Source organism: Mirounga leonina, unplaced genomic scaffold, assembly GCF_011800145.1.
Source record: "Mirounga leonina isolate KUSES-001 unplaced genomic scaffold, KU_Mleo_1.0 Mir_114, whole genome shotgun sequence".
Taxonomy (NCBI): Eukaryota; Metazoa; Chordata; class Mammalia; order Carnivora; family Phocidae; genus Mirounga; species Mirounga leonina.
In genome coordinates this window covers 13,405,855-13,477,943 of record NW_023270265.1, presented here as the reverse complement: position 1 = coordinate 13,477,943, position 72,089 = coordinate 13,405,855, and the positions used below count along the sequence as shown (strand labels likewise).

The following is a 72,089-nucleotide window of genomic DNA, read 5'->3' as shown; positions in this document are numbered from 1 at the left end:
ATGGGTGACTGGTTTGGCAGGTGGGACAGACTTTACCACATTCATAGTCCAGCTTCACTGGAACACTTAAGAAGATACCCCTTTAACTCCCGACAAACTTGCTCTCTTAGATCAAGGAGTTCCTATGAGTCTATGACTGTGCGTGGGTTCAAGGCCCTGGATCTATCTTGCATATGTTACAAACTCTTTAAAATAGTTCCAGGTTTATTTCTGTCCTTAAGAATCAATATAATTCAGGAGCATCTCTCTACTTGCTATATGGGATGTTGCCCAATTCATGAATTGCTTAATAAAGCCAATTCCATCTTCAAAAAAAAAAAATCAATATAATTCAAGAAAATGAGAAGACAAGCCACAGACTGGGGAACAATATTTACAAAAGACATAACCTGATAAAGGACTTATTTAAAATATACAAAGGACTCTTAAAACCCAACAATAAGAAAATGAACAGCCTGATTAAAAATGGGTAAAAAACTGTACATACTATAGAATCTCAACTATATGACTTTCTGGAAAAGGCAAAACTATGAAGATGGTAGAAAGATCAGTGGTTGCTAGGCATTTTCTGGGAGAGAGGAATGAATAAGAGGAACACAGAGGCTTCTTAGGGCAGTAAAACTACTCTATGATGCTAAAATGGGGGAGCCATGTCATTATACATATGTCCAAACCCATCGAATGGACAACACCAGAGTGAACTCTAATGTAAACTCCGGATAATAATGTGTCAGTGTAGTTCATCAGTGATAACAAATGTACCTCTCTGGTGGGAGATGTTGATAAATGGGGGAGGCCTTAGAGGGGGGACAAAGCGTATGGGAATGCTCTGTAGTCAGCTCAATTTTGCTGTGAACCAAAACGTCTCCAAAAAATATCTATTAAAAAATCAATACATTCAGTATTTTTGTAATTTATTTTAATAGCCACTTCCAAGTAATCCATTCAGTGGATATTTACTAACCCTACTATGCACTACATCTGAGCAAGGCCCTGGGACCCAGTTGAGAAACAGGCAGGAGTGGCTGGTACGTTCGAGGTGCCATCATCCTGCTGGGAAGGTAGTCTCCCAGAAGGACAGATAACAAAAGTATAATCGCAGTAAGTTCTTTTCCAGTTGTCCCATATGTTAGAGGAGCAACAGGTAGGGGAACTCAAGCTAGTCTGAGGGGGTCTTCACTAGTAAGCAACATCTGAGCCTGGATGGGCTTTCAATGAAGGAGTAAAATGAGAGGATTTGTGTCTCCAAAATATTATCCTGACTGGTGCACAGAATGGACTAGACGGAGTCACGAGTGGAAATGGGCGAGCGGTTAAGAGGCCATCACAGTCCCAGCAGGAAGGCCTAGTGGCCTGTGCGAAGGAAGGAAGCCAAGCATCTTCTCAGGCTGAGAGGCCAGGAACAGTGTCAGGGAGATGCGGTGTGAGGGAGACTGTGATAGAGGACACTGGAGGAGAAGCAGACCTGGGAAGGAGGATACCGCGGTCACTGGGGACCCGAGAGCGCTAGCAACCACGGAGCTGCTGAGGGAGATGAGCCTGGGCGGCATGCGTCTGGAGCCACGTACACAGTCTGGGCTGGGGACATAAATCTGAGCAGATAGATGGTAATTGGAGCCATGTGGCGGATGAAATCATCTGAGGGGAACGTGTGGGCTGAGAAGAGCAGGGAACAGGGCCATGATCGCCGCCACATCTGTGGCCATGAGGAGACAGAGCCAGGAGAATTCACGGGGATTATCAGCCACATGACAGACAACGAAATCTAGAGGCCAAGATGCGCTTGATGCTCTCCAGGGGACAAGGGCTTCCCAGCCGACCATGTCACGATGACTCTCACCCACCCTGAGAGGTGAGCATGCTTCTACCAACTGAGGCGTGCAGCACAGAGAAAGGAGAGCCCCACTGGAGTCCCAGAGACCCAGGCTCAGATTCACAGGGTCATAATTTCACCGTGAGGGCTGTGGGGATCAAAGGACATGGTGCATTTACAAAGCACCAGGCACCGCGCCTGACACATGGCTGTGGGAGTTTCGAGAGACTCATAAATAACACCCCATTATTCGCCTCCCCTGCTCACATCCAACTGAGAAACGAGACGCAGGAGACAGGTTTCAGCAGGACGAGCAAGAGAGGTATTGGCGGCCCCAGTGATGGACAGTATGCCACAGCTGTGAGGTCCCCTGGGGCTTTGGCCTTCCCACACCCTGCTGCCATCCTCCCCGCCCCACTGTGGGGCAGCCCTCCGGAGAGAACAGGCGGGCCGGCAGAGCGGTCAGATTTACCCAGAGCACAGAGAGCAGACCAGGAGGGAATGAATGAGTCTTGAGGGGGCCGCCTTTTGATGGCTCCCCCCGATCCAAACTACAACTGGGGACGGTGCTGTCCCCCACCACCACCAGAGGTAGGGGGTGTCACTCAGGTGGGCTGTGTCCACGTGGCATCATAGAGCCTGGGGGAAGGGTTTCATCCTCGGAATAATTGTAATAAGCAGTTACAGTAAGCAACTGTGAAAACTGATCGCCTCTCCCTCATTTAACAAGTCAAGTTATGGAGGTCTTTACTCATTGGCGAGATGTGGATTAAAAAGTCTGAAATGTGCTGACTTGGCCCACTTACTCTTTCCTTGTTGTTTCTTTGATAGCTTTTTTTAAAAAAATTTGTTTATCAAAGTCATACATGTACATAGTTTTAAAAGTCAAATGGTTCTGCAAGACTCATAATGAAAACCAGCATCTCTCTTCCCCGCTCCTGATTCTCACTCCCCAGAGGCCATCACTTCGAATTCTTCTCACAGATTCTTCTGGTGCTTTCCTCCTTACTTTAAAATAACATGCTTGGACTGCCATTTCTTGATTTTCCAGTTTAAATGTGATTTAATGAATTCCTACTACAGCAGAGGAGGACGTAACTCTTGTAAACCGCCCTCCCTCTCCCCCTGCATATGTGCACTCCTTTCTCCTCAAGCCCAACATGGTAGTTAAGAGTGTCATTTTTGGCCAAATCAATATTCAGTATTTACATAATTGTGACGATGTTCCTATTATTCCCAGCCTAACCATGTAGTGCACATTTCCCATTTTGTACAACCTTTTGTTCTGCTTGGAATGAGGGGCTGCCAAGCTTTTCCTTTGTTTAGTGTTCAGTGACCATCCATTCCTAGACTTCAGGCTGGAGGGGGCTCTCTTTCTAGCAGATACTTGTGCTGCGGCCCAGCCTCCTTCCTCAGGAGACACCCCCCTCTTACCCCCACCCCCGCAGCCTGTGCGTCCACCCCCGCTGTGGTCTTGGGGGCCTGGGGACCCTCTGACTTCCCTGTGCTGGGTCTCTATGTGCTGAATCCAATGTCCTGTCTTGGTTTTCTCCCTTGTTGGGGCAAAGCACCTTCTCCAGTAGCTTTCTGAGAAACGTTCAGTGTTAGGAAAGTATTTTGAGAGCTTGTCCATGCAAAAATTCACTCTCCCACCCTCACATTTGATTGGCAGCTTCTTTGGAAATTTTTGCCCCTGGGACTGGGAGGTCGTCACCCACTGCCTCGGGCTCACAGAGCGGCTGTGAGAAGTCAGATTTGGTCTCACCTCTTTCCTTCACATGAGGCCACTTTTGTCTCTGAAATTATTCAGAATTTTCTTTTCATCCTTGGGGTGCACTGGTGTGGGTCTCTCTTCACATGGGGGTACTCAGCGAGTCCTTTCAAACTGGAGGCTCATGACTGATGCTCATAATCTAGTACATTTTCTTGTATTATTTTCTACCCTCCTTCCCCTCCCCCATGTATATTTTCTGTTCTTTTTTTAGACCTTCCTGTTTTTCAGTTATGGACTTCCTGGGCCAATTCTCTAATTTTTCTAGTGTTTCTCTCTTATTTTCCATCTTTTTCTTTCTATTCTGTCTTTTGGAAGGTGCCTCTTAAACTTAAAATTGAAATTTCTTTTTTTTTTAATTTTTAAAATTTTATTATGTTATGTTAGTCACCATACAATACACCATTAGTTTTTGAGGTGGTTTCACTTATTTGTGGAACATAAGGAATAGCATGGAGGACATTAGGAGAAGGAAGGGAAAAATGAAGGGGGGGAAATCGGTGGGAGAGATGAACCATGAGAGACTATGGACACTGAGAAACTTCTTATATGCAGTTGTTTTGGGTATCTGCCAATTTAATTTCCCAGAATACTTTTAAAATTCCAAATGATCCTTTTAAAACTTACTTTGTAGTTATTTTTTAAGCAACAAGTTTTCATTTCATGGATGCATGTTAATATCTTATTACCTGGAGATGGCGCTTATAACTTAACATATTACGTTATATTATATTATAACTATTTTCCCTGCTCCATGAGTTGTCTGTTTCCTCTAAGCTCTTTTTTTTTAGGCTTTGATAGTTTTCATCTCTGACTTTATGTAAAGAGTAAGACTCCAACACATACACTTTAAGCTCTGTGTGTCTGGGTGGGGCTTTGTTGGAGGAGGACTGACCTTGACCACTTTACCGGGGCCTCCAAACAACCAGTATCTGCATAAATTCTATTGGGCTGGCCAGTATCCCCAGAGAAGAATCATCCAAAGTTTTGCACAAAGATTATAAGCTTGGTTCCTAGTTCTCAGGGCGAGAGAAGGGTAGGGTGTGGGTTTCAGCATTCGGTGTGTCAACTTTCACTTCATCCTTGTTGTCAGCCAGATGCCCTCACCTGCATCTGTGCCCATGGTTCCTGAGTCCAGAGGCCCCTGGTTCCCTCTCACTGGAGAACAGAGCCCTGTCTTCTGCCAGGATGCTGGGGAGGTAATGTTTTACCTGCACAGATTGGAACAAGAGACCATGGGTCAAAATATTCTCATACTCATGTTTTTAAGTTTTGTTTTTTGGTTTTAGAGATAGTGTGTATGTGTGCACGCATGAGCAGGGGGGAAAGGCAGAGGGAGACGGAGAGAGAGAATCTTAAGCAGGCTCCACACCCAGTGCTAAGCCCCACACGGGGCTCAATCTCATGACCTTGAGACCATTACCTGAGCCAAAATCAAGAGTCAGATGTTTAATTGACAGAACCAGCCAGGCGCCCCTCTCATACTAATTTTTAATCAATCCTCCATTTTCAGTTGCACCCACACTGCCGCTTTGAGAAATCCCTGTGCCCCTTGAGTGGCTCTGGCATACTTTGCTTTGCTTCTTGACTCCCTTGCTCCTGGTCAGACCTCAGGCTGCTCTGAGCCACTATGTGGTGACCATGCATGCAGCCGCCTTCCCGGTTCCAAGAGTTTGTCACTGTTGCTTCCTCTCTACTTTCTTTGTCCATTGAAGTGTTTGCCTTATTTTCCCTCCTTTACTGTCATTCTAGCGGACTTTCAGGAGGGGCTAGAGATAAACATACCAAGACAGCACAAGGTGCTGGGAGCCCACAGTCTTCCTTTGCTTGGTCCCCGTCTGGAGACTTCTCCCATCCCGTCCTGCTCTGTTCTTGCCCAGCCCAGGACCAGCTGTTCTGTCCCTCCCTCTCCCATGGGTGGGAGGTACATGATTAGATAATCCTTTCAGTGGGTCCTGAATTAGGGATCCAGCATTTAGACCCTGGGGGCTTGTTGGCACCTACTGTGTGGTCTTTGACCTTTGGAGTTTCTGCCCAAACTGAGACTGAGGGAGCCCTGCTTGAACATCCAACACACATTGCTGCATTGCCCTCATCTTTTTTTTTTTTTTTAAGATTTTATTTATTTATTTGTCATAGAGAGAGAATACAAGCAGGTGGAATGGCAGGCAGAGGGAGAAGCAGGCTCCCCATGGAGCAGGGAGCCCGACATAAGGCTCCATCCCAGGACCCTGGGATCATGACCTGAGCCGAAGGCAGACGCTTAACAACTGAGCCACCCAGGCGCCCCGCATTGCCCTCATCTTAATGGGCCTTCAAATTTCTTACCCATTCTTCTGTTGGATTGGTGTGTATGTGTGTGTGTGTGTGTGTGTATGTGCGATATTTGTGAGAGCTGTTTTTGGCTACTAATTCTTTGCTTGTTAGAAAACGCCTCACGCTGTTTGTTTGTTTGTTTTAAACTTTCCTTATTGTGTGTTTTGATCTACAGAAGTTTTTAATTTTTATGAGATTAATCTGTCAGTTGTTTCCTTTATGGCTTCTGGGTATGGAATCTTCCTTCCTGTGGAAGGGAACCCCCACCCTCAAGTTGTAAAAATAATCTCTTTTTTCCCTCTAAAACTTTTATGGTTTTGTTTTGTTCATGTAGCCCTTCTGCTTCTGTCCAAAGCCTGGAAATGGTCTCCGCAGAATGGCCCTTTCTCCGGAGGCTCGCCCGCTTCCCACGAGCCAGCAACACTCTCCGGCGACGTTAATCCCAGTTCCTGGGACAATGCTCAAGTACCTGCTGATTTGTGGTTACTCGTTCGGTGTGTCTTCCCCGCAGAGCTGTGGACATCAGAACAGCCCTGTGCCGCTTCAGGAATAAGACTGATGCACTGGTTTCTTGTAGCCGCTGTAACAAACCAGCACAAACTGGGCGGCTCAAAACAACAGAACCTTATTCTCTCTCTGCGCGGGAGGCCAGAAGACTGAAATCAAGGTATCAGCAGGGCTGTGCTCCCTCTGAGGGGAGGATCCTTCCTCACCTGTCTCCCAGCTTCCGATGCTGTTGGCAATCCTTGGTTTCCTTGGCTTGTATTTTTTTTTTTTAAGATTTATTTATTTATTTGAGAGAGCGAGAATGAGAGAGAGAGAGAGAGAGAGAGAGTATATGAGAGGGGGGAGGGTTAGAGGGAGAAGCAGGCTCCTCGCCGAGCAGGGAGCCCAATGCGGGACTCGATCCCGGGACTCCAGGATCATGACCTGAGCCGAAGGCAGTCGCTTAACCAACTGAGCCACCCAGGCGCCCCGGTTTCCTTGGCTTGTAGCGGCATCATCCTCATCTCTGTCTCTGTTGTCACCTGACATTCTTCCCGTGTGTCTGTGTCTCTTCCTTTTCTTCTAAGGGCACCAGTTCCATCAGATTAAGGACCCCCTCTGCATCAGTATGAGCTCATCTGAACTAATTATACCTGTGATGGCCATATTTCTGAATAAGACCATGTTCTAAAACTCCAGGAAGGACACGAATTTGGGGGCACACTCTCCAGCCCAGCGAAACTGATGGGTCTTCCCTTTTACCTTCAGCTGTTGCTGGGATGAGGCCCTTGCCCGGCCTCTGTTGTTGCTGCACTGGTAGATCTCTTCAGACTCTCGGTGGCTCCCTTAGAACTGCCAGTGGTCCCTAATTAGTGCCTTTTGATCTATCACAGAAAGTTGTGGGTGAGCAAGAAAAGGCTGAGAACTCTGGAGAGAGGAGATCCAGTCTTGCATTGGCAATCCAGAGGGGATGGTTCAGATCTAGGGTCCCTGGAAGTCAGCAAACACTTGTTTTTTGCACACACTGCAGGATGGGAGGGTGTGACTCCTGAGTGTTGGGATTAACCCTGAGGTCTCCCCGGGGGAATGAGGGAAAGGTCGTTTTCATGGGACCGTGGCACTATTCCTTTGGGCCCTTCCCAAATAGTGAAGTTTGAATTGCAACTTGTCTGCAGAGGAGGATGTACATCCATCCCTGCTTTGCCAGCAGAAAGGGTATGGGTATGTGACATTGGGCATGGACATTTCTGAAGTTCAGAGCGCATGGGCTGGAGCAGTGGGAAGTGGGTCTCGGACGGGCTTCTCTCACATCTTGGGGTCAGTCGTGTCCTGGAGTAATTGACAAGGCCCAGCTTCTAAATGGACCCCGTCACACTCTGTCATTGCCAATGGGGGTGGGCTTGGCTTGATTTCCAGGAAACAGAATAAATACAAAAGCAATTGTACTGCAGGGGTGGGGTGGTGAGGCATGGAGCAGGTCAGAGTGCTTTGTCCAGTTGGTTCTCAAGCATGTGAAATCCGTAACAGGGCTTCTGGAGGGACAAAAATACTAACCTTGTTAAATAAAACCTAGGTATCTTTAAAAAAAAATCAATTTTATTGAGGTATAAGTCACATACCATAGGCAAAAGGTACAAAGTATACAGTCTGATGGTTTCGATACAGTCACAGAGTTGTGCAACCTCAAGTCAATTTTAGAACGTTTTCATCACCCCAAAAGGAAACCTGCACCCCTTAGCTTAATGCCCTGCTCCCCTAGCAGTAGAAAACTAAGCTACTTTCAATCACTATAGATTTGCTTATTCTGCTCATTTCATGTAAATTATACCATACAATATGTGGTCTTTTGTGACTGGTTTCTGGCACTTAGCATCATGTTTTTAAGGTTCATCCACGTTGTAGCATTTGCCACTACTTTGTTCCTTTTGATGGCCAAGTAATATTCCATCATATGGATACATCAAATTTTGTTTATCCATTTATGTTTTGATGGACATTGGGTTGTTTACATCTTTTGGCTATGGTGGATAATGCTGTTATTGATCCATACCAGTTTTTGTGTGGATATATATTTTCATTTCTCTTGAGTACACACCCAGGAGTGGAATTGCTGGGTCTTATGGTAATGATGTTTCACCTTTTGAGGAACCGCCAGACTGTTTTCCACAGCAGCTGCACCATTTTGCATTCTTACCAGCAATGTATGAAGGTTCTAATTTGGCCAACACTTGTTATTATCTGACTTTTATATGATAGCCATGCTAGTGGGCATGAAGTGTATTCTCATTACTATTTTGATTTGCATTTCCCTGATGGCTCATGATGTTGAGCATCTCTTCATGGGCTTATTGAACTTCATGTGCTTATTGTGTATATCTTCTTTGGAGAAATGTCAGTTCAGATCCTTTGCCCATTTTTCAAATTGGGTTGTCTCTTTATCATTCCGTTGCAACTGTTCTTTATATATTCTAGATATAAATCCCTTATAAAACATATGATTTTCAAAAATTTTCTCCCACTCTGTGTGTTGACTTTTTTTACTTTGAAAAGCAAAAGTTTATTGGTGAATTCCACTTTATCTATTTTTTCTTTTGTTGCCCGTGCTTTTGATGTCCTAGCTGAGAATCCTCTGCCAAATCCAAGGTCGTGAAGATCTACCCCTGTGTTTTCTTCTAAGAGTTTTATATTTTAGCTCCTACATTGTGGTCTTTGATGTATTTTTTTTTTGAAGATCTAATTGGCTTTATTCAACAATTCATGAACTGGGCAGCATCCCATCTAGCAGGTAGAAAGGAACTCCTTGATGTATTTTGGTTTAAAAACCACAGACATGCTTTACAACAGTGAGATATTTGGCAGGAGTGTGTAGGACGACTTACCCAATGACATATTTTTGATTTTTTAACAAATTTATTGACTTCAAAATTTCATTTCCTGTGTGCTCATTTATTTATACGCACACATAAATATGCACAGCAGTATAATAATAGTAGCTCTTGCGGCCACATGGGAAGTGGTGTACTAATGTGGGCAGACAATAACTGGAAACATCAAGGACACTTAACAATGGATTTTGCACTTTTTGAGACCAATCTCTTCTTACACATCAAAGAGTGCGGCCAGATTTTTGATTGACAGCAGCAAAAAATAGGACAGAGATTACATGAATCAAGCGATAATTTTCTCGGGCACCTGGGTGGCTCAGTCGTTAGGCGTCTGCCTTTGGCTCATATCATGATCCCGGGGTCCTGGGATCGAGCCCCGCATCAGGCTCCCTGCTCGGCAGGAAGCCTGCTTCTCCCTCCCCCACTCCCCCTGCTTGTGTTCCCTCTCTCGCTGTGTCTCTCTCTGTCAAAAAAATGAATAAAATATTTTAAAAAAAGAGAGAGATACATTTTCTCTCTAACTTAGGGAAACCTGGGACAAAGAGGGCCTGGACCAGATTCCATGGGCAGAGTTTTGAAAGCAACCGACTTGCAGAAGCGTGGGACATTTCCAGACCATGGAGGGCTGCTAGAGATGTCCATGCCTGGCACCTGCGCCACCCCCATCTCCTCCCTCCCAAATTTTTCATGGCACCTGAGAGAAGTGGAGGGGATCAAAGAGGAGGGGATTCAAGCCCCATTATTTGGGGACTCAGGGCCAAATAAAAATTCATAAAAAAACCTCTTGTTCAAAAAGCAGAAGGGCCATTAAAGATACAAAAAAAAAAAAAAAAGATTTTTTTTTTCCCATTTATTTCTGCAGTTTCACTCTCTTGACCTGTTTTCAATATTTACCGTCCTGCTCCTTCAGATGCAAAGATATAAAGGCCTGTGTAGACCCCACAAGTCAGGTTCCCTCTCCTGCCAGCCATCAGCTGGACTGATGTACTGTGTCCCATCCAGGGACAGGGGCACAGAGCCAGGCATTTTCCTTCCCCATGGGCATGCTGCTTCAACCCCCAATTTAGAGGAGACCCTGGGGTGTCAGGACGCAGCTAGCACCTGGATCAGAGTAAGAAAGTCTTGCCCTCCCCAATCACCCATGGAGCATGCCATGGTGTGGCCCACCTGGAGTGTGGACAGCCATCACCGCGCCCTATCCCAAGATGTGTGGGGCACACATACCTGACCTTGACCCTCCCCATGCCCATGCTCAGGCCTGCACCAGGTGCAGAGGGTGGCAGCTGCACTGGGTTGAAAGGTGGAGGCTGGGTGGGTTCAAGATGCTTGGGACCCTGGAGGTGGGAAAGCAATGGGAGGTAGGACCCTTGTGAGTTGAGCTGCCAAGCCCCAGGACATGCTCCATTGCACCACAGGACTTTGTGTATAAAGCACAGATTCAAAGATAAGATTATGAAGAATTCCCAGAAGGTGATCAGCAGGGGCAGAGCACTAAATCCCCAGTATAGGGCCCTTCTGAGTCCGGGATCCTGTGGGATTGTGTAGGTTGCCAACCCATAAAACCACTTCTGGTGTCCCTGAGAGTAGATGAGAGACAGGGCTGAGGGACTAGCCCAGAGGTTTCTAGAAAAGGTGTGGGGAGACCCTGCACCCCTGACAGTGGGGAGAAGGGTCACTCTTGGATGCTCCTAGGGTCGCTCATGTCAGGGAGCTGCAGGGACAATGGCCAACCCCACAGACCATTGTGTCCAGGAAGCATCCCAGGACCCAGCAGGAGATAAGATCAAGAGTGACTCAAGATAAAAAGCTTCTGCCCAGCAAAGGAAACTGTCAACAAAACAAAGAGGCTACCCACAGAATGGGAGAAGATATTTGCAAATGACACTACAGATAAAGGGCTGGTATCCAAGATCTATAAAGAACTTCTCAAACTCAACACCCAAAAAACAAATAATCAAGTCAAAAAATGGGCAGAAGATATGAAAAGACACTTCTCTGAAGAAGACATACAAATGGCTAACAGATACATGAAAAAATGTTCATCATCATTAGCCGTCAGGGAAATCCAAATCAAAACCACACTGAGATACCACCTTACACCAGTTAGAATGGCAAAAATGGACAGGGAAAGAAACAACAGATGTTGGAGAGGTTGTGGAGAAAGGGGAACCCTCTTACACTGTTGGTGGGAATGCAAGTTGGTACAGCCACTTTGGAAAACAGTGTGGAGATTCCTCAAAAAATTAAAAATAGAGCTACCCTATGACCCAGCAATTGCACTGCTGGGTATTTACCCCAAAGACACAGATGTAGTGAAAAGAAGGGCCATATGCACCACAATGTTCATGACAGCAATGTCCACAACAGCAAAACTGTGGAAAGAGCCGAGATGCCCTTCAACAGATGAACAGATAAAGAAGATGTGGTCCATATATACAATGGAATATTACTCAGCCATCAGAAAGGATGAATACCCAACTTTTACATCAACAGGGATGGGACTGGAGATTATGCTAAGTGAAATAAGTCAAGCAGAGAAAGTCAATTATCATATGGTTTCACTTATTTGTGGAACATAAGGAATAGCATGGAGGACATTAGGAGAAGCAAGGGAAAAATGAAGGGAGGGAAATCGGAGGGAGAGATAAACCATGAGAGACTATGGACTCTGAGAAACAAACAGGGTTTTAGAGGGGAAGGGTGTGGGGGGATGGGTTAGCCCCGTGATGGGTATTAAGGAGGGCACGTACTGCATGGAGCACTGGGTGTTATTCGAAAACAATGGATCGTGGATCACCACATCAAAAACCAATGATGTATTGTATGGTGACTAACATAACATAATAAAATTAAAACAACAACAACAACAAAAAAGAGTGACTCACCCTGCTAGAGCAGGGCAGAGGGACAGGAAAGCACACTTCAATGCCCCTGCCCTCCACTGGGAGTCAAGAGAAGGAAAGAGAAGGAAATCTCAAGTTCTCCCCAAAGAAGAGCAGAATTTCACGATGGAGGTGACTCGGTACTATTACTTTTATTGATCTCAGGTGCAGCTGAAGAGCTTCGTGCCAAACCAAGTTCACCGTAGAGACTCAAATGACCCCATTTATTTTTATAACGGAACTCCGTGTCCTGTTGCCACTACCGAGTGGTGCTCCCAACACTGACATTTACCAGGGCTTACTCCAGGCCAGGCAAGGTACTGAGCTCTATACACAGTCACCTTTAAGTGTCACAACAACCCCTTGTTGTAACACTTTTTGGAAAAGGAAACTCAGACTCAGCGAAGTAGACCCCCTTGGCTGAGGTCCTGAGGTCTACAATTAAAATGTGGCAGAGCTAGAATCAAACCTTGGTCACTGTGACCCCACCGCCACCCCCTCCCCCACCCCCAACCTGGGTCCTGATCCTCTTTTCTGTCCTAACACCGTTCTGTGTGTGGCATCTACTTCCTTAGGCAAACATTTTGAGGGGGCCCTAAGAGCAGAGGGAGTCGTCAGGTGGAAATTCAGAGATGTGTGGTGAGGAGGAGGTGGGGGGATAGGGCCCCCGATGAATGTGGCCCGGGGCTCGGGCCAGCCCACGTGAAGAACAGAGATAAGGAAGGCGGCGACGTCCAAGACAGAATTTGTGCGCCTCTTGCGTAAGAAGTGAATCGTGAAGAGCCTCATGACCTGTGTCCCAAGACTTTCGTCAGGAGCTGGGGGGTGAACTTTCCGTCAGCATCTGGCACAGTTCTTTTCTCTAGGCCACTATGGGTCTTCATCCTTTTTGGGTCAGAGGCCTTTGAAAATCTGAAAAAAGCAGCTAACACTCTCTGTGTCTAAAAAAAGAGTATTATTATAATTTTGCACATAATTTCAAGGAGTCCACATACACCGTATCCTAAATCAATCTCAGGTTTTCCTGCACATCTAGAGGAAGTGGGGAGCACAGGTGCATCTGCACCCACTTAACATGGGAGCAGGGCAATCCCCCGACAGGAAGTCTCTGTCTGGGACAGTGGACTTTGGGGAAATATCTTCTTGCCGCAATGACAGAGGGGTGGAGGGGGAACGTTGTGGGTGACTTTGCAGGCCCAAGAGTCTGCTTAGGGGCCCAGGGCTTAGGATGTCCCCACAGGATTGGGCAGCACCTGCAGGGGAAGAATCACAAGTAGTGACCAAGGGAACACTAAGGAGTTTTCTCTTCTCTTCTAAATATGTTTGCTTTTAGGTGATAAGAGACCTGACCCCCTCCCTGTGAGACAAAGCATTGCACATGACTTTGATCTAGGTCCTTCCCGCTTGTCCCCACCACAGATAGAGTTCCCTTGGAAGAGGCTCGGAGTCTGATCTTCATGCAGGAAGTTTGTGGGGGGTGTTAACCAGAACAACACATGGGAAAGGTCAGGGAAGCAGGCTTAGACAGAGGGAGACGTTGAGCCACGAGACAGTTCCAACAGGTGCCTCAACCACTCGCAGAGGGAGGGCAGGTGCCAACACGGCCCCGGGGAGCGGTCCTGAGGTGAGTGAGGGGGCTGGACCTTCGTATCTCTGCACTGACCAGTCTCGGAGTATGAGCTGGTCCTAGGAACTGACGTAGCCATCACCTCAGCTTCGAGCTGCTGGTGGCCAACACCGCTGACAGCTGGGGGACTAGGGACTTGGTCCGAAAGGGGTGGGCGGCCCTGGGTGCACCACAGCCTCCACCACAAAACCTCCAAAAGGGGCATTCTGACCTGGAAAAATAACCATTTAATTCAACCTGGGAGGACCAATATGCAAACGCCGTGCTCATGTTTCCCTCCTCTTTATGACCAAGGAGTTGCCACTATTGAGAGATGTTGTTCTAGAACTTACTAGAACCTCTGTTGTGATTCCAGCTGCCCCCCAGACAGGGGCAATCCAGGATAAAGGGAAAACCATGCCAGAGTCATGCCAGCCAGCATTGTTCTCTCGCCCTGGCTTCACTACAGAAATAAAAGTCCCCCATGCTGGTCCTCTCAGGCCATCTGGAGTTGGGAAAAGCAGACGGAAGCAAGGCCAGGCCCCCTGTAGTCGGTCTGTAAGCAACGGCCGTTTGAAGCTGAGCCAGGGAGTGGGGGCCAGACAGCGGGCTGGCTAGTGTCTGCGCTCGGTCTGTCTGGAGGAGGGGCTAAGGGAAGGCCAGGCCAGGCTGGACTCTTATTGGCAGCAACACAGGTACAGAAATTTGACTTCTCAGGGTACCTGGAACAGACCCAGCGCAGGGCATTGACTCAAAACAAACCAGGCTCTTAAGATACTGATAATAATAATAATAATAATAATCTTGATGACAACGATGGTAATGACAATAGCTAACATTTATTTTGGAATTCCTCTGCGCCAGGGGCTGGGCTCCGTAGCTTGCTTAAATTAGCTCCATGAATCCTCTTGCCAGACCTATCAAATAGATACTATTTTTATCCCTGCTGTACAGACCAAGGGAACTTGGCATGAGAAGGCAGTCAAGGTGCTCAAGTTACATAGCTGGTAAGTGGTGAACTGTTATTTAAACGTAGATAGTCTTACAGGAGACCCGGGGCTCCTCCCCAACCTCTGCTTCTCATTAAATGGGGCCGTCCTTCTCCCGGCTGCTCGGGCCTCGTTCCCTAGGATTCATCCTCTAGCTCTCATTCTCAAACTAACTATAACTAATTTATCAGCAAGCCCCACAAGCTTTACTTACTGTGGCCCCTTAGCTTTACCTCCCAAGCCCAAGTGTATCAGTCAGAGGAGCTAGGTGATGCCTCCTGACAAAAAAATGCCCAACTCTCAGCAGTTTAATTTAATGGAAGTTTCTTTCTTGTTACACATGAATTGCAGCTGCTTGAGGGGTTCTGTTCCATGTCATCCTCACTTAAGGACCCAGGCAGACAGGCAGAGTTTCTGGAATTGGTAACGTCATCATGGAATGGCAAAGAAAGAATTATGCACTAGCTCTTCGAGGTTTTTACTTCTCACTTTTTACTGGTTGAAGCCGATAAAAAACTGCATGTCCACACCATATTTTACAGGGGTGGGAAGTGCAATCCTATCACGGAGCCAGGAGGAGACCTAGGGACGCAGGTGAGTGGCATGCATACCGGCCCGGTCACTGCAGGGCCACTCTTCTTTCTCTCCTGCCCAAGGAACGTTAACAGCTTCAAACTCGTCTCCCCGCTTCCACTTGCGCTCTTGCCCTGTAATCCCTTCTCCATGCAGCAGCCAGAATGATCTAGAACATAAGTCAGATTACTTTATTCTTAGGCTCAAAGTCCTCAAATGGCTTCTATCACATTAACAAGAAACGTAAAAGTTCTCATCCTGGCCTACAGGGCTCCAGAACAAGGGTCAGCAAGCTGTGGCCCTCTGGCCAAATCTGGCCCACTGCCTATCTTTATCAATAAAGTTTTATTGGGGGGTGCCTGGGTGGCTCAGTCGTTAAGCGTCTGCCTTCAGCTCAGGTCAGGATCAGGGTCCTGGGATTGAGCCCCGCATTGGGCTCCTTGCTCTGCGGGAAGCCTGCTTCTCCCTCTCCCACTCCCCTTGCTTGTGTTCCCTCTCTCACCGTGTTTCTCTCTGTCAAAAAATAAATAAAATCTTAAAAAAAAATAAAGTTTTATTGGAACACAGCCACACTCATTCGTTTACATACTGTCTATGACTACTTTCGTAGATGGTGTGGCCACAAAGTGTAAATATCTACTAAGTGACCCTTTACTGAGCCAGTTTGCTGACTCCTGCCTTAAAGGACATGGACTCTACCTTCCCCGCCGACCTCATCTCCTCTCACTCCCACTTGCACACTCTCTCCAGCCACACCACCCAGTCTGCGGTTCCTGAACGTGCCCAGCTCACTCCCACCCTAGGACCATTGCACATTCCATCCTCCTGCCATCCTCCTCACTCACTTTTTTTTTTTTTTAAAGATTTTATTTATTTATTTGACAGAGAGAGAGAGAGCACAAGTAGGCAGAGTGGCAGGCAGAGGGAGAGGGAGAAGCAGGCTCTCCACTGAGCAGGGAGCCCGACGCGGGGCTCGATCCCAGGACGCTGGGATCATGACTTGAGCCGAAGGCAGCCGCTTAACCGACTGAGCCACCCAGGTGCCCCACTCCTCACTCACTTTTTAACACAGCCCATTCCTTCCTGTCCCTCTGGCTTCTTCTCTGATAACATCTCCTCAGGGGGTCCTGCCTGACCCCCTACAATAGCAACCCTGCAGCCTTGTCACTCTTTAACCCATTCTCCCCTGCATTCCTCTCCATTTGAAATTATAGCACAGATTTTATCCATGTTTGCATTTCCAGTCTTGTCCCATATTAAGGGCTGTGAGGTCTTAAAGTTTTGTGTTTAGAGACCTGGAGTGGTCTCAGTACCTTGATAATTTTCTCTTAATCTGTGCCTTCTGTGTCTTCCTGGGGAGGAAATTTTGAATTTTGGCCTCAGCTCTAAAGAGAATATACTTCCATGAGATTTTCAAGATCGCTTTACGTCTGCACATTTTTAATTTTTGCATTTGAGGGTCAAGGACAATGATGGTGTTATCACCCCTTTTTTAAAAAACACTTCAGGCAAATTCCGGTCATCTCTGGGAGGCAAACTTTGAACATCTCGGCAGTCCCCAGGGAGAACAATCTTCTGTAACTTTGAAGCCAAATAGGATTTCTGAAAAGGAAGCTACAGTCAATTGAAAACTCGATGGAGCGTGAAGAGCAGAGGGGTCCCCGTGGCGGGGCTGCAGCTGGGCCTGCCCAGGCTAGACGTGCCCTTCCCGGCTGGAGAGGGACCGCACAGACGGCACAGTCGGTGGCTGGAGGCTGCCGGGCCTCGGACCCGACCTGATGCTCCGACACCAGCTCAAAAGATGCAAGTATTTCTCCCTTGTCTTTGCTATAGGCTTGGCCACTTTCACATCAGTTTAGGTGATTAAAGCAGAGAAGGCAGGCAAAATGAGAACCCAGTGACACTCCGCTCACCTTCTCCCTAGCAGAGATGCTCTGGGATATAGCAGAAACAAAGAGGCGAGGCTGCTGATGGTTGGGGTGGCGGTCTGGGGGAGGGCGGCCTGCAGCACCCCTGGCCCAGTCTTCCTGGAGGGAGCTCCCTGACTCTACCCTTCCCTGCTTGGCTGTGTGGCAGGAGAGGTCGGGGTGCCGAGAAGTCCTGTCCTGCTGCCACTCAGCTGGCCTGTCTCCCTGGCCTCCCTGCCACGCTCACGTGACCTTGGCTGCCTGCTCAGGTGCTGGGGCTCTAGGCCCCTCCCTGCAGTCCCCTCTGCTCTGCCCCGCCTCACCCCAAATGATCCCATTTGCCCCCTGTCGATTAATCAAGTCCAAGCTTAGCTTAGCATTCTGGGCCGTTTGCAGTCTGTGTCCAAGGTCACCTGCTCTTTCCCTCCTACCCAGACCTACGCTGTGTTCTATCAATCGCCTATCCAGCTATTTCTCAGAGGGTCTGGCACTGTCCTATTCCTTGCTTTGCTTTATGTCTTTCCCAATTCTGGGGTGTCTCCTGCTTCTGCCGATAGGAGCATATCCATCCTCCCAGGCCTGATTCCACATCACCTCCCCCATGACAGTCAGGCTGGTCCCTTGGAGTCCCGCTGTGGGGATCTGCCCAGCTGCAGCTGTACTCCCCTTCTCTCTCCCTAGAGGCTCCGTGGGAACAGGCTGCGCCTTGTTCATCTTGATTCCCTTCCCTCTGCTGGCCCTGTACTGTGTCTGGGGCGGACGTTGGGTCAGAGGGTGTTTATCAAATATAGGACTAGTGAGTTAATGTACAACAAGATATAAATGACTGAGAAGGCTTTATGTGTGGGCTTTGCAGAAAGCTTGGCCTCTCCAAGGTGGGGAGTGAAGGTGGCAAACAAGGTGGGTCAGAGGCACACTGGCCCTGGGTTCCTGTGCAAACCTGGCTGATTGACTGGGGTGAGTGATTAGGGGAAGTGGTTGGGGTAACTGATTGGGATTATCCCCTGAGCACCGTGCCAGGGAACTGGGGGGCTTTGGCAGCTCTGTTCCAGGGCTGATGAAGATTCACGTTTCTGCCAAAGGTCTCAGAGAGAAGGGAAGAGGACAGGTCCTGGCTTCAGGGATCAGATGAGCAAGGCCTTTGGAGGGGGCAGGAGCACCTGCCCAGGCCCTGGAAGTTCTCCTTTGGTGGCCCTCTGATGCCCTTAGTGTCCCTCCCCATGGGCTGAGTGACTCAGGACTCACCTTGGCCACCTGTGCCACACGTGGGGCCCATCCTGTGCCCTTGTACTGTGACCCTCTGCCCTTGTGGGACTGTGAAAGCACAGCCCACCCCCCCCCAATCCAGAATCCTTTCTGTGACCTATTGACTTGCCCTTAAGCCACGCCCACTGTGGTCCCAACCACACAACATACTCAGATCCAGACATGCTCAGGGTCCTCCCCTCACTGCAGCCCCTTCGGCAGGCTCCATGCTAGAGTCTTGTCTCCCGGAAAGCTCACTGGGACACGGTTCTGGCAAGGGCCGGGCTGATGGCAGACTGCCTGGTTCCTGTCCCCGGCACAAACTACAGCTTTGTGAAGCACCTCGTCCACCTGCGTTTGTGGAGAAAGGCCTAGCAGGTTCCTGGACGTGCTCGAGGCAGGACAGTTCCATCCCCCAAGTCCTACTGAATCCAGGGACTGCTGTGCAGAGGGAAGAAAAGAAGTGTAATTAAATCGTGGCGGCGGGGGGGGCTGTCAGACAGCAGGGAGGGTCCGGGACCGGTGGGGGAGGGCCGTGCAAGCGTATGGAGTGGGCGCCCTGCAGGCAGGCTGGGCCCAGGGCCCCCGCCGGGGTTGGGATGGGGAGGGAAGCTGAAAATCATTGACTTCCCAGCAGAGGAAGGCACAGGGGCTGGTGCCCCTGCCTCCATGGTGTGGGAAGAAGACAAGAAGAAAGAACCCCGAAAGAGCCAGGTGTGAGTGAGAGGGGGCGGGAAAGCTTTGGGTGACACAGGACAACATTAAAGGTCAGCCATCCCCCTTTCTATTAGCAACATCACATGTGTTCCTGTGCATATGGGGCAGGGGCAGGATGGGGGGCCTGCTGCCACCCTGGCAGAGGAGCCCTCATGGCTCCCAGAGAAACGGCAGGGATCCCAGCCCTTGGTCTCCAAGGCCACCTCACAGCCACATCCCCGAGCAACAGCTTGAGGTCCTCCTAGGTCCACGCCAACCCACGTGGATGCTGACCTCACGTTTCGGTGAGAGCTTCCCGAATACCTGGGGCTGCCTCTCTCCCCCAGCTTCTGCCCCTCTGCCCACACTGCCCACCGCAGGTCCTGCTCTCAGCTCTGGTCATCTCTGACAACAGCTTCCTCTGTTGCCTTCTCCACCAATGCGCCCTTCACCTGGCTGCCAGAAAAATCTCTCAAGGAGGAAATCTGCTCACACATCTTGCCCACCATCTGCCGGGGGCTCCTGCCTGCCTGGGGGGGAAGACCCCTGTCCTTGTCTGGCTGAACCAGGCCCTCCACACACTGTCCTGGCCAGGACACAGCCTGGCACATCTCCCTCCCTCCCTCCAGTCCTACAGCCTAAGTTCCCTCACGCCAACCTTCTCTCCATTCAGGGAGCACAGCATCCTTCCCCACCTTCTCCCTTTGCACACGCGGTGCCCTCTTTCTGGAATGCCCTTCCCTTCTGCCTCAGGGAGGAGGTTTGGGCTGGATCCTTTTGGCTGGTGATTCTCAAACTTGCTCACATGACAAAGTTCTGTAAGACCTGGGTCCTCTGTGGAACACCCCAGACGCTTGACAGTTTCAATTCCACTCTGACAATGGGAACACATTTATTAGGTTTAAGGACAGTCCTCTTCGATGCAGGACTGTCATGTCCATTACAGGCACCCAGCTCTTTTTTTTTTTTATTCTTATGTTAATCCCCATACATTACATCATTAGTTTTAGATGAAGTGTTCCATGATTCATTGTTTGTGCACAACACCCAGTGCTCCATGCAGAACGTGCCCTCCTCAATACCCACCATCAGGCTAACCCATCTTCCCACCCCCCTCCCCTCTAGAACCCCATTTGTTTTTTTGAGTCCACCATCTCTCATGGTTCGTCTACCCCTCCAATTTCCCCTGCTTCACTCTTCCCCTCCCGCTACCCTCTTCTTCTTTTTTTTTTCTTAACATATATTGCATTATTTGTTTCAGAGGTACAGATCTGAGATTCAACAGTCTTGCACAATTCACAGCGCTTACCAGAGCACATACCCTCCCCAGTGACTATCACCCAGTCACCCCATCCCTCCCACCCCACCCCCCCACTCCAACAACACTCAGTTTGATTCCTGCGATTAAGAATTCCTCATATCGGGCGCCTGGGTGGCTCAGATGGTTCAGCGTCTGCCTTCGGCTCAGGTCATGATCCCAGGGTCCTGGGATCGAGTCCCACATCGGGCTCCCGGCTCAGCGGGGAGCCTGCTTCTCCCTCTGACCCTCTCCCCTCTCATGCTGTTTCCCTCTCGCTTGCTCTCTAAAAAATAAATAAAATCTTTAAAAAAAAAAATTAAAAAAAAAAAAGAATTCCTCATATCAGTGAGATCATATGATACATGTCTTTCTCTTTTTGACTTATTTCACTCAGCATAATACCCTCCAGTTCCATCCACGTCGTTGCAAATGGCAAGATCTCATTCCTTTTGATGGCTGCGTAATATTCCAGTGTGTGTGTGTGTATACACACACACCACATCTTCTTTATCCATTCATCTGTCGATGGACATCTTGGCCCTTTCCACAGTTTGGCTATTGTGGACATTGCTGCTATAAACATCGGGGTGCATGTACCCCTTTGGATCCCTACTTTTGTATCTTTGGGGTAAATACCCAGTAGAGGCACCCAGCTCTTGGTGCATATATGATGTTTGTAATAAGACACATTTCCGAGTTTTTCACATAATGTGCACTTGTAACTGTCTGACCTGCTTGGGTTCACAAAGTGCCGCACGTAGCTGTGGAGATCTGTCCACGTGGGTGAGCCCTGAGTTCCTTTTCCTATAAGAGCATGAGAGCAATTTCCCACGGATTGAGTGGACGAAAGTCACCAGAGCACACAGGAGGTGCCCAGGACCTGCCAGCACCTTTGCTCCGATCCTCTTTCTCATCCATACCCCACGGGCCCCTGACTCCACGTGCACAGCGCCCTGAGGCTCCCAGCTGGTCCAAGGGCATATTTACTGTTTCTCCCCACCCAGCATCCATTTCCTTTCCTGACGACACCAGTATCTCCATGAGGAATCCTCTGCCTGGGTGGAGGGTCGAGAGTGGCTAATGCAAGCTGCCTGCCTTCCGCAGGGGTGACGACGGCTTTAGGTGATGCTCTCAGTGTGCCAGGGGCGACTGTGGAGGGAGCCCAGTGTATTCTCTACTCTGTCACCGTTCTAAGATTCTCAGCTAGACTCTTTTTTTTCTTGTCTGTATGAGGGAAAGTTCAAAGAATGGCTGAGACCCAGGACCTCCCATGGGGGAGGGTCATATATGCCACCTTGACCCATCAGGGAGGTCCTAGAGGTAGGTGGTCAAGAAGCCCTGGGTTCTCACAAGTCGCGGGGAGGCAGGTTAAAGGTCTAGAAAGTTTGACAGAGAAGGGCTTGTTTTGGTTCCTGAGGGGCTGTGCTCTTCGGTGTCTCAGGGAGGAAGTCGACTTTTGCAACTTAGACATGGTGCTTCCCTAAGGGGCATAAATACCAGCACCTACAAGCCAGCCAGAAGCCATGTGCGGAAGTGCTCAGGCAGCAGGCCAGTGCGAGGGGGGGCCCCGGGGAGAAAGCAGCCAAAGCCACGAGTCAGGGACAGAGGCCCCGGGGTGGCGTGGGAGCGGCCGTGTCCACCGGCCACCGACCCTCGGGCCGGGCACGTCTATCTCGTTCTAGCACCACAAGGGTGTCTCTGAGCCTTTATTTCTTCATCTAGAAAGTGGGCATAGTATTTGCCTGTTTGGAGGACACTTGATGAATGTGACCTCCTTCCCCTCTGGGCAGGTACCAGCAGAGGAAGAGAGAGGAAGCTTCCAGCATGTGAGATATTTCGCGGTGTCTGCTGTGACCAGGAGAGAGAAATTAGGTCAAGGAGGAAGGACAATGGTGAAAAGGTTTGCAGTGAAGGCGGGGAAGCCCAGCAGTGGCATAATGGGATTTGAACCATAGTGTGAAGACTGCCGGCCCGGGGCCCAAGACCAGGCCCGAGCACCTGCCGTACCCCCCTGGCCCCATGTTCCTGTTCCCCAAAGCTGATGCCTGTGTGTGCAGGCGGGGACCTGGCGGGGTGCGTTGTGGGTGTACATGGGGTGGGCGTGTGGAGGTCGGTGGCCAGAACAAACTCATGTTGGAAAGTTCTTTCTCTAAATAGCTGTTTCTGTTGGAATTAACTGTTCAGTAAAATTTAATTTCAAAGTTTATTCAAGATGTGATTGTGTTACTTTCATATAATCTCTTTCTCAGAGAGTCCCCAGGAAGCAGGCTAACTGGAGGCTGTTTGTAGTAAGAATAGTCAGAAGCGGGTGGAACCACCCGGCATGGGGCCAAGGCAAGGACCACATCCCTGATCTGATCGGGCCTGCCTTGCCACACGTGCCCAGGCATAGGACGGCAACTGGTGGCCGCCTGCCCACACTGGGACCCAAGAAGTGTGCGAGGGAAGAGGCAGGCCCGTCTCCTCCCCTCCATGTACTCCACCCCACTCTCAGGAGGCAGCGACCTGCCCTCAATCAGCCTCTGGCCTCACTCTCAATTTCCATCTTGCTTTCTGACAATAACAGCCAATCTCCCAGAAGAACAGAGATGAGCTTTTCATGCAAAACAGAATCTGCTTGAACTAAACCTAAACCCGTCTTTCATCAGGCAGGAAAGGGCTTCCATATCAGGGGACCAGAGATGGTGCCGGGTGCATGGGCATGGGAGGGGTCTCCCCAGGCCAGAGGGAAGGCTTGGCCAGGAACGTGGGCATTGGGGCAGGCCTGTCCAGAGGAGGGTGGGGGGGAGGGACTTGTGCCCTTGTCCTGACCCCCATCATCCACCCTCCATTTATTCCATCAGGGCCCCTCTGACCTGCCAAACTGAAGGGAGCCTGGTGGCCTCCAACACGCCATCCCAAAAGAGTGCTGCCATTCAGCCCCTGGAGCAGGTTGTGGGGACCTGAAGCTGGCTCTTACCTTCCTGAGGGCCAGTCCTGACCCAGGGAAGCAGTGCGGGAAGGATGCTGTTGGAAATGTGCAACGGGTAACCCAGGACCATGCACGAAAACCCAGAGTCCTCCCCGGCATCGTGCAGCCTCACCTCAGAGAGGGAAAAGAGCCACTTCCACCAATAGGTGACCTCTTGCTGGGAGGAAGGCAGGGAAGGAGCCCAGAGGTGCATGGACACCAGGGCTCAATTTCTCCAGCAAGAAGGACAGACATGGCCAAAATGACGAGAGAAAATGCTTCCCTAGGAGAGCAGAGAGAAGACACAGGGAACTTTCCCAAATGTGTTTCCCCTCCTCCTGTGCACCCTTAACACCAGTCCCAACAAGCTTTGCCCATTTTCCCATCTTCTCTCTGGGAGATGGGAGAGACTGGGGAAGCACCCCAGGTGGCTCTCCAGGACGTCAGCAAAGTCCGAGTTGAATTGGGGGGACATCTGAAGCTCAGGGGTTTCCCCAGACTGCAAGAATTGCCGTGAATCCAGGCTCAGAACCCACGGGAAAACTACAAAAGAGAGCGACAAGCCCAGCTTCCCCTGTGAAGGCTGCGTGCTGGCCCAGCCACACCTCTCCAGGGCTAAGTCTGCAGAAAAACCAGCCCCCGGATTGTGGCTCATAGGGGAAGAAAAGAGCCCTCAAATTATGTGGGAAAAATGTTAGGGAAATTTATCTGGACTGTATTAGGACAGACAATTCCAGAAATAGAAGAGCTAGACAAAGCTAGACAAAGACAGGTGTCACCTTAAGACACTGATGGTCTGACCTCTGCCAGATCTTGATTCCCTGGGATTCTGCTTTTCCCTCTCCTGGGGCAGTTGGCGGAAAAGGAACACCGTGCTGCACCTTCCGTCTCGTCTTTATGTGGAGGGAGCTGAAATGTCATGGATGAAAGATGGTGGGTTTTGGAGCCAGGCAAGCCGACCTTGATCTATTTGCCATCGGAAGTGTTCTAGAACTTTCTGAGACTCAGCTGCTTTATCTGTAAAATCAGAATAACAAAAACATGTACTTGTTATGACGGCCTGGATGATGGAAGGGGATGACATTTTGCATTCTTTTTAGAACAAAACCCATCACAACACACTCCTTTCTTTGGTTAAGAGACAACCAAACTCCTGCATGTTTTCACTCTCCAGCAAAAAGGATTTATTTCCATTTGCAACATTTATTGGTGCATTTGCTGCCCTAAGAAATTGTTGCAGATCTTTTGCCAATTAAAATTGCTCAAAAAGATTCGTACAACTGAATCATGATTCTTTTTCCTGGCTGCAAAATAATTTTAGCACTCTCTCACATAATAATTTTTATTCGTGTTTAACAGCTCTATTGAGGTATAGTAGACATGCAGGAAACCACATGTGTTTAAAGTGTGCAGTCTTATAAACTCTGACACATGCAGGACGTCATCACCACGTCAGATCATCCAAAGCTTCCTCAAGCCCCTTTGTCACTCCTCCCTCCCACCTCTCCACCCGACCTTTAGGCAACCACTGATCTGCTTCCTGTCACTATACATTAGTTTGCATTTTCTAGAGTTTTCTATAAATGAAAGAACATATATTTCTTTTTGTGTGACTTCTTTCACTCAGCGTTATTTTAAGATTCATTCATGTTGTTGCCTGTATCACAGTTCATTTCCCTTTTGTTGCTCTTACATCTTACTTTGATGCGTGAGATAAATGATGTAGAAATATATCCATTACATTTTTCTGGAAAGCCAAAAGTGTAACATTACGGGAAATGTTCTGGCCTCGATTTAAAAAATGTTTAGTTGGGGTATACTGGCTGTGTAACCACAGACATGTCACTAAACCTCTGTGCCTCAGTTTCCTCTCCTGCAAGAGGGGACTAATAACAGCACCTCGTTGGTCATGTTCACCAGGCCTTTGTCATGGACTTGAGAGGCCCAGCCCCCTTGACCTGTGTCTGTCTGCATGACTGGATGGCTTGGTGGAGTGGCACCCTCTGTTGGCCCTAGCCCCATGGGGAGATGACAAGTTTGCCAAAGGTCAGGCAGTGATAGGCCGAGGGAGCAGGGCTTGTGGCCCTGTGCCTGTGAGAACTGCATCTGCCTCGGCCTTGATGGAGTGTCTGGGAAGCAGGCCTATGAGGTGCTGCCATTGGACAGACCCAGGCCAGCGTGGGTGCCCTCACTGGGAGGAGAGGTTCTGGAGCTATTTCTGTGGTGCTCAGGCTGGGAACTGAGCCCCAAGTGAGAAAGAAGCTTAGAAACGTCGAGGTGGTGGAGGAGTGATGTACCCAGGAGGTGGCCTTCCTGTTTCTCAGCAGGACTCAGATCGGGAGAAAACCAGGAAGCTGTTCAGATCCTTCTGGGAGAGTGAGAAAGGCATGAGGGAGTCTACCGGACAGGCCCGTCCTTCTAGCAAAGTGAAGTTAGAGAGGTTTAAAGAGGAGGAGTGACTTGAAAAGAGGAGAGTCACTCCTCTGAGCTGAGGACAAAACTTGTGGCAACTGGTGTTTTGCAAAGATGGCCATAACAATATCTTTTGTCCCACGGGCTCTTCAGGCTGGCCACTGCCTCCTCAAGAAGTGGCATCTATGACCCGTCCCTTGAACTGGGCCTACGTAACCGCCTGAACCAAGAGAATATGGAAGAAGTGGCATTATGTGACAATGGCATGTACTTCCTCCAGCGGGGGGGACACTCACTCTTGGAACCCAGTCACTGTGCTGTGAGGTAGCCTAAGCAGCCTGTGGACAGGCTTACCTGAGGAGAAATAGAGACCCCCGGCCTATAGCCCCAGCTCAGCTCCCAGCCAACAGCTGGCACCAACTTGCCAGCCATGCGGGGGAGCCATCTTGGAAGGTGGCCCTCCAGCCCTCAGTCTTAAGCTACAAAGAGCAGAGAGGAGGCACGATGTCCAAGTTAACAGATTCATGACAAAATAAAGGGCAGCTGTTGTTCTAAGCCACTACAGTGCCGGGGCAATTTGCTGTGCAGCAGGAGATAACTCATACAGAGCTCACCTGGGAGATAGAGATAAACTGATCTCAGCACCTGATAGCTGAGTGCGGTCAATATGAGGAGATGCCGACCCCGGCCCTTCCCGCCACTGGCAGCCTTCCCCACTGGGCAAGGTTCTCCCCACATTCTGGCGAGTCCTAAGCATTAAAGGACAAGACTAAGAATGGCTTGGGATGCCTGGGTGGCTCAGTTAGTTAAGCATCTGCCTTCGGCCCAGGTCATGATCCCAGGGTCCTGGGATCGAGTCCCATATCGGGCTCCTTGCTCAGTAGGGAACCTGCTTCTCCCTCTCTCTCCCTCTGCTTGTGTTCTGTCAAATAAATAAAATCTTTAAAAAAAAAAAAAAAAAGACTAAGAACGGCTTGTCCTCTGTTGGACATCCAACTTAAAATATACATAGTAGCACCTCTGGTCACAGCATAAACATTTTTTGGAATGGCTTAAAAAGTGCTCTGGTTATAATACTACTTTTGAAATGTGGGATTCACTGAGCGCTTCAGATAACTCCTATGCAAATGTCAAGGGTCTGTTCTACCATCCAGGTTTATAAACGTCTTTCTAAGTGTCTTCAGGACATCAAGAGCATTTAATAAGGACTTACTGAGGGTTTATGATAAAGAATATTATTTTGCTGCATTTTGCAGATGAAGAGACTGAGGGTCCCAGAGGCAAAGTTCCCTGAGCTAGCAACTGAAGAGCAGGAACAGGAAGCTAGGTCTGTCCACCTTGGAGTCTGATACTCTTTATGAGGCCAACATGTAGCTTTGACTTTAAATTGGAGATTTATTTCTTTTCAGTTAACCGAGTGATAAGAATACGGACATCTGTCTTCAACTCTCTCTGTTTTTCTCTCTCTTTTTTTTGGATTTATTTATTTATTTGAGAGATGGGGAAGGGCAGAGGGAGAGGGAGAGAAAGAGAGAATCCCAAGAAGACTCGCCGCTGAGCGTGGAGCCCAAGGCAGGGCTCAATCCTACAACCCTAAGATCAGGACCTGAGCTGAAATCAAGAGTCGGATGCTTAACTGACTGAGACACCCAAGCGCCCCTGTTTCTCTGTCTTTCTTTGTCTTTACCCTCAAGCCATTTCTTTTTTTAAAAAAAAAATTGTTTTATTGTGTAAAATACACACAGCATAAAGTGTACCTTCTGGACTATTTCTCAGTGGGCAGTTTGGTGGCGGTAAACACATGTACACTGTTGTGCAACCATCACCACCATCCAGCTCCAGAGCCCCTTTCATCTTGCAAAACCACACCTTTGCACACATGAAACCACTCTTCATTCGGCCCTCCCCAGCCCCGGCAAGCACCATTCTATTTTCTGTGTATGCATCTGACTGCTCTAGGAGCCTCATACAAGTGGCATTGGATGTATTTGTCATTTTGCACCTGGCTTATCTCACTTAATGTAATGTCCTCAAGGGCCATCCGTATCATAGCATGGGCCAGAATCGCCTTCCTTCTTAACACAGCCACTTTTTTGGGTCCAAATATGATGTCTTGCTATCTTCTGTGTTTAAAGGCTCCAACAAGCCAGAGTCTCTTCCCTTTCTCTGCCAACAAGCCTCAGGCGTGCCCCTCAGAAGAGAAGGCTGGGGAAGGCAGCTCACAGCCTGTTAGGTTCCTGGGTCAGGTATACATTTGGACAGAAGATAGGACAGCCTTAGGCTATCTTGGTAACCTTGTGATTTTACTTCTGGATCCTGTGTATTTTCTACAGGCTGAGCAGGAGTTTGCCAGAGAAAGGGTGGATCCTATCCCCATTAGCCCCCTGAAGTCCTTTCTGCCTACACCTCACCAGATGGAGGTTTGCACAGTTATCCACTGGAGCTGGGGCAGCCTGACTCCACCCCTGAGCTCAGACCCACTCGGCATGTCTGGCCCTGCAGCCAGGACTCACCCAGGAGACCTCTCGGGAGACAGGCGTGGCCTCCTGTTGTCCTCACGACAGGACATTATATTTGGAACATTGGCCTGTGGAGCTCGGTCCATTGGAGTCGACAGCCAGCTCCGAACTCCTTACTAGCCACGTGGCTACAGGAAAGGCCCTCCCCCTTGTGCACTGGATTTCTAGTCTGATTTCTTCAACAATGAGGCGGTGATACCCCCTCCAAGGTCTTTGAGGTGATGGAAATGCTGCAATGTTGTTCACAGACTGATGTAAGCAGGGCCGTGTGCCTAAGGAGGGAATCAGAAGACACAACTTGGGAATCTGGGAGACAGATCTCATTTAAACAAGCTTTCAAAATGAGAACGTCGGGTCTCCATTGATCCAAAATCCAGCTGGCTGTGAGATCCTACAGAGGTGACGTGTGAGCCAAGAGGTACGTCCTGAACAGTTTGCTCTGCTTTGCACAAAACGCCGCTCTATTTCACACTGGAACACACAGCAGAGTCAGAAACCAGAGGCCTTCACATGTTTTATGGACTCCCTGTGCTCTTGAAATTGGTATTATAAAGAGAATTTTCTGGCCCCAAATGTCTCCTTCCCCTGCAGCCACATTCCCCCAGCACCTCGGCAGGACATCTGCAAAGCCTGGTATCATATGTCATGTTCCCTGATGCTTCCTGTGACCAGCTCTGGCAGGATCTCTGGGCTCCTCTGGGACTGTCCCAGGCCAAGCCTGTCAGCTCCCACCCCAGTGGCGACCCCTCCCCACCACCACTACCCTCTAATGGGCTCTTTGTCCTGACCTGGTTCCCTTCAAAGGAGGTGTTTGATCATTCCACAGCCTCTGATTTCCAACCCTTCCCCATTCCCACCTCTGAGCCAGGTTGAATCACAGATTTTGTTTTTTATGAAGTGTGGTTATTCTCAGTAAGCTTTTCAATCATGCCTCTGTCATCAGAAAGCACTTTTGTTCAGGATATGTAGACTGGTTTATGTAGGCTTCTTTGTGGTCAAAACTGTGTGTTTTTCTATATGTACTTAATTATAGGACTAATGCCACAAGGATGCTAAAAGCTAGGCAGACATTTTGTTTTTTTCCTGCTGCAGTGAAATCTAAGCATGTGAGCTGTCATTTGGACCAGTTGGGAAAGCCCGAGAACAGAGGTCACTTGGCAGAGTGGAGACCACAGACAACCTGCTGCACGTGAGCCAAGCAGGTGCCCGGGGTGTGTCGGGGGTGATGGCCTCGTGGGGCTGATCGGCCACTCTGTACTGGACACTGCCTGGGAGCATACCGCCTTTACTCTCCATACACACTTTTTGTGTTTTGTCTTCTTTAATCTACTGAAGAGGAAAAATGGTCAGAGATGCCCATCAAGTGTCCAAGGTCATGTGTTAGAAGCTGGTTGGGTATGGGCATCAGACCTTCCCTCATGATTATTTTCCCTGCACTCCCAGGACCAGCGGCAGCTCTGACTCAGTGGATGCTTCCTGCCAGGGCTCTGGGGTCAGGTGCTTCCCAAGCACCTGTCTGGAAATTGGCATTATAAAGAGACTTTTCTTGGACATGAGCAGATGTAAACTCTGCTCCAGGACTAACTGACTTCTGGCACTGGAGACCCACCAGCCTCCCGGGGCCTCGGCTTCCTCATCGTGTAATAGGATAGAACTATGTGCTGCAGAGAGGTTCCCCTCACGGAGGAGCTGGGGTCCTGCTGGGAATGGGCAATTAGGACCAAGGCAGATATCCAGTTACTAGAAGTGGAACACAAGGCCCAGAGTTGGCCCCGCAGCCGGCAGGACCCTAAACTCAGCCCTAAGTGAAGTGTTGGGGCTAAGTGGCCCTGTTTGAAGTCAGGCCTGCATTGGGAAGAGGAAAGAGGACGATGCAGGCCAGGCCCCCCTTTCCTGCACCCAGCTTCTCTACTCACCTTGCTGTGGCTATCATTCACCCTGCTGGACTCTTTGGAAATAAAATCAGAGCACAGCAGGGCAAGGACCACCACGTCCTCCCAAGAGAGAGTACCTTCACGTGGTGGCATGGATTGCCTATTGCTATTTCTGCAGACTCTGCGTCATGGCATGGGTAGGTCCAATCATGGGCTTCTACTGCTATGACAATAACCACCCAGCCCGTGGTTATGGACACGCCACTCTGTGCTCTCTTTGGCCTTCTTCAGCTACATGCTCGTGAGAGCCCTGAGAGGTGGAGCCCCGAGAGGTGGAGCCCCACGCCCTGTTTGTGGATGGCAATGCACACATCCATAAATGTGTCAGTGAGGGGATGATTGATCGATCGGTTGAGGCTGAATGCTCTGTGTCTTTGTTCGTCTCCATGATTCAAGGCACGTCCACCTGCTCCAGGTGACACCTGTGTAGTCTAGGCTCCCCCCAGTCTTTGCCATTTGAGCTTCCCCAAGCAGTCCCCATGTCACCCTTGTCCCAGGTGCTCCTGTCTACAGTCTGTGGAAAGATCTAGGCTGCTGTGGCCACGGCCACTAAAGGTTGGCTTCCTCATTCCCAGGGCTGTATGCCCTGGCTGCCTTTACTGTGGCCCCTCCATGTCTGGCCCTGGCTTTCATTCCTGCACTCCCTGGGCAGCCCTACCCTTTTCCTCGGGGGGCTCCACGTAACTGGGGCAACCCCACAGGGAAACGACCCCGTGCATCCTACATGTTGAAGGCCAGAGGAGGCCTTGCAGGGGATTAAGTGTTCTTGGGGAAACTTTCCAGGCAACCAAGAGGTTCTCAGGGCAAGCGAAAATCTAGGGTGTGTGTACCACATTCTGAGCTTCAAACAACAAAACTGGAAATAAATAGAAAAGTCAGGACCTGAAAGTACCCAACCACATGGAATCCAAAAATAGTTTCCTAAATATCAACGAGGCAGGGAGGAGATTCAAAGAAAGTAAAAACATTTATGAAAATAATTAAAATGTAGATACCCTAACAAAGTGTGTGGACTCAGGCCAAAGCATTCTCAGAGGGAAAGCAATTTCTTTAAATGGCGATTTTAATGAAAATGCTAAGGGAACTCTAATGACCTAAAAAGTGAACAAAGAAACAAAGACATCTGTTCACAGAACAAGAGAGGAAGAAAGAAATACAAACGGCACAGAGAAATGAATTAGGAGAGATAACAAGTTAACTGATTTGGGTTAATTCTGTGGAAAAAAAATAAGTTTTCCAAATTGGCAGACTATAGGAAATATTTTTAATAGAAAAAAAGAGAGAGAGAGGGAAGAGAAGGTGATGAAGCTAGAAAGGAAGAAGGACTGATAGAACACTGAGAACTATTTAAGGGTTTGAGGCCATGGCCGGTGCTGTGGGAAAGTTAATAGGTGGCGGGGTGGGGAGGGGGCGCGGGTTCAGAGCCAGACTGCAGGACCCCATGCTCGCTGCTCTGCTGGCCTTCAGCCAAGTTGCCCAAAACATCTTGTTGTGCCTATTTCCTTCTGCAAAATGGGGAAGATAACGAAAACCTGCCTCTTGGGTTTTTGCAGTTTGAGTGAGTTAATCTGTGTCACTTATGGCCCATGTGGCCTGGACTATTCGTATCCCCATCTTATGGAGAAAGAAAACAAGGCAAACAAAGGTGGAGAAAATTGTCCAAGGTCATTCGACTTTCTTAGGAAGACTTTCCAAAGTGTTGGAGGAACACAGAGCTGTCACGTAGTTGAAGGATCTGGGGATGCGTTCCCCGAAGAAGAGAAGACTCAGGAGGACATGTCCCACAGGCCCTGGGGAATAATAGCTGGTACCCATGGCTGGAAGCCAAGAGAGGCACATTGTGATGGTTAGTTTTATGTGTCAACTTGAATGGACAGAGGGATGCCCTGATAGCTGGTAGAACATTATTTCTGGTGTTTCTGGAAGAGATCAGTAGACTTAAATCAGTAGACTGAGTAAAGAAAGTCCCTCACCATTTGAGTGGCATCATTCAATCTATTGAGGGCCCAACTAGAATAACAAGGTGGAGAAAGGGTGAATTTGCTCCCTCTACTGTGCTGAGACATCCATCTTCTCCTGACCTTGGACATTGGTTGGTGCTCCTGGTTCTCGGGCCTTTGGGGTTAGACAGTCTGGATACCCTGGGCTTTCCTGGGCCTCCAGCTTGCACATGGCAGATGGCAGAACTTCTCAGCCTCCATAAGCACATGGGCCAATCCCCCATAATCAAGCTCCTTCTATGGATCTATATATTTCCTATTGGTCCTGTTTCTCTGGAGACCCCTGACAAAAACACACATTCAATTCAATGTGAGTGTAGTGGGTTAAATGTTTGTGCATTTCACCACCATTGTCTGTTTTTGAGTATTTTCCCCTTTCCCTCTTGGTATCCAAGTTTGGCAATGATAATGAGGTAATGGTCTTTTCTAGACTTTTGTATTTCTAAATATCTTTGCCTGTTATGGAGACAATATTTTGTGCCTCTGAATAAAAATTGGCACCACTAAGGAAAAGAAGGGCTTCTTCTAGAGGCTAGAAAAAATCTTGGGCGGTGAGGTGGGTGTGGAGGGGGGTGGGCACATGGAAAGACCAGGGTATATGGTAAGAAGGAAGATGCCCACTCTTTGGGCTCTAATGGAGCCTCAAGGAGGCAGTGAGGCCCCAGGGAGTAACTGAGCACTAGGTGGCACCACTGAGAGCCTCATAGGCTTCTTGTGCCCAGCCCACCCCTCAGATATACAGACAGATTCCTGGGACTCCCAGCCATGGCACAAGTGGGCTGGAGCCAGCTCACCATCTGTAGGATCCCTAAATCCTTTCTCCACCTTGTTATTCTAGTTGGGCCCTCAATAGATTGAATGATGCCACTCAAATGGTGAGGGACTTTCTTTACTCAGTCTACTGATTTAAGTCTACTAATCTCTTCCAGAAACACCAGAAATAATGTTCTACCAGCTATCAGGGCATCCCTCTGTCCATTCAAGTTGACACATAAAACTAACCATCACAATGTGCCTCTCTTGGCTTCCAGCCATGGGTACCAGCTATTATTCCCCAGGGCCTGTGGGACACAGCAACAGGGATGAGGGGCCTCAGTGGAGATCTCTGTGGACCCAAGATCAGGAGCAGATGAGACAGACTGTGCCCATCTTGGCAGACACCAAGTAAACAAAGGACTCGAGAGTGAGGTGCTGCCTCAACCTAAGCCCTCCAGAACATAATCACAACCTTAGGGGAAAAGAGAGGATCCCAACTGACCAAATTTAAGTTTTCTATAACCTTAACACTATGAAGATCTCTCATAAAAATTAAATAAAATTGGGTTTGTAGACTGAGAGTCTGCCTTCTTTGTTAGGAAAAATTTCCCTACTAGTTATAGGTACTAAATGTAGTTGGCTCACTGTCTCCAGAATGTTCCAGCGAGACTGGATAACCCTTTGCTGAGGATGCCTAGAAGAAATGCATGTGCTGGCTGGAGACTGGCCTACCTAGAGACTCTGATTGCATGAACTCAAATAGGTGGAAAGGTGACAGCTGGCAAGAGGCGCTCGGAGGGAAGCCTGGAATTTTCTGACTCTAGAATGTCCCCTCCTATTACCTAAAATTCATGGCCATTGATTCATTTCTGAGGGGAAAGGCCATAGGAGCTACAGGGTTGGTGAAGGAGGATAGAGGATTTTGGAATTGGAGAGAAGATGGTAATGACAAAGAGAGGGTCTGTGTGGGTCAATGAGGTGGGGTGGCCATCATGCAGACAATCCTATGGCCTGTGTGACTGAATGGGGTATGCACAGTTGAGAGGGCTGCCTGATGTGAAAGCAGGTATGCTGCAGGGGAATGATGGCACATGGTGTAGACTACATGGATGATGGATGCAGACACGTGAGGGTGTACATGATGCAGGTGCCAGGAGAGAGGGTGAGTGGGATGTGCAGTTTTGGAGTGATGGTGTACATAGAACAAGGCACCCTGTGCGAGAGTATGTTGATAGGTTTGGTGGTTTTTCCTCTATGAAAGAATAGCCCCTTTAGCTAGTATTTGGAAATGTACCAGATTAATTTTTTAAATTATCTAATTTGGAATTCTGGGAGCTTTTTCAATCTGAGTACATTTGCCTTTCTTCAGTTCTGGAATATTATGAGCCACTTTCTCTTCAAGTATTATCCTTTTTTTCTCTCATTATGGAACTCCTGTTAATTGTATGTTGGAGATTCTTAAATCTATTCTCCATGTCTGTTAACTTCTTTGTCATGTTTTTCATCTCTCTTTCTCTCTCTCTTTTCTTTCTGTACTAAGTAGGTTATAAGAGATTTTTCACAGTTCGGTTTTCTCAACCGTCAATCCTCCTTGATTCTGTTCAATCCTGTTTAGCACTTCTATCATCACTTGTCTTTATTCAATGACTATACTTCCCAGATTTCTAATTTTTTGTATGTTCCTATTCTAGTTCATAATCCTTGATAGTTGATCCACAACCTCCTATTCTTATTTTATGGATGTATTCCTTCCTTTGTCTCTTTAGGGATTTTAAACTTCCCAATTTCATAGTCCTTTTAAATAACTTTTTAATTTTCTCAAGAGGTTAGTTCTCCCATTTATTGGATGTGTCAACTGTCATTCCAAGTGTTATACTTCCTTATTTCATTCTTTTAGCTTTTGGGCTCATCTTACTGTTTTAGTTTTGGGGTTGCTATTTTAAATATTTTCTTTCCAAATTTTCTTCTCACTTCATTGTGGTTTTCCAGATTCAGCCAGGCTTCCTGTGGTCTGCATCGCAGATCAAAGTCTTACAGAGGGGCTCAGAGATCTTGCTCTTTGAGAAATTGCAGTCCCAGTCCCCGGACCTATGAATAACAATGAGTAGCACCAAGTTGCACATTGCCAGAGGCACCATTTACAGGGAATAAAATGTCAACAGTGCCCTCTATAATTGTGCAATAAGATGGCCCTCATTGCAGCCCATTTCCAATCTTGAGAAATCTCTCCTATTGTCTTCTACCCCTTTTTGAGGCTCAGAGAGGATAAATCACTCAGATAAGGAAATGCACTGGAGAATTTGAAGTCCACGCCTTTTTCTGCTATACCATGCTATAACCCGGAACTATTAAAGAATGTTCTAGAAAACAACTAGGTCCTTGAAATTTGGCATTGAAGGTATTTCTAGGATGAACTGAAAATAGATTCCTAACATTTTTCCATGTGTGGAGAGAGGGGATGATGAACACACAGTTGTTGGAGCTTTATTGCCGCCAGATTGCCCCATGTCTGCTACAATTGCTGGAGTGGCTGAGCCCTGACAGGACACCAAAGGCTGGACTATATGTGTATAGGGAGACTCATCTATGATTCTGTAGTTCCTTCCACCACTATTGAGATTAAGTATGGCCACTCTCCTTCAGGCAGCATTTTCTCTGGACTTCAAACAACCCCAGGGTTGTGTTACACTGTTATTGGATGTGATTTTCCAAAACCATGCTACTTTGAGTTTGCATCACTGTCAGACAGCCCTCCCCCTGGCTTCACAGGGAGAGGATGGAGCCCAGCTGAAGACTTTGCAAACACACACATAAACCCTTGCACATTTCCTCTCTGATATATGACCTAATGAGTTCAGTAACCCTGGAAATATTTTATATTGGCGCCACAAGTCCTCAGGGTCACTGGTTTACTGGAGGCCAGTGCTTAAAGTCACTCCTGCTAAAATCCCACCACCAAACAAAAGATCTCAAGGCTACCATGGGAACTGACTGCATGTTCAGCCAATCAGATATTTCGGAGGAGGGTTCAAATCTCTGGATAAGTCTATTATATGCAGGGGGAGACCTACCCAGTTGGTTTTTCCCATGCCTAGTGTGGTGCCTGGCACACAGGTGGCTCTCAGTGTCTGAAGAGGAACACTTTAACTCATGATAATAGAACTACCCAATATCACCATCCAAGAATGACAAAGGAATAAGGAGCAAAACGGTTCATTTTCAGTGGCTCCACTTCCAAAAGATGACAATCTGCATGCACTCTGGGTTTTCAAAGTAGGTGGAACTGCTTTTCTAAATGTTTTAGTTCTGGAAAACTTCAGAGGTACTTGGCCAAGCAAGCCCTCTCTTAATTTTTAAATCCTGGTCTATTTTAAGAGAAAAGCAAGCTGCCTGGTTCTGATTCACTTTTACTTGATTTGTCAAAACACTCTTTTGTAAGAGGTGTTTGTTGTCCAAAAATCCTTGTAACCCCTGTTAGAAACATTGCATCCTCAGGCAGGGAGTTAGTTATGGCCAAAAGCCCTCAGTCCAAATCCTGATTTCAGCTCCATGTCTCATCTCCCTGGAGAGCTCCCAGATTTCTAAACAGGGCTGCCTGTCTTTCCCCATCTTTGAAAAGTAGACATGGACTTTAAAAGAAGAGGCTGTGGCTGGTTGTCCTCAGATCCCCAACCAAGTCTTAGAGGTTTGGCTAAAAACCTTGAACACTCTTCCTAGAGGAGAGTAAATACAGCCCTGTGAAAATACAGCATTTGTGTTCCTTTGACTTTATGAAGTTTATATACTTGAAGCGTAGAATAAAAAATGAATGTGTTTTTCTGTGGTTTTTATTTAGTTAGCTGTATAAGGGTCTGTATTCATTCGAATGATACTAACATGACAAATTATTATTTAAAAAATATCTTAAAATTGCATCCTTTCAAAAATATTTTAAAAGTGAGGAAGAATTTACATGTAATGAAATGTCCAGGTCTTAAGTGCATAAATTAAGGAGTCTCAACAAAATACATATAGTCCTCTAACCAACAATGCAATCAGCTTATAGAATATTTCCATCACCCCAGAAAATTTACTTGTGTCCTCTTCCAGTCAATTCCCATTACTTATAAGCAACTGTTGTTCTGATTTCTGTCACTGTGGTGGGCAGCTTCTCGGTTGGGTCATAAGGATCCCCACCTTGGTCTTCACGCCCTTGTGTGATCTTTTCCACTGGTGTATGGGCTGTGCCAAGTAACTTGCAATCCTTCTGAAGTTAGGTTACAAAGAGGCTATGACTTCCGTTTTGTTCATCATCTCCTGTGCTCTCTCCTGGATCCCCAACTCTGAGAGATGCCAACTGCCAGAGGTGAGGCCCATAAGGAGAGGCCCAAATGGCAGGGAACTAGTGTCTCCTGCCCAACTGCCACCAAGCACCTGAGACCTACCAACAGCCACAACCAGTGACCTTGGGAACAGATAGCCTCCCAGTCAAGCCTTGAGATGACTGTAGCCCTAGCCAACACCTTGAAGTGGCCTTGCAAAAGAGTCTGAATCAGAGGCGCCAACAAAGCTATGCCTGGACTCCTGACCCACAGAAGCTGAGATAATCCACTGCTTGTTATTTTAAGCCAATACATTTTGGAATAATTTATTATGCAATAATACATGATTAATACAGTCACCATGGATTTGTTTCACCCTTGAACTTCAGAAAAATGAAATCATACCATATATATTCTTTTGTGTCTGGCTTCATTTGTTTAACAGTCTGTCTGCAAGATTCATTCTTGCTGTGTGGATCAGTAATTCATTCTTTTTCATTGATGAGTAAGTTGCGTTGCATGAAATGTGACAATTTATTTCTATCCATTGGCTTGTTGATATACATTTAGGTTGTTTTTAGTTTTACACTTTTTAAAAAATATTTTATTTATTTTTGAGAGAGAGAGAGCATGAGAGAGAGAGAGAGAGAACACAAGCAGTGGGGAGGGGCAGAGGGAGAGGGAGAAGCAGACTCCCAGCCGAGCAGGGAACCCGATGCAGGACTCAATCCCAGGACCCTGAGATCATGACTTGAGCTGAAGGCAGACACTTAACTGACTGAGCCACCTAGGCAACCAGTTTTATGCTTTTTTTGAATAAAGTTGAATAAAGGTGCTATGAACATTCTTATACATATATTTCTATGAACATATGTTTTAATTTTTCTTGGGTAAATATCTAGGAGTCCCACTGCTGCGTCATTGTTGGTTAACCTTAGAAGAAATTTCAAAATGGTTTCCAAAGTGGCTCTACCATTTTGAACTTCTTTTTGCAAAGCATCTATTCAAAGTCTTCCTCTACTTGTTTTATTCTTCTTTTTCAAGCTCCTTACATGGAAACTTAGACCACTGATTTTAAATCTTCCTTCTTTCTAATATAAATATTTAAAAGTATTAATTTCTCCCTAAGTGCCACTTGATTATATCCCACAAATGTTTATATGTTGTATTTTAAGTATCATTCCATTTTAAATATTTTCTATATTCTAAAATTTTTTTCCTCCTTGGTGGTAGATTATTTTTAACTATACTACTTAATTTTCAAATATTTGGGATTTTCTATTTATTGTTATGGATTTCTAATTTCACTGTAGTAAGAGAATATACTTTGTTATATTTTAATACTTTTGATTTTATTGGGGCATTTTATGGCCTGGCATATGATCTGTCTTGTGAATATTCCAAGCCCACTCAAAGAAAATTTATGTTCTTCAGTTGTTTGGTATACTGTTCCAACAATATTGGTTGAGTCAAGTTGGTTGTTAATTTTGCCCAACCTTCTCTATTTTACTGTTTTTTTTGTCTGGCTTCCTTAATTACCAAGAAAGGTGTATTAAGATCTCCAACTATAATTGTACACTTTTCTATTTCTCCATTTATTATTTTTTTTGCTTTATGTATTGTGAACTCTATTATATGATGTATGTAATTTGGGGATTGTTATGTCTTCTGGATGAGTTTACCATTTTATTATTGTAAAATTGTGCCTCTGTATCTCTGTAAATACTTTCTGTCTTGAAGTGTATTTTTTCTGATTTTAATATGGACATACCTGCTGTCCTATTTTTCTATTTGCATAATGCATATATTTTCATCTCTTTACTTTCAACCTCTTGTGTATTCATGTTTCTAGTGCATCTCTTGTAGTCAGCATATGATTAGATCTGTTTTACTTTCCATTCCGATAAAGTCTGTGGTTTGACTGGAATACTTAGTCCAATTATATTTAATATAATTATTGATAGATTGCATTTAAATCTGTCATTTTGTTTTCAAGGTGTCCCACCTAATTGTATTACTTCTATGTTCTTGATTCTGGTCTTTTTTTGAGTTAATTGAGTTTTCTTGGGTATTCCATCTTAATTTCTTCTGTTCTTTAGTTATAAATGTTTGTATTAATTTAAATGGTTTCTCTAAGGATAATAGTTTAGTAACTTCATATAAAGTATGAGAACCTTAAGCATTGAAATTCCTTTCTTTGTGATATTATCACCATAAATGTTACATCCTTGTATGTAATAAATATAATGTGATGTAATATAATGTAATAGAATAGAACATAGAGAAATAAAGAGACTAAAGAGTTGTCATTTTGTTTTAACTAGTCATATATGTTTAATTGAATAAAAATATATGGTCTTTTATTAAGGCTATCCAATTTCAAAAATTTTATTACATACTTTTATTTGATATTACATTATATATTTACATATTTATATCATTTAATAAAAAACTAAAATATATGGTTTTTTATGGAGACTATATATATTTTATGTTTAATAAACAATATATGATTGGTTAAAGTTAACATGATAACATTGTATTTTCTTTATATTATATTTAGTATGTATAAGGATATAAAATATATGATGATAATAACAAAGAATGGAATTGTATATATACTTTAAATATAGTTGGAATTTTATATATATGTACAACAAAGTGAAATTATATACATTATATATAATTATGTTGCTAGTTTTATAATTATGCTTTCCAGTTTTCTACATAAATATATAATCATAAATATATCTATAATCTATCTTTCTATCTATTATCTATCTATCTATCTATCTATCTATCTATCTATCTATCTATCATCTATACCATTTCTATTACTCTTCCTTTCCAGATACAAAAATCTGTCTGTTGTCACTTCCCTTCAGCCTGAAAGACTTCCTTTAGCATTTCTACTGGTTACAGATTCTCTCAGCTTTCCTTTATGGGAGAATGTTCTTTATTCATCCACGTATCTAAAAGATAGTTTTGCTGGATATAGAATTGTGGATTGACACTTTTTTCCCCACCCAGCATTTACAGGATGTTTCATCAACCTCTGGCTTCCATAGTTTATAATAAAAAATTAGCAATCATTTTAATCATTGTTCTCTGTCTGTAATGTGTTCTTTTTCTTCAGCTGGTTTAAAGATTTTCCCACTATCTTTAATTTTTAGCACATTGACTATGATCTGACTACATGTGATTTTCTTTGAATTTATCTTGCTTGTGGTTTGCTGAACTTCTTGAAACTATGTTTGTGTTCTACCAAATTTGGGGAAATTGGGAGTTTTATTTTTTAAATTTTTTCCTGCCCCATTCCCTCTTCTAATTTCCTGGGATTCAAACTATACATACGCTAGACTGCTTGATATTATCCCATAGGTAACTGAGGATCTGTTCTCTTTTTCATTTTTTTCCATTGCTCTTCAGATCTGAAAATACCAATTAATCTGCATCCACATTTAATATCATTCTTCAGCAGCCTTTTATCTTGTTATTCCTGTCAAATGAATTTCTCATTTTAGATAGACTTTACTTTTCATTTCTAGAATTTTCATTTACTTCAATAAGACTATATTTTTCTTTCAGTCCTTAAACGTATTTATACCAGCTACTTTAATAACCTTGCCTATTTTTCCACATCTGGACCACCTTGGATTCTCTTCCTATTGGCTCTTTGTTGTCTCTATTATGAGATGCATTTTCCTGTTTCTTTGATAATGGGTTCTATTTTCCAGTTTTTTCACATTTAAGAATTTTTTAAGAATTGTGTGCAGATACTTTAGGTGATGCAGGGTGTCTGAGTTGAGTAATTTTCTTTCATAGGATGTTGAATTTGGTGGGCAATCAAATCACCAGTGGAGTCTTTCTGTTCTGTCAGGTTTGGTTTTGGTCTCTGTTACGGCAAGCGTGTAAATGCTGTTTGTTGGTTTGTTGATTGTTTTGATTTTGAACCTAATTTCTTAACTTAGTTCTAGGCAAGAACCTTACTCAAGGCTGTGGTCCTTACTCTTAGATCTGCCCTTTCTAGGTCTCAGGTAAATGTCTGAGGCAATCAGACTTATCTGAACTCTGACTGGTTGGAATTGTGGAGGCTCCTAGCTCTGCACAGCCTTGTGTCTTTACTCAGCTCTCAGTCCCATAACATGTGATCACTTCCAGGCCATCTGGAATCTCATCCCGTATATTCACAGCTTGGACCTCACAAGAGACCTGTGGGAGATCCCCATGCAGACTTTTTTTTTTTTTAACATTGTATTTATTTATTTGACAGAGAGATAGAGAGAGCACAAGTAGGCGGAGTGGCAGGCAGAGGGAGAGGGAGAAGCAGGCTCTCCACTGAGCAGGGAGCCTGATGTGGGACTCAATCCCAGGACCCTGGGATCATGACCTGAGCCGAAGGCAGACACTTAACCGACTGAGCCACCCAGTTGCCCCCAGTGCAGACTTCTGGGGCTCACTGGGAAACTCTTTTTTTTCCAGTGCTCTGCCCCACAAATTCTAGCCACTTTAGCAACTTAAATCTCCTCTCTCATTTATGCCTCCTCAGCTTAGTGAAATATTTTTTGCTTGCACCCCACCTCTGCCTTTCTATCTGATGTTTGAAAGCTGCGTTCAGGCAGAAAACAGGGTGAATGTGGAGCTCACTTCATGTGATTCCCTTCTCTTACACATCACAAGCCTGCACTTTCTTTGGTTTAACACTTGAAAATTGTTTCATCATATATTTTGTCCAGTTATAATTAATTTTTGCAGGAGGACGAATTTGGAACCAGTTACTCTGTGATGATCAGAAGCAGAAATCCTGCCTGATTATTTTTACATTTTGGTTCAAGAGCTCAATAATTTCTTTTTCTGGCCATTTCCACTTGCCTTTCATTTTGGGCTCCTTGACATTTGTTTTTGGAGAGAGGTCACTCTGTAGCTCAGATGTGAGCTTCTAGAAAGGTAGCTGGTGTTGTGGAAAGAACATGGGTTTTGAGAAAACCTGATTTAAAGTCCTAGTTTAGTCACTTACAAGCTTATGACTTTAGACCAATTAATCCCTTCGAGATCCAGTTTTCTCATCTAAAAATGGGGCAGTAATAATAATATGAATAATGATGCTCATGACTTATACATATAGGCAGCTAACTCTGTGCCAGGAATTTTTCTAAGTGTTTTAAACTTGAAGGTTCCTTGTTAGGATAGGCATAATGATATGTGTAATGGTCAAGTGGCCCTGGGGATTGGGAAGAGCAAAATGAAAGACTCTGGGACTCAGGTGGTGGGATTTGACAACCCCAATGACCTATCTTTGCCTGAGTGTTATCAATTGATGCTCAGTCCTCATTGTGGTGGTCCCATTTTGTTCCTACCATCAATCAGGGGGATCATATGCCTTCTCCAAGCATGAATGAGTGAATGACTCCTAGATGTGGGCAAACGATGGGCTATGGACATTACTTGCTAGTTTTCTGCATGAATATATTGGTCATGGTATTAGACCCATTACAAGTTCTCACTAACATTTGTACAGTGATTAAATATTTGAATGATTAAAAATTTGAAGCAATAAAGAAATTATGGAAGATGGGACTTAATTAATTAGCAGTTCTTGGGTTAATGAATTTTGTTTTCTTATTACTTACCAAAGTAGAGAGCAACAGCTTTCTTGACCAACACTGTATCAGTCATAGTCCAGGTTACATTTCAGTAACAAACAATGCCTATATCACAGGGATTCAACACAACCAACTTTGTTTCTCACTCATATAACATGTCAAATTCAGGGCAGGGAATTATGCTCATTGTAGTTTTTCAAGGATATGATGTTATCAAGACTACTTTTCTATATGGGTTTTCATAAGCATTGAGACAGCGGAAAAAGAACAGGGCATTTTTTGTAGTTTTTTAAGGGCTCTGCACATTTCGTTGTCCAAGCAAGTCATTTAGCCATACGTTACTTTACATGGGGGCAGGGAAACAAATTTTAGCACGTACTTGTGGTGGAAGGCTGGAGTATGTGAATGGCCCTATTGACTATCCTGTCTCTTTATGAGTTTCATCGAACCAGCTTGAGCGATGTCAGCCACACCTGCATTTGGCAACACCTAATATTCACAGGTGCTTTTGCTAAGGAATTATAATGCCTTTAAAACGGTTATTTGCCTCTTGGACATATGGTCTAGGTATCCTCCTTAAAACTCTCATAACTGGGGTGCCTGGGTGGCTCAGTCGTTAAGCATCTGCCTTCGGCTCAGGTCATGATCCCAGGGTCCTGGGATTGAGCCCTGCATGGGGCTCCCTGCTCAGCGGGAAGCCTGCTTCTCCCTCTCCCACTCCCCCTGCTTGTGTTCCTTCTCTTGCTTTGTCTCTCTCTGTCAAATAAATAAATAAAATCTTTTAAAAAAAACTCTCATAACTAATAAGAATGTCATTTCAGCCAGAGCCTATGTCCAACTCCATTTTTCTGACAAAGACTTTTAAAACCCTAAAGTTATATTTTAGCTAATGAAAAAAGATGCAGCAAACACAAAAAGTTAAAACTTTTTCACAAAATTTAGACTGTGTGCTTTCTTTGGTTTCTAATTTCTTCAAAACTTTCTTAAGTAAACTAGTGATTGTAATTTCATACAAACCTTAATTCATTTATATATTAGTTCAACAATATTTTTTCTGTCATCAATAATTGTTACCAAATTTTCTTACATTGTGTATGTGATAGAAGTATCACAGAAAGGTCAAACCTACTGATACGCGAGATGTATGGTTCACAACTTAGTGAGCAAGTTTTTCCATCAGAAAGAGCCAGAGTAAACTGCAAACCACACAATGAGAAATGAATTGATTTGAAGGTGTCTGGAAAATAAATCTTGAATGTTTGCTTCAGTTTAAATATTTTAGTAGTACCTATCCACAGAGACTCCAGGTCCTGGTTTTAAGGAGATGAATTTCATGGACATTTTCCCACCTAGCACTTCTGAGAATACTTGTTATTTGGGATAAACATTGCTTTGCCAGTCTCACTACATCTGGTTGTAAACACTACTAATACAAGATTACAGAAAGAGATTCATTTATAGAGAAGCATGCAACAGCCATGACACCTGTGGATTATATGTAAAGGCCAAAAGTCTACTCAAATTCCCACTCTCAATAGATTTATGCATATTTTCATAAGCTCCCAGGTAGGAAAATTTGTGGGTCATTTTAGGATCCAAAGCCCCTGGGATATTCACACCTGTTAGGTAGCATCATTTCAAACACCATAAAAACAATCTCTGTCCTTCTCTCTCTTCATAGTGATTTCATCAGTAAAAATGCTATCCCATTCCTCTAAATGTTCCCATCCTCATATCACCATGATAACCCACTCCGCTTTTCTTCTGCCACTATTATAACCAGCAGGGTGTCAGAAACCTCTATGTTGTGGTCGACTTTTCCTTTGTTTCTATTGGTAAGGGAAGTTACTTCTGGACATGATACCATGTTACTGTCTCTCCAAAATCTTCACTTTGTGGATGTTCTTTTAGAAGAAAGTTCAGCTAAAAATCATAACAAAAAGAACATTAGATGTTCTCTCCTAGACAAGATGGCATAGACCTGTTTCTCCTTGCTCCTTTCCACTAAGGACAACAATAAACCCTGAAAACAATGAAGAGGCAACCAAGGGAGAATTTGGAAAGGTGGAAAGGGGAAGGCAAACTGTTTAGGAGCCTCAGGGTGGGAGGAACAACAGGACATGGGTCTGGCAACTCCCTCATATGAAAGAAGGAGATCCAGGCCTAGACTGGCCTAGATCCTAGACTTCCATGGTACCATGTACTGGTACCAGGTCATTCAGTCTGGGTAAATTCCTTCTTCCCTCCCTTCAGGTAGCACCAGCAGAAAACCGTGGGATCCTGAGAAAAAAATGAGCTAAACTAAGTAAATAAAAATAATACCACAAAGACCTTGAAAATTATATCACCATTGGAACCACAGATGACAAAGTAAGCCAGGCCTTTAGGCTAAACATAAACAGGGACCCTGCCTGCTAAAACAAAATGTTTAAGTAGAATTTAAGAGTATTAGAGTCGCCAAAGTGTTCAGGGTACACTCTAAATCATCCATTACAGCGAGAACCTGGAAATCACAACCTGAATGAGAAAGACAATCAAATGACCTTAACATTGAGAAGAATCAATTGTTGGAATCATCTGACAAGCATTTTAAAGCAACCATCATAAAAATGCTTCCATAATCAATCATGAAATTTCTTGAAACAAATGGAATAATATAATATCTCAGCAAACCAATAGGACTTATTTAAAAGAACCAAATAAAAATTGTGGAATTGAAAAATACAGTAACAGAAATTTTTTAAAAATTGCTAGATGAGCTCAGTAGTAGAGTGGAAATGATAGAAGGTAGAATCAATGAACTTGAAGACAGCTCTATAGAATTTACTCAATCTGACAACAGAGATAAAATTGACCAAAAAAAAAAAAGAAATGAGCAGAGTTTCAGAGACCCGTTGGACAATAATGAAAGATCCAATGTTCTTATTACTGAAATTTCAGAAGAAGAGAAGAAAGAAATGGGCCAAAAATCTTTGAAGAAATACTGGCTTGAAAGCTTTTCAAAGTTGGCACAGCTTTATAAAGCTGAGCAAACTCAAAACAAGATAAACTCCAAGAAATCCAGGCTGAGACACAACATAACTCAGCTTTTGAAAATTAAAGGGATGGGGTGCCTGGGTGGCTCAGTCAGTTGGTTAAGCATCTGCCTTTGGCTCAGGTCATGATCTCAGGGTCCTGGGATCGAGCCCTGCATCAGGCTCCGGCTCAGTGGGGAGTCTGCTTCTCCCTCTGCTTTTCTTACTTCTGCTCTCTCTCTCTCTCAAACAAATAACATCTTAAAAAAAAATAAAAAATAAGGGCACCTGGATGTCTCAGTCAGTTAAGCGTCTGCCTTAGGCTCAGGTCATGATCCCAGGGTCCTGGGATCAAGCCCCATGTCAGCTTATATGAGATAAAATATGATATAATAAATAATAGAATAGAATAGATTTGGCTCCAGGGTTCCAGGAAGTATAAATAGTTAATACCTGTTAAAAACTTATGCTAGGGACTACCCCAGGGTTAGTACTCAATGCAAGTTATTTATTATTATTATTATTCATTATTATTATTAACAATAACCATTGGGAATCTAAGAAGTCTTCTTAAAAGAGGTGGTGCAGGAGTTGGATTGCAGAGGGGAATAGCAATGTTTTCAGTGCTATTTAAGATTGGGGAGGACATTCTGGGCAGAAGGAACAGCATGTGTGCAGGTCCAGAGACAGGAGATGCATGTGGCCTTCACAGAAATGCAAAGGGGTTGATACTGATGGAGCAGACATGGAGAGAGAAGAGGCCAAGGGCCCTGTGGTGGGCAGCGAATGCAGGGCCGGGGGCCTTGGACTTGGCCCTGCAGGTCAGAGCCTGCAGACCCCTATTAGGTTCACAGATAGCTTCTTAGGGGGAGCACAGTTCGTGAATATTTGGTAAATTTGTGGCTTTGTGGCCTAATTTTTAAAAGGTTATTTTATAGTGGTAGTTGGCATTTGGAAGACATTTTGATTGATTCAGATTTTAGTTTCCAAAGTTGGGGTCCTGTAGGATGACTTCAACTAATATTCTTGGTCACCAGAAATTCTGAATCAAAAGTCTATGGAGGGCGCCTGGGTGGCTCAGTTGGTTAAGCGACTGCCTTCGGCTCAGGTCATGATCTCAGAGTCCTGGGATCGAGTCCCGCATCGGGCTCCCAGCTCAGCAGGAAGCCTGCTTCTCCCTCTCCCACTCCCCCTGCTTGTGTTCCTGCTCTCGCTGTCTCTGTCTCTGTCAAATAAATAAATAAAATCTTTAAAAAAAAAAAAAAGTCTATGGAAACTTGCTCCCCCCGGCCCTCTCCCTCTCTCTCCCTCTCCCTCTCTGTGTACGTAGATTCACCCACACCCGTATGTCTAGGCAAAGACGTGGTGCTATAGTATCCAGATCATCAGGCTCATGAGATCATATGTGTGTGTGTGTGTGTGTGTGTATATTTGCTTCTTTTTGGAAGCACATTTTACAAGTTTCAGAAATACCACCGTGGGCAATGAATACGCGTGGGCAGGGCCAGCTCCACGGGCATGGAAGGGATGGGCCCACTGGGCTCTGAGTTGAGGGGGCTCCGTGCACACTTTAATGCTCTGCTGTTACGGTCTGGAGATTCTTTTGTACAAGGGGCCCTGCATTTTCATTTTCTGCTGGGTCCTGCAGCTCATGCAGCCAGTCCTGTGCAGGGGCGCTGATTATTCGCTTATTCTCTTCATTGGCAGGTATGAAAACTGAGGTTTGGAGGTGCCCATCATCTCCACTTGGGAAGCGGAAGATGGATGGGGCCAGCCTGGCTGATGCCTTTTTATCGTGCGTGGAGGTAGCCAAGTGCTGTATTTGAGTTTGGGGGAGAGATATAATTAGTTCCAACAGTTTTCCTTAAATCAATAAACAAATGTTCCCCTCACCAGGAGAGTTCCTTCCAAGGGGTTCCTGCTGTGGGATTTTTGAGGCCTTTTCCCAGGAGCAGCTCATGTCTCCATACCTCCCACCCAGGATTGCGGCTCTGGGACCGGCCAGCGTTTGGCCTACTGAGCTCAGAGTCAGGTGGTACTGAGGGGGGTCGGGGCAGAGCCAGCTTAGGTACTACCTGAGCTTTCAAGGTGGGAAAGCCTGGATTCCAGTGGTGTCCATCCAGGCTGCGGTCCTGGGAGCCCGGAGTGGCTGCCACACCCACACGTGGAGGCTCAGACATGGCTGCAGACTCGGTACCACCAGGCTGATGCTCGTGGTGGGGGCTGGCGGCTGGCGGGGACCCTTGCTCTCTACCTGACTCTCAATCCAGGAAACCCCCGCTCCCTCCCTCCATCAGAGGCCCCTTAGGGGATCGCTTAGGAGGGCAGGTTTATGTCCCTGTGGGCCAATCCTAAGCCGTGAGTTCCAAGCAGGTGCTCCAGAAGTTGCCCGCTCCACCTCAGGGCGGCTCCGACAGCAAGAAGGGTCTTCCTTACTGCGACAGCTCTGGAACCTGTCAGCTTGGCTGCATTTCCCAGAACTTATTTTCAGCTATGTTTCTGGATAGGGTGGCTCCCAGGAAGATTCTTGGGAGGCTGGGAAGGTCTGCTGGGAAGTGGCGCAGACATCCGTGAAGCCACGGCCCAGTCTGCTGTGGGCCAAATGTGCGTGCCCAACCCCACGAAGGAGGGCCCAGGACACCCTTGTCACCAGGTCACATGATGGACACGGTTTCAGCCCAAGCTCCCACTAGAAGGCTCTGGCCTGCTTCTTGTGCCCTCCCCCTCCTGACAGCCTGCCGCAGGGACTGCAAGCTTCTAGCAGCAGCTGTGGGGACGGCAGCCTGGCAGAGACCGCGTAGCCAAACCACCTCCCATGACAGGGCTAGGTCAGTCCCCTCCACCAAACAAAACATGTATCTCTCACTGGTTCTGCTTCTCTGGGTGAGCCTCAGTGCCACACTTCGATCCCACGGGAACCAGGCTCCCTGTAACTTGCACTTGTGGGCCCTAACTTGACCTCTGGGTGTCCTAAGAAATAGGTCTGTTCTCTCGTCTGCCTCAGACTTCCCACTACATTTGCTCTTCTCAGGCTAGAGCCCCTCAGGACCTTCCGACGACCTGCTGAGGAATGTCTGAGCCCTCTCAGAACTGGAGCTCTTGTGCCCCTTCCTGCTGTCCTTGCAGGAAGACCCAGAACTGGGCTTGGTTGTCCAGGTGAGGCCTTTGCTTTCTTAAGTCCTTATTGTAGCCCCTTCACACAAAGCTCAGACAAAACAAGTATCAGTGACTCCCAGTTCCTGCCTGAATTCACAAGAACCCGTTCTTTCTCCTGACCGCAGGAGAGAGTGGCCCTGGGAGAAACTTAACCCACTCTGGCTTCATTTGGTTTTCTGCCTGGAGCCTGAATGCCAGGCCGGGCTGGGCTGCCTCTGTCTGGTTATCACTCATCAGGCCTCTCGGGCTTGGCAGGCCATCTGCTGGGCTCGACACTGCGCCTTCTGTGGGTTTTGGCTGCAAGAGGGTTGTGAGGGCCTGGCAGTGACACCCCTTTACCTAGCAGTGCCTTCTCACCCTGCCCCTGGCTCCCAGGGTGGACAGGAGTGGAGCCACCTAGCTGGCTGAGTCTGCACCTGGTCCTCTGTCTTTAACTGGCTTCTGAAGTCACTGAACGTTCCAGACCTGAGTCTCACCTTGCCCCATGGCTCAGGGCTCTGACAGATGTAAAGAAAGGAGTAGCAATGGACCCATCTGTTTGATATGTTTCTTCACTAAGCTCATCCAGGGCCTGGCCTTCTGTCCTGTGGCCTTACTTACCTGCCCAGAGGAATTGTTCAGCCCTCAGTTCAGGCTTTTTCATTAAAACAGTGAGGCAGTGAGATGGATTGCCTGACAACCTTACCTCTGGATTCCCAAAAAGAGCCGGCCAACCCCCCTAATCTAGGCAGAGGCCAGACCCTACCTCACCCCCGGTCCACCCAGACTCCTTAATTTCTGGCCATAAATGTACAGTGTCTGCACCTGTGAAGCTTTCTGCCCCTTCCTCCTGTGATTTTCATGACTCTCATAGCTTCGGAACAAAGATCTCTTCCTAGACAACCAATCCCAAGGAAACTCAAAAGATATTTTGGGGATCCCAGATGAGAAAGGTTTAGGCCACGGTTGAGACCATAGAGAGGCTGACTCCTGCACGTTTAGCATTGCTCTGGGCAACAGCTCTGGCTCTGGCACGGCTGGGAGCATCATCTGCGCTGACAGTGGCATCTGAGACTTCGTGGGTCTGTCCCCAGACAGTCTCTGTGGGGATAGATACAGGCAGGTAGAGAGGATTTGCTGATAAACTTCTGTGAGCTTCTAGGATCTGAATGCGCCTGAGAGACCGGACCTCAAAAGGGAACGAGTGCTTCTCTGATGTCCCTGGGGCAGCCCGGGAGCAAGCACAGAAGCCCACCGTGTCACAGGAAGTGCCTTCTGGGAGTTCTTGCGGACACTGTGGGAACTGCCCTTCCCCCCACCTGTGCTTCCACATTGGCTTAGAGATTCTTCAAGAGGTGAGGTGAAAGACCAAGAAATCAGTTCCTCCTCCCCCTTCAGCTGGGGTGGCCATCCTCCCTGAGGGCTGGGGACCTCAGGTCTGGGAAGCTGCCAAGTCATCATCCCCCACATTCATCCCAGCTCCTCCTAGAATCTGATGCCATGTCTCAGCTGGGCCCTGCAGAACAGTTTCTCTCCCATGCCTGAGCCCTTCTGCAAGGGTGAGAGAGACTGGGCCTAAGCTTGGAGTGCTCCTAACCCCATTGCCGTCCTTGCTTTGCCCCCCTCATTTGTCTTGAAAACAAACAAACAAACAGAATTTGTCAACTTGCTTTTCTCTCCCACACCAACCAGTGGACCTCGCTTCATGAAGTCACAGCTTTGGGGGCTCGCCCATCTCTTAACCGAGTGTCTGTGGCAAGTGAATGACACCTTCCTGTTTCCATTAAACGGAGAAGATCACTAGGGCTGATTTGAGGATGATGGACTCCATGAGGGGGATTCAGGAAGGTACCTGGTGGAGGCCAGCGCGTTGTAGGCGTCTTGTCCTTCTCCTCCTGTTCTTGCCTTGCTAGTTCAACCACAATCTCTCCGGAATTGTCCCCTGATGCCCCTGACCAAGGACATTGCTCTCCTCCAGGCAGGGAAGCCTGAGGCCCAGTGGCCTCAAGCTGCAGGCTTATGGACTCCTGGGTGTGTCCAGGACTCTTGGCCCCACTGAAGTTCCCTCCTTAGGAGGCCCTCTGCCTGGAGAACATGACTCCTAAAACAGTTCTCCCATGAGGTGCTATAATTCCAGAAACAACTTACCACATTGCAGAGCAAAGTTTACTCTGTAATCAAAGTTTTAGTAACACAACAGCCTTTCCTACCCCACACTGCTGAAGCTTAGGATAATAACTCAGTGATTTATTAAAAAAAAAAAAAAAAAATGTGTTCACACATTTCTATGCCTGGCCAAAAAAGAAAGGAGAGAAAGAGAAAATACAAATGCAATTTTTACCCAAGCTCAGGAGAAAGCCCAAGACCGTGCTTCTCTTCTGGTCACTAGGATTTCTGGGTTGTGATTTGTGGTCTGAGGACAGGGCCCCAGCAGGGCTTGCCGAGCTCTTTCCAGGACCCCTGACTTCAATGAGAAAAGTACATTGAGGACCAAGAAAAGGCACTGATGAATGCAGACACAGGATTCTGGAACAGCGTCTCCAGCTGAATGGGCCGAGCACTAGGAAATGAGGCCTGGGACCTGCTGAGCCCAGCAACTGGCACAGTTGTGGCCTGGACAAGTGACAGGCCCTCTCCCACCCTCTGTTTTCCCCTCTGAGGAAGGGGTCTCTACAGTCCTTACCAAATCTGAGAGCAGATATCTGGTCTCTCTCTCTCTTGTCCCACTGGGGCGGATGGGGGCCTTGATGTCTCTTTCCTGCTCCCCCCACTCTCATGAGACCTGGGTAGCCAGCCCTCCCCCGGCAACAAAACCAACAGGGGTCAGCCCAGAAAGCTGGCAGGATCTGCAGGGGGCAGTGAGCTGGTAGGGAGAGCCTCCCTCAGAAAAGAATAGCACAAAGGGCCACTGTTTACCGAGCTCGTGCCAAGTGCCAGGCACACACTTCATCCTCACGGCAGCCCTGCGAAGCCAGTGTGGAAAATCAGGTCCAGAGAAGCTTGGTCACATGCCCAAGGCCTCCAGCCAGTGGACCCAGAGGGCCTTCCCCACTTCCCAAGCAGCCTACCCGGGAGGCAGCAGAAAGCCCACCCCACAGGGGTCCCGGGGACAGTGCATGTGTGTGATCCTGGCTGCAGACAGCCTGGGCACTCTCCCTCCCTGAAGCCGGAGGCTTGTGGATGAGAATTGCCTGGGTCCAGAGGGCCCCGTCATTCAGAACTCTGCAGTCACCGGGACCCTGTTTTCTCCAAATCCTGAGCAGGAATCCGCACAGTGATCTCCAAAGTCGGTGGCACCGACTCCTTATTCCATGATCTACCCATTATACGGATGGAGAACAGAGCCCCAGAGAAGTTCAGTGACAGTCCAAGGTCACCTGGCATGTGAGCCAACCCAGCTGTGCCTCACTGCAAAGCTGAAGGACGGGCCATCCCAGCCACTGTGCAACTGAGAGCAGCTAACCAGCGAGTCACAGCAGCAATGGTCACCCCCCTGCCTGTAGAGAGGACTCGTCAGGACAAGTACGGAGCAGAAGTTACACCGTGCCCGACACCTAGAATGTGTTTGAGAAATTAGCCACTAACGCGAGCATTCCTCTTACCCTGTGCAGGCCCCATCCCACAGGTACGAGCCCATTTACAGTCACCACGTCTCTGTGAGGCAGGCATGGGGGTCACCTCAGTTGACAGATGACACACAGGAGACGCAGAGCGGCGGGCTCGTCCAAGGATCTGGGGGGGCCGGGACTTGAACCCATGGTTTGCCCTCTGACAGGCCGGTTCCACGGCTCTTTCTCTCCCTCTTTTGGAGCCTGGAGACAGAGCGGAGGAGGCCCAGCCCGGCAGAGCAGAGGAAAGACCTCTCAGGGCAGAATGCCACCAACGGAGGGAGGGTCTGGGGGTGAGAGGATGTGGTGCATTTTAAGGCTGACATATTTCATTTTTGAAATCCCCCCCTGACACTCTCCAGATGCAGGAAGTGGCTGAAGTGCACATTACTCACAAGCCATCCCAGGTGAATAATCTGACAGGGAAACCGAAGGAAAAGCAGGTTAAGTGTGGGGGACGTTTACCTGCTGTGCAAAGGCCATGAGATGTCCTTCACCAGCAATTTAGGGAGGTCCTTCTGAGGGTTGCTGCCGTCCCTACACACTTGTCAGATGATCTTATCCTCATGGTTCCGAGACACAAAAGACAGGGCAGGCCAAGGAGGCAGAGCCCCCCGCAGGACGAGACAGCCATATACCGTAGATCTCTACGCCTTGTCAGAGGGTGGGTTTTTAAAACAATATCCAACAAACAATATTCCATTTTTACTTCTCAACCAACAAATATCCCCAGCTGGCCTGGTCCTTTGTGCCCAGGACCCCAGCCAGTCAGCCCTCCTCCCTGAGCCTAGAGCATGTCGGGGACCAACACACCACCCCCAGCTGCCCAAGTCAGGTGGGTAAGTGCCCAGACCACTGCTTAGCAGACTTGGGGGCCTGCGCTGGGTCTTCAGTGTCCAGAGCAAGAAAACTCTGTTCTCACTGGGGTTTGGCCCACCTCCTCAGGGAGGCATGCTGTGGGGGCAGGAGTTCCAGAGCTGCTGTTGCCTGGCTGGGTGGCCCAGCTGAGGTCGGGCCACAACCTCTCTGGGCCTCTGTTTCTTTATTTGCCAAGCGAGGACAGCTGCCTCCCTGTAGGATAGCTAAGAGGCTGCTCTGGGGGCAGAAGAGGAAGTGGGAACCCAGGTGGCCGGGGTCCTACAGGGAAAGGAGGCCAAGAACAGGAGGGAAGCTGAGAGATGGGAGAGAGCAGTGGCAGAGGGAAGGAGCCTTCACTGCCCGGGGGTGCAGGGGGCGGGGAATGGCCCCTGCTGGAGAACTGGCTTCTCCAAGGTCAGTAGAGGGCACCACCGTCTTCGAACAGGTGTGTCAGAGACCCCGTGACCCTTGGCACCTTGCTCTCCCAAGTCCCATGCCCAACCCATCCCAGGGCTAATGCGTCACCCCCTTCCTCTATGCCCACACCTTCCATTTTAGCCTAAATCCAGCCCCCTGTGTTAGGCCCACACCCACTTCCCATGCAGCAGCCACACCTCACTCTAAGTGGGCTGCTCCTTTCTCAACCCCTTCTGGGTTTCTTATTGCTTATGGGATGGAGATAAATCACTGCCCCTGGCCAGAGTCTATCTGTGGACTGCCCTGCCCTCCTTTCTAGCCTCCCAAGCCTTTTCTCTCCTGAATCATCAACACATTCCCAACTGCCCCAGGGCCTTTACATATGCTGTTGTCATCACTCAGTTCTCCTTCCTTCTCCTCTTGACATGGTTTTCTGTCTCATTCTTCAGATACTTGGTCTCCCTGATGAGGAAACAGTCCTCAAGTGTGTGTTCGTGTACACACACAACAGATATGCTCTGTTACAGCATTTTCCACAACTGTATTATTTTATTTGGGGGGGGTCCTTTTGGATTTAATATCTGCTTCCTTTTCCCACTAGAAGGTGATCTTCATGAGGGCAGGAGCCCCTGTTCCCCAAGGCCCCAGGCCGAACACAGGAGGAAGCGCTGAAGCTAGAACATTGGGCCCAGGGGTCTTACTGGGATTCTATAGCATTTGACCATCTTAGACGAGTAGCTTTCATGTACTCTATTATGTTTCCGTGAAATGGCCTGTGCAGAAAGTCCCCTCTTTGCTCTGGATACACCTCTGGGAGTCCAGAGAAGACGTGAGGATTCCTGGTTTGTATCAGGAATGGAAACAGGAGCAGAAAGCTGCTGAAGGAGGCCTTCCCTGTCGGGGTTCCCGAGAGCACACACTCGAGCAGTGGCTGGGGTCACAACTTTGTGACAGTGTGAAACACAGACACTGAGTTATGCCTGGTCTCCTTCTGAAGTAGGGTCTGAACTGTAACCTAGAGCTCAGATTTCAAAACCACGGTGTGATGGGCCAAACCTGCCTTCAGGGTCTTCATCCCCTTTCAGCCCAGCAAGTAGGGAAAATGCACTAATAATTATCACCACTAGCTAGTTTGGAGAGCAGGGGACGCTCAGACACATCCTGGATGATGTTGGAGCTTTGTCTTCAGGCAGGCAAGACAGCCTCTGGGAAGACCCAGGGGAGCATTGGGGAGGGGGTTCAGGTAAAGGTGGGAAAGTGTAGAGGACACACACGGCATATTCAGAACACCTTGTTGGTGGCCTTCGAGGGAAGTGCTGGGAGAAGGGGCTTAGCTGTATGGTGGAAGCACAGAATGAGCCACCAAAGGATTTAAAACAGACTCTGCTGTAGGAACTGTGACTTGGCCGCCATGGGGAACTCTCCCAGAGGGTATAGGGGAGGTCTGGGGTGGGGAGAGGGGACGAGGCTGTGGCCACACTGCAGCAGGAACAAGGGAGGCCTGGCTGAAGGAAGGCAGTAGGGACAGAAGGGCAAGACAGAACCGAGCACCCCACTGCCATTGGCTACAGGGGCGACAGAGCCCATTGCCTGCTCAGGACTGACCTAACCTCCTAACAGAGCCTACAGCTGTCACGAATGGCCGTGGATCCCCATGCCCTGGCTTCATCCACTGGCCCCACCCAATGGGTAGCTGCAGTCAGGGAGGGGATGTTGAAGAATAAACACAATAGACTTACAAGCTGTGGTAAGTTTTGGGAAGGAACGGAGTATACAGTGCCTTGAGAGAAAAAGATAGGGTAGGGGGAGTGTTTAATAGGATTATGAGTCAGAAAAGAGCTCTCTAGGGAGGTGGCTTTTAAGCCAAATCCTGAAAGACTCGTAGGAGTTGGTAGGTAGTGTGAGGGAAAGCCTTCCAGCAGAGGAAACAAGATAGACTGAGCCCCCATGGAGATGAACCACACACGTTTGGAGGAGTGGAGAGTGAACAGTGGCGAGGGGCAGGAGGAGTGAAAGCTGAAGAGGCAGCGAGGTCCTGATGGCTCTGGGGAGGCCTGGGGAGGCCTGGGGAGGGCTGGGGAGGTCCTGTTGAAGCCTGATGAGGCTCTCATGAGGCCTGGTAAGGTCCTGCTAAGGACTGAGGAGGTCCTGGGGAGGCATGGAAGGCATTGGTGAGGCTTCATGAGGTCCTGGTGAGGTCCTTTTGAGGCCTGGTGAAGCCTGGTGAGGTTTTTTTGAAGACTGGTGAAGCCTGGTGAGATCTCTTGAGGCCTGGTAAGGCCTGGTAAGGCCTCATGAGGTTCTGGTGAGGTTCTGTTGAGCCTGGTTCTGTTGAGGCTTGGGAAGGCCTGGTGAGGCCTAGTGAGGTCCTGGTGAGTCCTGGTGAGGCCTCATTGAGTTGGAGCCAGGTCAGTGCCTCTGTTGTCCCTAAGTCCAGCCCAGGTCCTGACACAGAGCAGGTGCTCAGTAATAATAATCAATGCACAGGAACAGATGATCTTTTGGCCCCAGCATGGTGGGCCCTGACAACCCCCACTGTGGGTGGGTGTGGTGGGCTTTGGGAGGTCTGGGCTCAGCCTAAACTCCTGGGGGCCCTGCCCTGCTCAGTCTAACCCGCCTGAAGGAGGAGGACCCCTGGTAGGCAGCACAGGCCCTTTTTCTTTGCTAATTACTACCTGACATTTTAATGTTCATGTTTAATTACATTCTCCACCACTTGGTGCAAAAAAATAAAAACACATGAAGCCTTAGAGACCTATAAACCGAATAAGAGAACTTTTGTAAAGCCCTTTGAAGTCCCTACTGGAGCCCGAGACTCTTTGAATGTGCCAATTGTGTGATGGGGTTTTTGAAATGTGGACATGTTCTGGGATCTGGGGGCACGGTGACACTAAAGCACACACATACACATACACATACACAAATGGGGTGGAGCCATAAACCCGCCACCACACACACCCCCCTCCAGACCCCTGAGCCCATGCAGCCCTGCTCCTTTCCTGGGAAGCGGCACAAGTTACCCAGAAGGGTGTCCTTTAGGAGCTGAGGGGCCCAAGTTCACAGTCCAGCTCTGCCACCCCTCACATGTGACCTGGGCAAGTGACAAGTTCTCCGTTTCCTGATCGGATGGGCGGGGGTGAGGTCCGTGGAGAAGGGCCTTCCATCCAGGTGTATGACACCTTCTCACCCACGCTGGGTTGAGTTAGGCAACTTGTCAGTGTATACCAAATTTCAAGTTCAATTTATAACCATCTAATCTTTGAAAAGATTTGCCATGGGAATGAATTCACCTCCCATAGCAGGGTCCTTCCTCAGACAAGGTTGTGCCTTGAGCTCCCAGAATATAACCTGTTCAACCACCAGGCTGCTCCCCCACATTCAAGGGCGGCTTTGGGGCAGTCAGGTGGGGTGGCCGCTCTGGGCTGCCCTCGCCTAACTGCTTTTCTGAGCTGCCTAGTGACAATTTTGCCATCAGGATGCTCTTAAACTAAGAGCAAGATCCTTTTGAGGTCGGCCTGCAGCTCAGATGAGCCAGGCTCACTGATGACCACTTCCCATTCTCTTCCGGTCCCTCTGGAAAGCAGTACAGAGTGAGCCATTGTGGCAGAGTGCAATTTCCAAGGATCGAATCGGCAGCACTGTTTGGATCTAGTGAAGGCTCAGGCTAACCTCTTAAGAGCAGCCCAAGGAGCCCAGGAAAGCCAGCCGAGCATCTGGAAATGACTTTTCTTTCTGACTGCCCAAACTAGAGGAGAGCTGAAAACATGCTCAGCCAAACACTTGCTTTGCCCTTCTAGGGTACGTTGTCTCAGCCACAACAGCGAGTGCACAGAATGATGCTCATGAACGGTGTGGCCACCCACTATCAAAGCAGCGACTCCAGACTGGGAGCACGGAGGGTCCCTTCTACTCCTGGACGGCAGAGAGACCCCCAGGAGGGAGCATCAGCTATAGTATCTCAGCCTATTACTTAGAGTGGTATAGTTGAGGCAGGCAGATGGACCTAGGATCAACTCTGCCTCACCATTTTTTGTTGCGTAATCCTGGTCAAGCGAACTTCCTCAAGTTTCATCCATACGGGGGAGGGGGACAAACCACCCATTCCACACAGTTGTTAGGACAGTAAATGAGAGAATGTGGACTAAGGGCTTGACATACTGTAGGTGAGAAAGGCATGCTACCACCCTCTTCTTATGCACTTCCTTGGTTATAAACATACAGACTCTGAGTCTGAAATCTTTATGGGGGATATTTACTCTTTGGATATCATCACGGCCCTAGAGCTCTCAGAATATAAAATATGAACAATTCATATTAAGTACTGGGAAGGCAAAGGTGGATTACCCAGGCAAAGTTCATATTGTTGTGTTGTCTTGAAGGATGCCTCATCTAAGAAGACAAATGCATCTAGCAAGGGGGAATGGTATGAGCAGACACCGTGTATAATTGGAGGTTGGAAGAATGTAGAGGTGACAGTGGAGATGAAGTAGGAAAAGGAGCCAGAGGTGGACCACAGAGAGTGTTGAATGCCACCCTAAAGATATCAGCACGTGTCTGTAGCTGCCAGAGAGCGTGGAGGACCATAAGCTGGACAGAGACAATGGTCCCATTTCCTCCCCTCTCAACTTTTTCAATCTGCTCTTAATTCTTAAAATGTCGGTTGATGAACTAATCAAGACGGGCAGTGAAAGATTCTGCACTAGACTTTTCTGTTCCATTCCCTACAGTTCTCTCTGCTGACAAACACTGGGCAACTCAGAGCGTCTGGCACATATTTGGTGTCGATGAATATCTGTTAAAATGAACAAAATGTACTTTAATAAGGGCTGAACTCAAGTCAAGCCCTTTGGGACAACTTTGGAACATGAATGAAAATACCATGCTAGATGTTTAGTGAAAAATATTTATTCTCAACGAACCTTAGGTGAGCTGCAAATTAGTCACATTTCGTTCAGTAACGGGTGGCTATTTGGCTGAGTCTTGATCCCAGGCAAGACCGTGGAGCTAGTCCACAGATGACCCTGAAGTGCTCTGCTAGTTTTCCCCTCCTCCCCCAACCTGGACACCCTCTCCACGAGAGGACATTTTCCTGTTTGTACAACAGCTGGAGGCTCACATGTGAAATCTTTATATGCACTGAGAGCAACCCAAGCATCTGACTTCCATTCTCCACTCACAGCTGGGAGCAAGTGTGAGCAATCAGCAGAAAGCTGGAGGTTTGTTAACAGGGGGTTTATCTTGGCACTCAGCTGCAATTATATCCAGTGGGTAAAAGCTTCTGAATGCATAACCCTCTTTTAAACAGGGCACTTTTAAAGAGTGTTTCCACAATGAACAATATTCATCACCAGTGTTATATATGGCTGCCTTTCACTCTCAAATAATGCTTTCTTTGCTTGGAAGGAAAAGCAACTTTCCCATCACCATAATTGAATCCAAACATCTGTCACCCACAAAGGCATGGTTTCAGAGGTCGGCTAATGGATATCTGGCTTACACAGCACCCAGAACCACACTCATTTGCAGCATATTTACTCCCACACCCACACCCACGTGCACACACCCACACCCACATGCACACACCCCAAATGTGTCACTCCGGGAAAATACATTTTCATTGTCATTTCTTTGAATAAAATTAAGACAGCAGTGAAGAAAGGGATATAGCTGGAGTAGTGAAAGGAGCAAAGGCTTGGGTCAGGAGACCTCGGTTCCAATCATGGCTGCCTTCACAAGCTGCAAAGCCTTTGACGAGCAGCCTAACCTGTCTGGCTCTCCGTTTCCATATTGGTGAAAAATGTAGACGATGAAGCCACCTCCACCACTGAACTCTCATAACCCCACCCACCACTGTCTGTGTCCACGCCTTTGTGTGAAGGTCCCTCTGCCAGCGCCTGCCCATCCTTCCAGACTCAGTGTATATGATGCTGCTTCCCCAAGGAAGCCCTCCCTCCTTCTCCCAGGGAGAGTTATCAGCTCATTTTCAATTGTCCCAAACACCCTGCCACTAGCGCATGATAGCTTTTATTGCATTATCCAGCAACCACTTAACTTACATGCCAGGCTCCCCACCTAAACTATTAACCCTCAGAGAACATGCCAGCTCTTATTTTTCTCCATTCCCCTAGTGGCAAGCACGGATTAGCACAATGTAGGTGCTAGGAAAAGGTTGAGGGAAAGGAAAAACAAGGGAACACGGAATTGCTTGACTGATGGGATCCCCTAGCGGCAGCAGGCCCATATGGGGTCTGTCTGCTGGCCCCAATCCCTCTCCCCGCATGACACTGCCAGAGGCGTGGGGAAACCCAGGGCTTGTCACATCTCATGCTCTTGGCCTATCACTTTCAGGGGACAGTCCAGATGGCTCATCAAGGCAACCCATCTCTTTATGACCGAGTTGCTCCCTCTGTTCACTTCTCTGCTCCCCTCCCCTCCACCTGCTGTGTTCCAGGAAACACAGCCCAGTTGCCTGGCATACCACACTCTTTCATACCTCTGAGTCTGTCCACCTGCCCTATGGCCCCACCTGCCTTCCTCCCCTGGCTGATCCTTACCTGTCTCCACGGCTTAGCTAAGGTGACTCTTCCTCCGGGAATCTTTCCTGGATCACCCAAGCCTCCTATTTTCTGCCAGCCAGAGTACCATCCTTGACTCTAATAAGTTTGTCTGTTTGAGGGTTTGTGAGCTCTTGGAAGGCGGACGATGGGCCCTGACCACCCCTGGGCCTCCAGTACCTGCCATAGCTCCTGCCCCATACGGGTGGACAGATGAGTGGTGTTAGCCTGATGAGTAAAGCATCACATTTGGAAGCCAACCACAAAGCCTTTGAAGTATTATGATCACACCATACCATCAGGTTGAGGATTCGTCTTCTTGACCTTGGAAGAAGGTCTTTGTTTGACCTTGACCAGCTTCTGAGAAAAGTTTCTTAAAATCCCCCACTGTAGCCATTAATTTTTCAGTTACTCATTATAATTCATTTTGTGTATATATATATATATATAATGTATTTCTATATTTATAAATACATATATCCAACTGATATATATCAAAACTGTATTTTAGGTATCTATAAGTTTGTGGTGACCTTAATTCCTTGATGGAGTAAGCATTAGCCTAGATTCTCTCGTTTTACCCTCACTCCCATTCCTGCCCCACTCACACTTTTATCTGTAACCTTTCTGGGCTGTTTAGTTTAAGGTAAATCTTTTGTAAGCAGCTTATGTTATAATTCGAAAAATCCAGTTTCATTATCTGTATTTTCTAGTGGGAGAGTTTAATTCATTCATATGCATTATCATTCCTATTTTTTTTTTTTACTTATTTCTGTCATTTAATGTTGTGTTCCACTTATTGTGCCCTTTTTTTGCTACATTTTTTTTTTCTCTTTTCCTGTTGTCTGTTGGATTAATAATGCTTTCTTTCTTCCTTTTTCTCACTTGGCTGCTTTGGAAGTTGTAAGTTCTATTACTATTGAGGGAGTATCCTCTAGAATTTTCACCTTACAAAATCACATTTATATTTTTCTAGCAATGTCTAAAATTATTCAGTATCTCTATCTGCATCCCAGGCACATTGCTTCAGCATGTTTCCAGTGCCCACAAACACTCTGGTCCCCTCACCTTCCATAAGTTTAGATCCATGTTTTAGATCAATGGATCTTTGTATCAAGAGTTAACTATATCTCTTTCTCTGTCAAATAAATAAATAAAATCTTTAAAAAAAAAAAAAAAAGGGCGCCTGGGTGGCTCAGTTGGTTAAGTGACTGCCTTCGGCTCAGGTCATGATCCTGGAGTCCCTGGATCGAGTCCCGCATCGGGCTCCCTGTTCGGCAGGGAGTCTGCTTCTCCCTCTCCCACTCCCCGTTTGTGTTCCCTCTCTTGCTGTGTCTTTCTCTGTCAAATAAATAAATAAAATCTTAAAAAAAAAAAAAAAGAGTTAACTATATCTACCAACATAGTTTATCAGCTATCTTGATCACCATTTCTTCTTGTAACCCACTCTTCTTGGGATTTGTTTTCCTTTCTGTTGAAACTCATCATTTAGTAGGTTTTCAGTGAAGGTAAATAAGTGGTAAACCACCCCTTAGTCTTATATGTCAGAAAATGCCTTTATTTTGAGTACTCTGGAATAAGAGTTAACGGGGTAACAGAATTCTAGGCTGACAGTTCCTTTAAAGATAATCCTCAATGTCTTCTTGCCCCTGTTGTGGCTGGTTGGAAGGTGCTGCGTGTGATTCCTTCGTGGGCAATCTCTTAGTGAACTTTGAGATTTCAGCTTTACTTCTGACATTTCATGTATCGGTTACAATGTGTATTCAGATATAGGTTTTTTTTGATCTTAGTATGTGCTTTCAATCTGAAGGTCCTGTCCTTTGTTAACTCTTGAAAATTCTCACCTGTTACCACTTCAAACATTGCCCCTCCTCTTTCCCCTCTACTTCTGGAACCCGCATTAGATGAATGTTGAGATTCTCAAGGCCCCTCCCTGTATCTTGACTTCCCTTCCAAACACCCATGCTTCCTTTCTCCTTTTTTATTTTTCCCCTTTTTATGGAGCTCAGACACAGAGGATCAAGGCATCACACACCTACTTCATGCTGCCTGGCCTACACAAGTCCCTCTCTGGTTTTATTCATGTAGTTACTTTGTTTCACGTGATTCCCCCCGCTTCCCTTACTCCCACAAGAGGGACCCCTCCGGTCTATTTCATGTGTAGCGCTTTGTTCACATGTGATCTTAAAAACACATATTGTTTCCTGAACATGAATTTTTAATGCTTGGAAAAATATTGTGTCATTTAGATCATTTTATTTCTTAGTTTTTCACCGAGCACTGTATTTTTGTAAGAGCCATCCATACTGTGTGTTCATCAAGTTCATCACTTCTAACTGCCGCAGGATAGTGCTATTTGCGCCTAGAGCATGTGTTACTAATTTACTTTATCTATCCATCTATATCCTCTACCTATCTCCAGGAACATGTCTAATTTAATTAGTGCAAGACTGCCCTTCCTAAGAGTTGCAGTACAGCATACGCTTCCATTAGCTGTGCATGAGGTGCCTGTATCCCTTATCCCTACCGATGTTTGGCTTTACTCAACTGTTCAATTTTTACTAGCCTTTTTGATTGCTGTGTATTTCTGTAAGACATTCTGCATACGTTTTATATCTTCCATTTTTTTTAAATTTTGTCTTTTACTGTGCCCTGCTTTTATCCCATCTATTGAGATTTAAGGTTTATTTTATTATTATTATTATGTTATGTTAATCACCATACATTACATCATTAGTTTTTGATGGAATGTTCCAAGATTCATTGTTTTTGCATAACACCCAGTGCTCCATGCAGAACGTGCCCTCTTTAATACCCATCATGGGGCTAACCCATCCCCCCACGCCCTCCCCTCTAGAACTCTCAGTTTGTTTTTTAGAGTCCATCGTCTCTCATGGTTCGTCTCCCCCTCCGATTTCCCCCCCTTCATTCTTCCCCTCCTGCTATCTTCGTCTTCTTTTATTTTCTTTTTAACATATAATGTATTATTTGCTTCAGAGGTACAGGTCTGGAGATTTAAGGTTTGTTTTATTTTAAGGATTACGTTTTTCATTTCATGGACATCTAATTATTTTTCTTTTATACGTTCATTTGTTTTTGATTCATAGCCACCTGTTTTTATTTTGTAAACCTGTTGTTTTGATTGATAGTATTTCTTTCATTATCTCTTAGAAAATATTAAGTATCTTTATTTTTAAGTCAAATTTAAGTTGTAACCTACTATCCCTCAGCCCCACATTCCTGACTTACCATACTTTTTTCCATTTTTTGTTTGTTTATTTGTTTGTTTGTTTGTCTGTAACACTCATCGACTAACATACTACGTAAGTTCCTTTGTCTGCCTCCCTACAGACAAGGTTTTTGTTTCCGGTCTGATACTTACCTTGTTTGTGAGTGTGGTTCTATCTTCTTAATATCTTCAAAATATTTCTAAAAATACTTTTTTATTCCCCTATTGTCACTCCCATGAGTTTCACGAACCTAGTTTGTAATTCAAAAGCCAAGGACTGACTCTTCCTTTTTTTCCTGCATTTTAGTTTCATGGCCATTGTATGAGCCCATAAAGACTGAAGCTAAAGGTGAAAACATCTCTAAACAGCTGAGAATATTATCCCCTACAAATACCCCTGTGGGTATTTGGTCTGTGGTATTTGGCATGTGGTCTCTTTTTCTCCTAGTTTTTCACTGGGCATCTTGGGTATCATTTCCTTTGGACAAGCAGGTCAGATTTTTACCGTAGCCTGCTGGGTACAAGATACCACAGACTGGGTGCCTTGAACAAGAGAAACTATTCTCTCACAGTTCTGGGGGCTGAAAATCCAAGATCAAGGTACTGACCTGGTTGGTTTCTCCTGAGGCCTCTCTCCTTGGCTTGCGGAAGGCTGCCTTCTGGCTGGGTCCTCACGTGGCCTCCCCTCAGTGAGAGCACAGGGAGAGAGTGCTCCCTGGTGTCTCTTCTTATAAGGACACCAGTCGTATTGGATTAGGGCCCCACCCTTATGACCCTATTTAACCTTATTACCTTCTTAAAGGCCCTGGGTCCCAATGCAGTCACCTTGAGGATTAGGGCTTCAACATATGAAACTGGGCAGGGGAGGGAGACACAGTTCAGTCCATAGCTCAGGTCCCTACTAGAACCTGTATGAGAAACAAACAGAGACAGTGTGGGAATTAGGGACTCCCGTGCGTTTGGTGCTTCTCATCTTGGAGTCAGTGGTCATCAACAAGAATAAAGTGACACCCTTCATGATTTGAAGGTCACACATAATGTCTCTTGTGTGCCTATCCTGTCATCCTCACACATCTCTATCACGTGTGAGAGTAAATGGATGGAACAGACTGTCTTTGTTCTTCTTTGTTCTAATGACCTTCCAGGGCCCCTTTGGTAATGATGTTAGTAGGCAAGTGCCTACTGTACGTATTCACCATGTTGTATCGAGAAGGTTATTCTTCCCAATATTACCCACGGGAAGGAGTCAAAATGCCAAGCCCTCTTGTTTTGAACCTTGATGTTAGGGAGTGGATTATAGGGACCCTACTGAAAGGCTGACAGGAGAGGTTCACAAGGGTCCCCGATGGGAAATTCACTGTGAGGCAGAGAAGGAGGGATTGGTTATCCTGGTCCCACACAGGCCCCAGGTGGCATGAAAAGATGTGGCAGAGCCTGGACATACCTCCTATCTGAGCTTCTTGGGCAAGTCTTGGGAACACCTGTGGGTTTGGGTGTGAGTGTGTCTGTGTGCGTGGGGGTGGGGGGTAATAGAAGCAGCCGTCTGCCTGAGTCATTGAACACGGAGTGAGGCCCACCGAACACGGGTCCAGCACTGCCGAGCTCATAGGAAGGTCAGGGAAGCCGTCCCTGTCCCCTGTCCTGCCCTAGCGCCCCATGCACCCGTATTCCCAGCCCCAGCACTCTCTACTCAAGGATTGCAGAAATGGGGTGAAGCAGCAAGAACGACGCTCAGGAGAGAGCAGCACTGGGGCAGATGGGGGGAGGCAGTCAGCCTGACCTGAGGCTAGGCCAGCCTCCCCGGGTCTTTAAAGGCTGATGATCTGGTCTCAGGGGGCAGGATGCTCCTTGGGGAGGGTGAGAGGTGGGTACACACATGCTATTTTAAAATATTTTAAATATTAGAAGCAACAAGACTTCACTTTGTAGACCACACTCATGAATTGCCCTCTACGATTTTGAAGTTAGGGAAACCAGGGCACAAGTGCATATTTGTGGATTGAACACATGCTTATTTGGTACCAATTTATCAGAGAGCATCAGCACTGCCTGTAAGGAGTGTCCAGTCTGGCAGGGAAGTACCTCTACTGCCTGTGCCACATGACGTGTGCAATGCCAGAAAGTCGGGACAGTCAGGAAGGGGGTCTTCCCGGAGGAGGTGTTCCCTGGGCAGGGCTTTGAGGAGTGAATAAGAGCTTGCTGGAAGAAGGTGATGAGAGCAGCAGAAAGGGCTCCCTTTGGAAAGGCAGGAGCCGGGTGTCTTTATTTCACTTCTTTGAAAGTAAGAGCGCCCCCTCCAGTGGGTGGGGCTGAGCCAGTCCACGACCACAGATGCTTCCGGGGAGGAGCGGGCGGTCACCCACCCCAACTGATGGGCGTTGCATGTTTGTGCACGAGCTCCAGCATCAGAACTCTCCGTCCTGCCCTCAAAATGTCCCCCCCCCCCCCACAGGAATATTTCCCACAAATCGGGCCAAACTAGAGTTGGTGCTGGAGACACAGAGACCTCCCCAGCCTGCAGGCCCCTCTGCCCAGAGTGGAATGCTCTCCAGAAGGAGCCCCATCACCGACTCCTGCCTTCATCTGCTTTTCATTGCCCTCCCTCCCAGGCACATCCCCGCTTGCTAACAAAGCATTTTCACAATCGCCGGCTGCTTGCTGCAGAGTCAGGAGGCTCACCTTTGTGAAGGAGGCTTGAAGGGCAAAGCTCCTCGAGTGGGCACGCCAGTAGATCGATATCTGTCTGGGTCTGGGGGTGCCATCCCGGTGCTGGCAAGCCCCGCCCCGAGTTTCAGATTCCCAGAGCAATCTGGTCCATAACAGCAGAGCACTCCCTGGGCCCCAGCTGGCTGCAGGATGCTCTCTGGCAGAAGTCTGGGTTATAACGAGGCTCTGTTTGTCTACAGATCACATTTTGGTACCCACAAGGGATACCGCTAACAGCATCAGGGAGCATCCGGAATCCCTCATCCCACAGTTTCTTAAGTTGCTGTCAGAGGACTTTGGCTAAACCTGTTCCTCATCTCTCCAAATGAGTTACAGAAAAAGCAGCTTTCTGTGCCATCACATACGTCAGCAATCAAGTGACAGACCCCAGGAGGCTTCACACCCCTGGCTGAGGGTGTTGCTGGTGAGTTGGTGTTGTTTGAAGGCAGGGTCTCAAAAGCAGTAGGGTGTGTTGGAAAGGGAAATGTTCTGACACCATTTTTCTGTTGTGGGGTTAGTATGCCCCTATCTTTCTGTTGTGGGGTTAGTACGCCCTAAGGGGCTTTCCAAGAAGCAGAGGCATTGGTACAGAAATGTATAGGATGGCTGGTGACCGTCCTTGCTCTGATGGAGGCAGTGGAGGGGGGCTCAGGCACCTGGGAGGACATGTGAAAACACAACCATCCGTGTCGTTTGTTGTGGGCATGTCTTATGCTGAATCCCAGCATCCAGACCTTCACTGCAGAAAGGAGTGAGTTTTCAGTGATTGAATATGTTCCCCCGGCAGAGAGACAAGGCAGAAAATGGGCCCAGCCAGAGTGGGGTGTGGGCTGTGCTCTTTAACACGGACAGGGGCCACCTGGAACCCTAAAGGTGTGTACCAGATGTCTAGGTTTTATAGGGACATCACCAAGTTGGGGCACCTGAAAGAAAGCTGCAGATGCATCTGGCAGAGGCCTTATAGACTCTGGGGACACCAGGGTTGGGGTCCAGAGTGTGCCCAGTGGGGCCAAGAGCATGGAGAACGGGGTAGACAGGGGGAATGGTGGAATGGTGAGCCTGTGTTGAGGACCAGGGACACGCTTCCTCCATGATTGGATGGGTAGGAAGGCATGAATAGAGTTTTTTCAATGGTGTACAATCCTTATAAAAAGGATATCAATCTGTGTGCCTTTTCATACAGGGGTCTCTGGCTGTGGACTTTCTTGGGGCCCTGACATCCAGGGAGGACAGTGGGAGAAGCAGCCTGGAGAGAATCCTCCTGTGTAGGTGAGGGTCTGCAGCCTCGGGGAGATGGGGACCTTGCCAAAGGAGAAGTCCTCCAATCCATAAAGGAGCATGAAAAGCTGAGAGGAGGATGAGGCTGTGCGTCAAGTTAAAAATAATAAATACTGAGGGGCAAGAAGAGATACCAGGGGCAGGTAAGGGGCAGAGGAGTCCAGAGCCCCGGAGAGATGCAGTCCAGTGACTGGTGGAGTTGCAGCTGTTTTTATTAAGCTCACTTCCTGTGGTAGACTACAACATGACCACAGAGCTTACAGCACCTCCCATGGAGTGTTGGAGTCTTTCTCCAGCCTTGGAATCCCCGCATGGCCTTGGGACTTGCTTGGGCCAATGGGAGAGTAGCAGGTATGACCTAAGCAGAGATCTGCTTGCCCATTAGGGCTTTCCCTCTTGCTGCTCTTGGACCTCTCCTGCCATGTGATGAAGTATGAGAACCTTCTGGATAATGAAAGACATGGAGCTCACTCCTCTTCCCCTGCCCCATCCCTCCTCCTCCTCTTCCTCCTTCTTCTTCACCTTTAAAATACACTTTAAACATCCCTTTCTCCAAAGAACCTTTTCTAACCCACCAGGATGAATTAGGAACCCTCCTTTGTACTTTGGTAGAATAGAAATGACCACCCCATGTAGTAATTTGGGGTTTATCTATTACCCCCACTAGAATACATATTAGTTTCTCAATGTATGGAATATGCTCATTTGGCTTTGTAGCTCATGCCTCCAGCACTGAAGTTGATACATAGTAGGCACTCAATACAATACATGTTTGCTGAAAGAAGAAAGGAAGGAAGGAAGGGAAGAATGGAGGGAGGGAAGGAGGGAGGAAGGAACAGTAGGAGGGAGGAATGGTGGGAGGAAGAAAGGATATCCACCCACACAGCATCTTATGTAGTAACTAAAATAAATAGTGTTGACAGGACCTTGCCGATTTAACATAAAATCACAGAGTCTCAGAATGAGACAGGACCTTGGTAATAATAGCTACTATTTCTCACTTGAGTCTCATAACAATATTGTGAAGCAGGCTTAAAAGATCATTTTCATTCGTATCTTAAAATATATCTTAGTCCTTTATCTATCTTGAATTTCACTCCTATCTTAGAAGACTTCGATGGCTTGCCTAGCATTATAATCTATTCAGTGTTGATGGCAGGCCTGAAGCCAGGATTCCTTTTTTTTTCTTTCTAAGTCTTTTTTTTTTTTTTTTAAGATTTTATTTATTTATTTGAGAGAGAGTGAGAGAGCGCACGAGAATAGGGTGAGGGGCAGAGGAAGAAGCAGACTCCCCTCTGAGCAAGGAGCCTGATGTGGGACTTGATCCCGGGACTCTGGGATCATGACCTGAGCCAAAAGCAGATGCTTAACTGACTGAGTCACCCAGGCACCCTGAAGCCCAGATTTCTGACTTCACATGCCCCACACCATCCTCTTGGGGGGTGCTTCTTATGCTCAGTCATTCTAGTGAAGACTTAAAAAGTTTTGCCATATCTATGTACCACTTGTCATCAACATTTCACTTACTTTTTTTTTTTATGGACTCATTTCAACTTTAGTATATTTACTAGTTTTTGATTATTTTTTTAAAATTTGAGATAATCGCGGGGTGCCTGGGTGGCTCAGTCATTAAGCGTCTGCCTTCTGCTCAGGTCATGATCCCAGGGTCCTTCGATCGAGCCCCGCATCGGGCTCCCTGCTCCACGGGAAACCTGCTTCTCCCTCTCTCACTCCCCCTGCTTGTGTTCCCTCTCTAGCTGTGTCTCTTTCTGTCAAATAAATAAATAAAATCTGAGATAATTGCAAATTCATATGTAGTTGGACCTCTCCTGCCATGTGATCTCTATATCCCTCAGTTTCCCCTAATGGGACGTCTTGAAAAACTGTAGTACAATCTCACCTCCAGGATATTGACATTGATATAGCCATGATACAGAATATTTCCATCACCATAAGGATTCCTCATGTTGCTTTCTTGTCACCATACCCATTCCCTGCCTGCCTCATCCCTACCTTGATCCCGGACAACCAGCCACTAATCTGTTTTCCTTTTCTACAATCCTGTCATATAGAGGAGTGTTATATAAAGGGAATTGTTTGGTATGCCATCTTTTTAAATTGGTTTTCTTGATTCATCATTACTCTCCGGAGATTCATCCAGGTTGATAGGTGTTATGAATAAAAGTTAGTAGTATTCTTTGATATTCCACTGTCAAACCATTCACCACTGAAGGACATCTGGATTATTTCCAGCTTTTGACTATTAAGAATAAAGTTGCTACAGACATCCATGTCAGATTTTTGTGTAAAGATAGGTTTTCATATCTCTGCAGTATATGCCCAGGACAGTAATTGCTGGGTTGCATGGTAGTTGCATGTTTAGTTTTGAAAGAAACTAACAAATACTTTTGCAGAATGGCTGTATTACTCTATATTCCCATCAGCCATGTATGAGTGATCTAGTTTCTCCATATGCTTGTCAGCATTGGTGTTGTCACTACTTTTTTTTTTTTTTTAATTTTAGACATTCGGATAGGTATACAGTGATATATCATTGTGGTTTTAATATGTATTTCCCTAATGGCTGTTGGTGTTGAACATTTTTTCACATGCTTATTTTATATCTGAGTATCCTCCTTTGTGAAATGTCTCTTCATGTCTTTTGTCCATTTACTAACTGGGTTGTTTGATCTTTTATTGCTTAGTTTCAAGAGTTCTTTGTCTATTTTCAATATTAGTCCTTTGTTGGATCCACAGTTTGCAAATATTTTCTCCCAGCTTATCTTTCTCTCCTCTTAACAGGTTCATTTGTGGAGCAAATATTTTTATATTTGTAGAGTCTAATTTATCAGTTTTTAAATGTATGAATTACGGGTTTTTTGTGTCGAGTCTAAGAACTCTTTGTCTAGCCCTAGCTCCTGGAGACTTTCTTACAATTTTTTTTTTTTTTAAGTTTTGTGGTTTCAATGTTTTACATTTAAGTTTATCATCTTTTTTTTTTTTTTTTTTTTTTTTTTTTGCCTATGAACATCTAAATCCTCCAGCAACATTTGTTTGAACGGCCACCTTTCCTTTGTTGAATAGCTCTTGCCCTTTGTCAAAAAATCACATGGGCATGTGTGTGGATCTGTTTCTTAGTTCTTTATCCCATTCCCCTGATCTATGTATGTGTCTGTCTCTCTGCTGACACCACACAACCCTGACTACTGTAGGTATGTAATAAGTCTTAAAACTAGGTAGACTGATTCTTCCCACTTTATTATTCCTTTTAAAAATTGTTTTAGCTATTCAAGATCCCTTGTCTTTCCATATACATTCTAGAATAATTTTGCTTGTTTCTACAAAAAAAAATCCTGCCGAGGTTTTTTTTTTTTAATTAATTAATTAATTTATTTATTATTCTTATGTTAATCCCCATACATTACATCATTAGTTCTAGATGAAGTGTTCCATGATTCATTGTTTGTGCATAACACCCAGTGCTCCATGCAGAGTGTGCCCTCCTCAATACCCACCACCAGCCTAACCCATCCTCCCACCCCCCTTCCCCCCAGAACCCTCACTTTATTTTTCAGAGTCCATCGTCTCTCATGGTTCGTCTACCCCTCCGATTTCCCCCCCTTCATTCTTCCCCTCCCGTTACCTTCTTCTTCTTTTTTTTTTCTTAACATATATTGCATTATTTGTTTCAGAGGTACAGATCTGAGATTCAACAGTCTTGCACAATTCACAGCGCTTACCAGAGCACATACCCTCCCCAGTGTCTATCACCCAGTCACCCCATCCCTCCCACCCCACCCCCCACTCCAACAACACTCAGTTTGTTTCCTGCGATTAAGAATTCCTCATATCAGTGAGATCATATGATACATGTCTTTCTCTGTTTGACTTATTTCACTCAACATAATACCCTCCAGTTCCATCCACGTCGTTGCAAATGGCAAGATCTCATTCCTTTTGATGGCTGCATAATATTCCATTGTATATATATACCACATCTTCTTTATCCATTCATCTGTCGATGGACATCTTGGCTCTTTCCACAGTTTGGCTATTGTGGACATTGCTGCTATAAACATCGGGGTGCACGTACCCCTTCGGATCCCTACTTTTGTATCTTTGGGGTAAATACCCAGTAGTGCAATTGCTGGATCATATGGTAGCTCTATTTTCAACTTTTTGAGGAACCTCCATACAGTTTTCCAGAATCCTGCCGAGGTTTTGATAAAATGGCACTAAACCGTACTTCAACTTGGGGATAACTGACATCTTTACTATGTTGAGTCCCTAATCTATGGTATGTCGCTCCCTTTATTTATTATTTTATTTCTTACATCAATGTTTTC

At 46.7% G+C, this 72,089-nt stretch overlaps 2 long non-coding RNA genes across 2 annotated transcripts in view; both read left to right on the top strand.

Moving 5' to 3' along the window:
- Positions 1-6,695, top strand: part of LOC118022758 — a 19,055-nt gene extending 12,360 nt beyond the window's left edge. Inside the window, exon 3 of the long non-coding RNA XR_004682562.1 lies at positions 6,235-6,695. This is a non-coding gene — a long non-coding RNA (uncharacterized LOC118022758). The remainder of the gene's footprint in view (positions 1-6,234) is intronic.
- Positions 6,696-28,360: 21,665 nt separating this feature from the next.
- Positions 28,361-48,059, top strand: LOC118022754. Its single transcript, XR_004682561.1, has 3 exons — positions 28,361-28,768; positions 29,443-29,552; positions 47,666-48,059. It is a non-coding gene; the product is annotated as an uncharacterized LOC118022754 (long non-coding RNA).
- Positions 48,060-72,089: the final 24,030 nt, after the last annotated feature.